The sequence below is a fragment of the Pogona vitticeps genome, chromosome 4, assembly GCF_051106095.1.
Source record: "Pogona vitticeps strain Pit_001003342236 chromosome 4, PviZW2.1, whole genome shotgun sequence".
Classification (NCBI taxonomy): domain Eukaryota; kingdom Metazoa; phylum Chordata; class Lepidosauria; order Squamata; family Agamidae; genus Pogona; species Pogona vitticeps.
Window position 1 is genome coordinate 219,572,691 of NC_135786.1, and position 70,114 is coordinate 219,642,804.

The 70,114-nt window shown below is 40.4% G+C and overlaps 1 protein-coding gene across 1 annotated transcript; it reads left to right on the forward strand.

Moving 5' to 3' along the window:
* Nucleotides 1-16,559: 16,559 nt before the first annotated feature.
* TRHR (thyrotropin releasing hormone receptor) lies at nt 16,560-46,825 on the forward strand. The gene is made up of 4 exons (XM_020783388.3): nt 16,560-17,268; nt 18,263-19,105; nt 43,281-43,667; nt 45,950-46,825. Exons 2-4 carry the CDS (start codon nt 18,317-18,319, stop codon nt 45,956-45,958), a joined length of 1,185 nt encoding a protein of 394 aa, XP_020639047.3. The 5' UTR covers nt 16,560-17,268; nt 18,263-18,316; the 3' UTR covers nt 45,959-46,825.
* The last annotated feature ends 23,289 nt before the right edge of the window (nt 46,826-70,114 follow it).

The window sequence follows — 70,114 nt, forward strand, 5'->3', positions numbered from 1 at the left end:
CATGGATATCCCCTCACCTCTTAAGGGTAAAGGCAAGATATCTCAATTTTGTCTCAGACAGGGTCAAGAGAAAAAAAATGGGAAAGGAAAAAAGTGACTTTAGAACCCTATAAATGTTGGTCTTGATTGAAGGGTGATGAGCATGGGTCCAAGCAAGTAGAAGACAGTCTAAGAAACAAGAGGAAGTCTTTCTCTCTCCCCCCATGCAAAGTGTTCATTATCTTCATGTAATCTGAATTGCATCGAGTCACCTCTGACAATTATTATGCCCTGAAATTTCAGTGTCCATACTGATGGATAAAATAAAAGCACAACACATTTATATTCCTCCAAAGGAGGCTAACTCATCCCTCCGTTTGTTGCTGAAACATCATTATTTTCAGGAGAAGCTGCCTTCATGAAATATTTCTCCCACCAGACTTTTTTTAAAAGATGAGAACTGATTGAAGTCATTCAGCTCAGATACAAACCTTTACTTCACAAAACTGTCTAGAGTAGATCTATAAAAATAATGGAACACAGTCTGTGTGTTCTGCATTGAAAGAGGAGATGAATAAATCTTTTATTAATTGACTTGAAAACATACTGGTGATGAGGAATAAAATGAGTAAGCTGCTAGAGCTGCTGATGCAATCAGTGGTACGGTGGAGTGAAAGCAGGAATTATAAATCTGATTAACAAAGAAACTTTTTTCTTTGGTTAGATGAATGAATGAATGAATGAATGAATGAATGAATGAATGAATGAATGAATGAATGAATGAGGGTTTAATACCAAGGCTTCAGTTTATTGGGTCCACCAGTCTTATTTCATTGGCTTTGGGGGAAAGTAACAGCTTCTGACTATCAGCACACACGTTGGCACCAAAGAACAAAAAGTATTTTCAAAGTCAAAAGGGAAAGGGTCATTACATTACTTTGATGTCAATATTGGAAAGAATCAGTCTTCATCAGGTAAGGTTGTTTGTAAGTCTGTTTTTGAGACTCTAGGGGTCAAGCTATATGCATATGAAAGCAGGATGCATGCATTCTGTGGTTGATTCCTCCAACAATGCCCCTCCCACAAGAGGATTTTCTTAAAGGGTTATACATCTGATGCCGGATTTGCAAAGTAAGTCCACATTTATGTTCCAGTAGCCAATAAGAAAAGGAGCACTATAAAAGCAAAATGTAGAGGTGGAGAAAATCAATTGTTGATACAGGCATCTTTCCCTGCTTGGGGAGTATGAAAGAATAAGCAGAAACAAACAACTTTGGTTGCCAAGAGGTTAGTGGAGCTGACTCAAAAAGATCTGGGCCTAAAATCCAATTCCTCATTTATTTATTTATTTATTTATTTATTTATTTATTTATTTATTTATTTATTTATTTATTTATTTATTTATTTATTTATTTATTTATTTATTTATTTATTTATTTATTTATTTATTTATTTATTTATTTATTTATTTATTTATTTATTTATTTGTCCATCCACCCATCTGGCTGTCAAGGCCACTTTTGGTGGTTCACAACAGAAGTAAAAAATTAGTCAACATTGATAACTTAAAATAACGTAAAATCAACATGACATAAAGAATAAACATACACTTAACTTTATAAATTAGAGACATTATAAACTTAAAAATACAGCACACAAAATACAGCATTTAGTAAAGGCAATCAGGATGGCGGCATCTCTGACTTAGGGGTTGGTAACTACTCTGTGTTCTGTAGGTATAACATTCTCAAAGGTCTGTCTAAATAACTAAGTTTTCAATGATCTCTTAAAAGTATCCAGTGATGGAACCTTGCAAATATCAGGCAAGAGTTGATTCCACAGCCATAGCACAACTGCTGAGAAGGACCGATTTCTGCTCTTTTCCTTCCAGACCTGTTTCAGGGTCAGCATCCTCAATTGCCCTGCCTGGGATGAGCAAGTAGGGTGGGCAGAGCTCATTGGAAGGTATCTTGTAACACATTACTGCCAAATTCTGGTGTGGACCTACTAAAATGACTCTGAATGGAAGACGTAAACCTGACTGTGAATTATTAGGTTAGATCTAGAACTATGCTCAGCAGGAATCTGCCAGTACAAGACAACATTTTTTTTAACCAACGTTTCTTTTCTCTTGCAAACAGCTGACAAGACGACTGAAGGGTTTGGGACACAAGAGACCCCCTTGAAGAGTAGAGGGCACTTTGTTCTAGAAAGAAGATAGATTGGTAATTAATCTTCCCCAGCTATCTTCCTTCAGGTGGAACTCTTTTACTCTCCGAGGTGCATGTCTGGATCTAGCCTATTGAAGCTAAAGTACAATTGGCTCATAAATTCTGTCTTCTCGTGTGCGTATGTCACTACAAGCAGAATAATCCTACTAGTATTTACACAAAACTCATTGCATTTAGTAGAGCTTGGTTCCTAGTATTTATGTTCAAAGTTATAGCCCTGACAGCTGTGAATTACTAGAGGGGGATATTTTTCCTTTTTTTCCTTTTAACCTATGATGACTTAGCTTTAAAAAAAAGGGAAAAAAGTTCGTAACTCGGATCTAAGTTCGTAAGTCGAGACCATATATATTCCTATGAGAGCGGTTCGTAAGTCGGAATGTTCGTATGTCGAGCCGTTCGTAAGTTGAGACCCCACTGTAGTTCTAAGAAGTACTTCTGCATACTCTCATTCTGTTCTGTACTGAAGGCAGAAGAAATGTAGAATAGCTTGAAACAGATCAGCCTAAAGTCCAAAGTTCAGCTATCTCAGGGTGAACTTCATGTCCAGTAAAAAAAGGCTGGCAGTTACTTCTGAGTCAGCTCTTGTAGTTAAGTAGCATAGAATATATTGGTGGGGGATAAAAGATTATGTTAGCTGTCATGTGTAAACTAGAGTCCCAAATATAATATTTTAATGAGGTAACTTGTTAATCTTTGGGGCATCTGAAGACAACATGTTTTTCAAGTTTATTAGCACCCTTCTGACAAAATGGAGCGGACTAATTAGCAGCTATTATGGCTTGAGTCTGAAATATTTTTGAAGTTGCTAATTACTGCTCTACTAAGGAATAAAAACTACGGTGTTATTGGACTACAGCTCCCAGAAACCCCAGCCAGTACAGCTGGTGGCAAAGGCTTCTGGGAATTGCAATCTAAGATCACCTGAGTTACCCGAAATTAGGAATCACCAATCTATAAAATTTAAATAACTACTCATTGAGCATTCAGAAGTAAATTCAAGAAATGTACTGTACTCTAGTTCCTATTTAAAGCTGTTCCTGTTCTGAAACCACATCTGTCATCAGTAATGGATTGAATGAGGGCAAAAAGACTGAAACTTAATCCAGACAAGACCTTATTCATTCATTTATTTTTGACAGCAATTGAAAAAAAATTATTCTAACAGGCTGTGATTAATATCTAGCTTTAACATAGCCAGTTGCCCTATGTTCATTGCCAACGTATCTATTTAAATGTGTTTTTAATTTTTAAAAACATGTCTTAATTTGCCTTATATGATTACTTTGATTATTCCTTGTTGAATAATTTTTATTTGCTGTTTATATGGGGGAGGGGGTTTCCTGATGAGAGAAAGGCAGTATATTTATTATTTATTATTTATTTTATTTATTTTATTTATACCCCGCCCATAGAAATGAAAACAAACAAACAAATAAATTATGCAACATGTAACTTGAAATTTTGGAGTATAACAAGGGCATAATAAAATTGCATGTAAAAAAAAGGTCATGGTTTTTGAATATTACTACCTTTCAGGTAATAAGTAAAGTTTTCTAGGAATTTTTTAGTTCTGAAAGACATTTTGAAGCATTTTGAGTGGTTTTTGAGGCTGGTGCCATTTTCTTCTCAGTTCAAACAGTTTTTTTTAAAGTAATACAAAAGTAATGAATCAGCCACCAATTAAAATGGGCCATCAAGGTAAGTAGTTCTTTTAAATAATGAGTCACATATTGCAGTTTTTGTAATATTAATATTTAAAATTATTTGGGTGAGGGCAAGGACTTGTTGTAAGACAAGTGCTTAAAAAAAAACCCAACCAAAACAGTAATTTTCCAAGCTCTGTTCTACACTTCTTTGCTTGATAATATCAAATATCCCATCAAAACATGCATTTCTGAATGGCCCATAACAGATACAGCAACATAGGTGTAAACGTTTTATTTATACACTCAGATATCAGATATAAAATGTAAAAAAATGAAGAGGATTGTACAACATGAATCCGGACTGAACCGGTTTACAGTAATTGATCACAGAATAATTGTGATGTACATACTGTACACCTATGAACCAGCTACTGAATGGTTGTGCAATGACTAAGATACCACAGGGAGCCAGAATACTAAGCATTAACTGGATCAAAAACGCTTTAGTTGCTCTTTAATCTCCCCCTATCTTCTTGCCATTAACATTACAAAAGAGTCAGCACCCCTTAAGTTGCTTGTTCTGCTTTGCTACATTTGTTGATTAAAAATATACTCCATAGATTAGTAACAGAATGGCCAACCACTTGATGAATTCCACTCAAATTGTTTCTTTTCAAGGTAAGCAGGGGGAAAAAAAACCTGTTGCACCCACCTCTGTACTGTAGTATCATTAATCAACTTTAAAATATTATGTCACATATGACAATCCTTTTCATTGTTTTTTTTTAGGTAAATAATTCTGTTCTCTTCTTGCAGTGCCCTGGTCTTTGTTATTTTCCAAGTTATACATAATGAAATTAAACATAACACAAGATTTCCAAACTCTAATCTGGTCCCTTATTTCTAAATCTTATCAGTAGTCCTAAAATACTCAGCAATAGAAGAAATACTGATACTTCTAGATAAAATATAGTTCTGAGCAGAACATATCTACTCCTGAACAAAAGCAATTAGAAAATAGCAAAACCACCTGCTTCATGCTAAAAATAACTAGGCACACTGAAGAGAAAAAGAAGCAGAAGGTATGTAAACATAAAATCTAAATTTGTCTGAGAGGAGAAAATGTTTGACATAGTTCACCTTCTTATTAAAAGCGGAGGGGGGGGAAGAGAGAAAACCCTTTAACATTGTGAATTTCGTTGTATGGGTATACTGTGTATATACTTACAATGACAATAAATTATATTATTATATTATTATTATTGTTGTGGCAGAGAATATAGTTTGTCTAAGCAAGTGTTTTTCCCAAAGGCAATAAATAGAACTTAAAGGAAGGAGACCAACCCCCGTGCTTGTTAATTCAGAACAAGGAATAACAGAGTTCCAGAAGATGTAGAAGTATATGTAAGACTGTGCCCGAAAGGTATGGTTGATCAATCTGGATTGGACAGGCTTTGGTTCTCAACATCAGCCTCCTCTAATTACAAGTTATTAATTTATTTTCCTATTGAAAGGTGACTTCTCTATTTTCTTAATTAAAATAAGATATAACCCTAGATCTTGCACTATCCATAATTGATCTTGATTTTCTTTTTTTAAAAAAAATGTAAAAAGAATAATTTTATCAGTTTTCTGTCATCTGAAAATGAGCAGCTTCATCGCCATGTATGGCTCTGCCATGGAAGGTAACAGTGCTGGATGAGAAACTTGTACAAGAAGGGCAAGAAAAATCAGCAAAGTGTGTACCATCCAAGCCAAGAAACTGGAATTTTAGTCTGATTGTTCAGCAACTTGAATTTTCACCTACTCCTTTGATTTTTAAAAAAGAAAAACCTTCATGAGCTCTACAAGAAAACCATTTGTGACAAACCCAGACCTACCGGGATATGCCACAGTTTAACTAAGCTGCCACCAACCATTCCCTATAAGAAGTCACACAGACCAGGGATGGATTTTTAACAAATAAAGGAACAAGGTTTATTAAATAACACACAGGGAAAAATAAAAGGATCAAGTGAATAAGATACAGTAACGTGGCTTAGTCTCAATCATACATACACACAGTTTGGTTCACACAGAACACTTAACTTGAAGCACAGACCCTGAACCTATCAGTTCTGGCTAACCATACAGACACCTGAACCTATCAGGTTGGTACTGACTGACACACAGTAGTACCCTGTCTGACACACAGACTCCCACTCAAGCTTCTTCTCTCAGCTTTTCCTCCAGCTTCTCCTTCAGCTTCTTCACACACGCTCCACATATATATACAGTACAGCCCCTCCTCCTGATGTCCCGCCTTCCACTCCCCATAGGATGGAACTTTCCCTCCAAACCCATGACAGACAGGTAACATCAGTGCTGTATGTAACACCTCCCCTCTTTATAAGTTGTTTTGTAGGGGGAAAGCTAAGGTGCTTTTCACCAAAAAACAACCTGGACCCAAAACAAACAAAAACAGTCATATAATAACATACAATACCATACTTACTTATACTTACACTCTATTAGGCATTTAAACATTTACCGTTAACAATACATCAAGTTACCTTTATTCATACAAACCAACATGTTTAATAAACAGACACATTTGACTTTTTGTCATCAAAATATATACATAGTCCATGTTTCTTTTGCCGTCTTCATTCTTCAGGTCTTCTTGACAAGGCGTCAGCAACACAGTTCACTGACCCTCTGACCACCTTCACTTCAAAGTCATAGTCTTGCAGGTTTAAAGCCCACCTCATAAGTTTACTATTGTGGGATTTCATTGTCTTTAACCATTGCAGTGGTGAATGGTCAGTGCACAGAATAAAATGTCTTCCCCAGATGTAAGGCTTGGCCTTCTGGATCGCGTAGACTATGGCCAGGCACTCCTTTTCCACGGTTGCCAAATGTCTCTCACCTTTCTGGAGTTTCCTACTCAGGTAGGACACTGGATGCTGGTCACCATTCTCATCCTCCTGGCAAAGAACTGCTCCTACCCCGCTGTTAGACGCATGGGTGTAGATGATGAACTCCCGGTCGAAGTCTGGAGCACGCAGCACTGGATAGTTGATGAGCGCCTGCTTCAACCTCTGGAACGCCTCCTCACAGTCGCTGGTCCACGGGATGCGGTCATCAGCCTTCTTCCTCGTCAGATCGGTCAGCGGAGCCGCAATCTCGCTAAACCTCGGGATGAACTTTCTGTAGTAGCCCACCAACCCAAGAAATGATTTGACTTTTTTCTTGGTGTTGGGTCTGGGCCAATCACGAACTGCTTCTATCTTGGCCTCGAGGGGTTTTATCACTCCTCCCCCTACTATGTGACCCAAGTATTTTATTTCTGGGCTACCCAGCTGCAGTTTGTTCTCTTTGCAGGGCCTAGGCCAAAGCACTTCCTCCCCTGGGTTAAAGTGCCTCTCCCTGCCTTTCTGGTCATCCCAAGCTTTCTTTCTGACCTTTTGAGCTTGCAGGGTCTCTGCTGCTAGCTCTAGGTTTCTCTTTAGGTCAATCCTTAAAGAGTCTATGTATGTCACAACGTCTTGTGGGTCATCCTGGGTGATCTGCTCCCAATTTTGTTTGATCAGATCAAGGGGCCCTTTCACCCTTCTCCCAAATAAAAGTTCAAACGGACTGAACCCGGTACTGGCTTGTGGCACTGATCGATAAGCAAACAAAAGGGATTGCAGCTTCTGGTCCCAATTGTTTGGATTCTCTGCCAAGTAAGCCCTAATCATGCGCATTAGAGTCCCATTGAACTTCTCAGTTAACCCATTACTTTCAGGGTGATAGGCAGTGGTTTCCTTGTGCTTAATTCCACAGATTTGCCATAACCGTTTCATGAGCTTCGATGTGAACGATGCGCCCAAATCTGTGATTATTTCTGAGGCAAATCCCATCCTGGACATATACCCCACCAAGGCATCTGCCACTGTGTTAGTTTCAATGTTAGTCAAGGGAATGGCTTCAGGGTACCTTGTGGCATGGTCCACAATGGTGAGAATGAACCTGTTCCCCCTCTTTGTGGCCTTGGGCAAAGGTCCCACAATATCCACCCCTATGCATTTGAACGGAGTGTCAATCACAGGCAAAGGGCACAACTTTGCTTTGGTCCTGTCGCGGCTATTCCCCTGCCTTTGACACACATCACATTGTTTACAGAATTCTTTGATCTGCTTCCCTATTTCAGGCCAGTAAAAATTCTGTGTGATTCTCTGCTGTGTTTTGTTCACCCCTAAGTGCGCAGCAAACATGTCAGAGTGCCCCCTTTGTAAGATCATGGGGCGATACTTTTCAGGTACCACTAGCTGACTTCGGATCCCATCTCCCCCTTTTGAGATATTCCTCAGGGTCTCTCTATACAAAATCCCCTTTTTCTCTAGAAATCTCACTGGGGTTTCAGGTGTTAGCTGGGCGTCAGTCACCTGTTCAAAACACTTTTGGAGAGTGGCGTCTGCCTTTTGCTCTTGGCCAAATCGGCTGTCTGTGGTTAAGGTTTCCACCACAGCTTCTGAACTCCCCTCTGCTTCCGTCTCTGGCTCATCAGTACCCCCCTGAACTGTCCCCGTGGTGGCTTGTGAGCGTGTAATCACTAGCACCCGTTTCACATGTTCAGCCAGGTCATTTCCCACGAGCACGGCTGCTGGCAGAGTCGATGAAATCGCTAGCCGCCAAACTCCCCTCCAGCCTTGAAAGTTCACAGGTACCTCCGCTACTGGCAGTGAGATCACCTGCCCCTCAATCCCTGCCACCTTCATGCTCTCATTTGGAATTATATATTCCCTAGGAATAATATCTGGATGGCACAGGGTCACCTGGGAACAAGTGTCCCTCAACCCCCGATACTGATGGTCAAGTATTCCTACGTCCACCCCTGCGGTTTCAAACAACTGAGAATCTGTTCTCACGAGCAAGCAGCGCTTGACCTCCACAAGAGGACCATTTTCCTCAGCCTGATCAGCAGATGTAACTGTTCCAGATTGAGTAGCCATGGCAACAGGCTCCCTCAGTGACAAGGAGCTTTGCTCTTTCTGGACACAGAACACAGCTTTTGGCTTGGTTCCACTCGAATCCTGAGGCACAATTCCTTTTAGCTGCTTTAATTTCTCACACTCTGAGATTAGATGGCCCTTTCCCTGACAGAAATAACATTTTCTGCTATATTTTGAGTCTTTCTCATCTTGTTTTGGTTTTCCCTCCAAAATCTGAGGTCTTGGTTTCATGTCTGAGGGCTTCCCTTCACCATGGGCCCCTCCCCCTTGCTGGCTTTTCCCTGGTCCCTGAGAGTACTTGCTGTAGGTTTCTCTGGGTTTATCTACAGATTTCCACTCAGCACCTAAGGGTTTTCTTATTTGATAAATAAAATCTGCGATCTCTGCTGCTTCGGCCACAGACCTAGGTTTCCTTTCCCTCACCTGGAACTTCAGTTCCCCATGCAGGACTGAATAAAACTGTTCCAGCGCTATCAGGTCTTTGAGCTGCTGAAAGGTCTCTGTCCCCTCCTGAGATAGCCATTTCTCTAGCAGCCTCACCAATTGGGCCCCCACTTGGGTAAAAGTCTGCTCTGGTTTCTTGGTGATTGACCTGAATCTTTGCCTCAGCTGTTCCGCATTTATCCCATGTCTGGCAAACACCAGTTTTTAAAACTCTGCAAAATCTTTCATCAGTTCCTCTGGCATCTCTGCATAGACTTCTGCAAGGCTGCCACTGATTAAAGATCACATGATGGTCATCTTCTCAGTTTCCCTTACTGAGAAGTCCACAAACGCTCTTTCCACGAGGGAAAAGAACACCTCAGGACAATCTCCCTTGTGGTACACAGGGAATTTCTTCAGGTCAGCTTTAGACAATTGGCCTCCCTCAGAATCCCTATTGTTATTATTGTTCTGGTTCATCAGTTCCAATTTTCGTAACTCAAATGCCATTTTCTCTCTCTCCAAGTCAAATTGTCTTTGCCTCTCCCTTTCCTGCATTTTTTCTCTCTCTAATCTTTCCTCCATTTCAAATTGCCTCATCCTCAGTTCATGCTGTTGGGCTATGAGCATTTTCCTGAGTTCTGGGTTCTGTTCTCCCGTGCTGTCACCTTGCACTGAGCCAAATTCATCCTCAGAACCTTGGTCAGCCTGGGGGTCTTTCACTTCACCCATTTCTGCCATTTGGCTTCGAGTCAAGGGCATAATCCCCCCCCCCAGAACAGGCTGCTTTCAAAAGTCAAGCCTCAAAATAAAGCGACCACTTTTTTTTCTTTTGCCTCAGAACCAGCTTTCTATAGATTGCTGCTGTTCTTCAGCACTAACTTGCAACAGTTGCGAGCCAGAGTCTACCCCCCTCTGCTAGGCCTCGCAGCAGGCAGGCTAAATCACTGCTACTACACAGTTTTGCCTCAGCTTTTTTCCCGCCAAAAGTGGTTGCCTCAGAGCTCCCTAATCTAGTCCCCCGTTGCTCTGGGCACACTTGCCAAGGCTTTGCTGTACCACTGGACAACTGGACCAGTCGTATCCCACACGCTGGACACCAATCAATGTGACAAACCCAGACCTACCGGGATATGCCACAGTTTAACTAAGCTGCCACCAACCATTCCCTATAAGAAGTCACACAGACCAGGGATGGATTTTTAACAAATAAAGGAACAAGGTTTATTAAATAACACACAGGGAAAAATAAAAGGATCAAGTGAATAAGATACAGTAACGTGGCTTAGTCTCAATCATACATACACACAGTTTGGTTCACACAGAACACTTAACTTGAAGCACAGACCCTGAACCTATCAGTTCTGGCTAACCATACAGACACCTGAACCTATCAGGTTGGTACTGACTGACACACAGTAGTACCCTGTCTGACACACAGACTCCCACTCAAGCTTCTTCTCTCAGCTTTTCCTCCAGCTTCTCCTTCAGCTTCTTCACACACGCTCCACATATATATACAGTACAGCCCCTCCTCCTGATGTCCCGCCTTCCACTCCCCATAGGATGGAACTTTCCCTCCAAACCCATGACAGACAGGTAACATCAGTGCTGTATGTAACACCATTTATTTTGCTCTTCCTGCTATCTGTAGGGTTCATGTTAAGCTTGTGCACTTTACTAGGCAGTAAAATCTTGCTTCGATCTGGAAACTATACTTCTGTTGATGCAACCTAGTACAGCATTTGCTTTTCATGCTGCCACTTCCCACTGTTGAGTCATGTTTAACATGAGATCTTCTAAGACCTCACTTGCAATACTGAGCTGGTTTCTTGGCATCATACTTTCAGTTGAATATTGACAACTTGGAACATGTTCAGAGGAAGTTGACCAAGTTGGTAAAAGATCTGAAAACCAATCCTCATGCGAACAAATGGTTGGGAGAGCTGGCTATGTTTAGCCTGGAGAAGAGGAGGCTGAGAAGTGATGTGATCGCCATCTTCAAAAATTTGAAGGGCTGTTACATGGAAGATGGCACAAGCTTCTTTTTTTAATAGATCCAGAGGATAGGATCTGAAGTGATGGATTCAAATTATAAGAGCGGAGATTTTGGCTAAATATTAGGAATAAACTCTTGGCTGTAAGAGCTGTTTGACAGTGGAATGAACTGCCCCCAGAGAGTGGTGGACTCTTCATTTGAGTTTTTTTTAAAAAAAGAGGCTAAATGGACATCTGTCAGACAGGCGTCAGACAGGATTTCCTGCTTGGGCAGATGGTTGGACTTGATTGCACCTGGGCTACCTTCCAGCTGTACAATTCTGTGATTCTGTCAAAACACCTAGAGTCTCCTAGCCATCATGGTCACTAACTATGCTGGTTGGGGCATTATGGAGTTGTAATAAAAAAAGTAAGTACAGGATCTGGTCTGGAGGGTAAAGGTAAAGGTAAAGGTTCCCCTTGACAATTTTTGTCCAGTCGTGTTCGACTCTAGGGGGCGGTGCTCATCCCCGTTTCCAAGCCATAGAGCCAGTGTTTTGTCCGAAGACAATCTTCCGTGGTCACATGGCCAGTGCGACTTAGACACGGAACGCCGTTACCTTCCCACCGAGGTGGTCCCTATTTATCTACTTGCATTTGCATGCTTTCGAATTGCTAGGTTGGCGGGAGCTGGGACAAGCGACGGGTGCTCATTCCGTAGCGTGGATTCGATCTTACGACTGCTTGGTCTTCTGACCCTGCAGCACAGGCTTCTGCAGTTTAGCCCACAGTGCATCTCTGGGTGTCAGTGAGGAGAGGTTAAAGCCTAAATTGGATGGTAAGATTTTTTTCCCCCACTTCTGGCACTGGGAACAATCCCTTTCTTCTTGGTCACCTGGGATTCTTCTGGGTTTTTTCTTGCTCTCCTCTTCTTCCTTTGACTTCTCTTAGAGAAGGAGCCACTGAGGGGCCTCCTGCCTTCTGAAGAATCCATCATTATCCCCCTTTCCCCTTCTGACTCTAACTTCTGATGATAACATGAGTAAACTTACTTTATCTACTTAAACATGCATATAAAGTGACATTTTGCTACTGAAAGAGCTAATTTTGTCCATTAAGAGAAGGGCAGTGAGACTGGGCTAAGTCCTTTACATTTCTTTGTTTTTCTGTCATGTGCTGTGCTATCAAGAAGGAACAACCAAATCCCTAATATAAAATATACCCAACATACAAAATAAATGAATAAATGAATAATCCAACAAAACTTTATCTATCTGATCGTAGTGAGCTGATACATCTTTATATTCCTCCTAATTCTAAAATCTCTGGCCAAAAATCTGACGCAATGGCCATTCATGAAAGTACCCTTCCAGCCTGGAATGATGCCAGTCAACAGGAGCATATGCTTGGCCGTTTGCCGTTATAGAGAATAGAATATGCAATTGAAGATGATTGGTTTATCTATGTTTTGGAATCAGTTAAGATTAATGAATGGAATCCTACCATTTGGAACAAGTAGCTACTGAGCTATGAAGAGCTCAGACTGCACGAGGCAGCTCATCATTTGCTTGTAAACACCAGATGTGATTGATGTATTTCTGGTTTCAAAATGATGCCAAGATGATTAGCATTGAAACAGCAGATGACAAAAAGCATGTGTCGAACACTGAACAACAGGCTTCGGTTGGTCAGGGTAAATAAACCTTTACCATGTACTTGTTGCTTTGGGCCTGAGATAGCCACCTGAGTCTTGACACGTGTAATTTCCAGAGGCCAGTGGAGTAAAGTATTAGAAACAGGTCCATGTCAGAGTCTAAGAGCCATAGCGCAACTGGCAGAGCACAGACTATGGGTCAAACTATATGATAATGTTTAGCATAATTATCAGATAGCTGTTCCTTCACATAGTGAAAGATGCCTATTTGCTGTATCACCTCAGGTTCTACAGCATATTTTGCACCTAGTGATTCTGAGGAAATCCCATTGTAAGAGGGTAAATAGACTCATCACAGAGGATAGCCATTCCCTTTTTTAAAAAAACCCAGCTTTTTTTTAATGTAGCAGGCCTTAAACTTAACCTCCAAGATTAGGAAGGCCATCATCAGAAACCTTGGAGAGCCCTTGCCAGTCAGTTCAATATAAGCCCTAGTTAGGCATTATATCTGAAACCATGGGTGAGGTGTGGTGGGATGAGGGTGCACGTATCCAAAAGTTAACTTCCCCAAGCTTTGATGTTAACTTACAGAAAAATGTCACTAAGGTCAGTAGGGTTTAGTCCTAAATAAGCATACTTAAATTTAGCTATGGATTAGTCATCTGGATTGTTTCCCTTTACATTTGCATCTTGAGGTTAGGTGGGCACTGCAAAATAATTGCACTCGATGCTTTGTCCTGCATCTGCCTGATCTCACACTGGCTGCCTCTCACAGCCACTCATTGCTGGTGCCATCATGAATTTTATTTTTAATATTTGCTTTTTTTGTTTATTTCTTTCAAACTGGGATACCGCTAGTTCAATATTACAGATGGGGAGGAGAATTAGAGATTGGACTGCAAGGTTTCCCTGCAGCCTGAAACCTGTAATGCTGGCATCCATTAGTTGAGAAACCCCACACAGTTGAGCACATATACAAGTGAGAGGGAGGGCAAACACTGGGCAAAGTGTCAAATCCAGTGATTTTAAAAGCCTGTGTCACCCCCATGACCAATATATAAAACATCTTAAAAATGGATTAAATGTCATCTCAAGAGGACTCACACTGACTCCAAAACCACGTGACTATCACAGTGATTTTAAACTGACGTCAAAACCCCTGATCCTTCACCTGATTTACTTCAGTTGTGTAACCACACCTCCAGTGAGGCTAATTAAGCAATTAAGCTACAGGCCAATAATGGAAATTTTGTTCACTTTTCATTGTATCTGCAAGAAAACAGATTCAGGGTACCTAACATCTGGGTTACTTTCAAAAACATCTCCCCCTCAAAAAAAAATTCTCTTCAAATAGAATATAGAAAAAAAGAAAATAAAACCCCTTCCAGTGTGAGAAGGAGGGGTTGTACTGTTACATTTATGAACACAGACAACTGTTATTGTTTAGTTGTTAAGTCGTGTCCAACTCTTCATGAACCCTTGGACCAGAGCATGCCAGGCCCTCCTGTCTTCCACTGCCTCCCGGAGCTTGGTCAAATTCATGTTGGTTTCTTCAGTGACACTGTCCAGCCATCTTGTCCTCTGTTGTCCCCTTCTCCTCTTGCCTTCACGCTTTCCCAACATCAGGGTCTTTTCCAGGAAGTCTTCTCTTCTCATGAGATGGCCAAAGTATTGGAGCCTCAGCTTCAGGATCTGTCCTTCCTGTGAGCACTCAGGGTTGATTTCCTTTAGAATGGATAGGTTTCATCTCCTTGCAGTCTAGGGGACTCTCAAGAGTCTCCTCCAGCACCGCAATTGAAAAGCATCAATTCTTCGGTGGTCAGCCTTCTTTATGGTCTAGCTCTCACTTCTATACATCACTACTGGAAAAAACCATAGCTTTAACTATGTGGGCCTTTGTCGGCAAGGTGATGTCTCTGCTCTTTAAGATGCTGTCTACATTTTGAATCCAGTTCTTTCCAGCTATTCCACAGGTGACTGCAAATGCAAAAGGCAGCTTCCTTGAGATGTGAAAAAGACTTCATCATTTTGGGTTTCCTGATGCTCTTAAACTACAATTTCCAGAAGCTCTGAAAAATACCATACATTCTTGGGTGTACTAGTCCAAGTTCTAAAGAGAACTATAAACCCTTTTCTCTTGGGGGAAGAAGGTAATACATTGACATAGTCACCTCTATCAGAGGGGAATGTCAATCAACATTTTTAAGGAGCATAGCTTATCTCAAGGTTACTTTAAAAAAAAATCTTAGAATTTGAAGGCCATTTTCAGGCATTGGTCAGTAAGAGTAGGCACCTTGAATCAGTGGAATTTACAGAGGATTTAATCTGCCAAATCCCCACTAATTCAATGGGCTGACTCTAGTTGCAAGTAACTATGTTAAGCAACAGGATTTCAGGTGTTATTTCCACGTTCACTGCCAGAGGTATACTGGTAGCACTCAGCCCTAGTCAGTTCTCTGCTACATCTGACACAGATCATTGCCTAGTTGTCACATCTGACTCAGGTTCCAGATCAATGCCTGGATGCAATAGCAAATATGGACCATAAGTTGACCTTGAGCCCTCCTGAGACTGAGATCCTCTAGGACTGGTTCTCATATCCAGGGATTAAGCAGGTTGCCTCTTCTTAGTGGGATTCATTCTGTTGGAAGGAGAAGCCATGTAGACTAAGGGGTGCTCCTAGATCAGAGAGGATAACTTTGGAGGGTTTGCTGGCACAATCCTCATCTCAGCAACCTCAGCAATGTTCAACAGACTTGGAAATGCTCAACATTTCTCTGCAACCCCCCACCCTTGTAAAAATCTCCACCAATCTTGGAAGCCTCCAAGAGGAGAAAACCACTGTAGCTAAAAACATTGGAGCAGGAAGGTGTGGGGGAGGGGCTTGTGGGGACCTGGATGGAACAAGAACATACTTGGGGACCAACAAGTGGCCCATGGACTGCACTTTGCCCAGCCCTACCATTGTCACTAAAGACCCAAGTGACCACAGTGCCAGGAAGTGGCTTTTACCAGCATTGCCTGCTATGGCATCTACAGTTGTTTCTAGAGGAGGAGAGCCTGACCATAGTGACCCATGGGTTAATAATGCCATGTCTTGATTACTCTAAAGAATACTAAGTAAGGCCAAACTTATTTTTTATTTATTTTATTCCTTGCATTCATACCCCACCCATATAGTGCCTTCACACTACTCTGGGTGGGTAACAACAGTTAAAAACAGAATTACCCTTCACCATCCACAAGGACATAAATAATGAGATATAGAAAAACATTATTAATCCAGAATGTCCCAAAAAAGAAAGAAAGAAAGAACCCTGAACAGCCAATCAAAATTTTACATTCAATCCACAGGCTGCAGATAGTGCAGAAGGTCGTGGCAAGTGTTCGTTTTTCTCTAACGCTTTACGTTATTTTAAAGTGACTGAAATTCTGCTTTCCAAATGCATGTTTAAAATGTGGTTCCTTCAACACGCAGCCTCTTCAACCCAGATTTTGCTAAGAAGCCCAATTTCTCTTTTCTCTGCTCACACCAGTTATTATTTCTAGAAGTGCTACAATTGAACCAAAGGAAATGCTCTACACATAGAAAAGGAAAATTGGATTTCTAAAGTAAGTTTATCTGTTGCCTTTTAGTACCCAAATCGACTAGAGAGAGAAAGACAAAGAGAGAGAGAGAGAGAGAAAGAGAGAGAGAGAGGATCAAAACAGTATACAGTAGCAGCAGAGTAATATATAAAGATGCCTGCTACTGTTTAATACGACACTGAAAAAAAAGAAAAAGAAAGAATGAAACTGATTTCCAGGCAGACCAGACCCTCCTCTTTCTCATTTACCCTGAAGTGTAGAAATTCATCGCAGGGCATAGAGCAGCGAGAGAGAGGGAAGGAGAGAGATCACATATATGTAAGGGAGCACTAGCAACACATCACTCTTTGGGTTTCCCAGTTGCACTCCTAAAGAAACTGACACAGATTTGGTTTGCCTGACTCTGTAGGGGCTTGCTGCTGTGTTTTTAAACAGCAATCTTGAATTAAAATTGTATTCCAGAAAGAGGTCCTGCTTTCCGTAATGGGAAACATAGGGCTTGTGATTTTAGCATAGACTTTGTGTATCTGCTCTCATTAAGAAGCAGGTTGTGATTTGACAGCTCGGTTGCTTTGAGATGATGGGGCTCATCCCTCGGAAGCCTTAGAGGATGTTGGTGTCAGTATGAAGCTTCAGCCATCACCACTGGTGTTCTCTGCAGCATTATTTGTGGAGGGAAGGGCACCATTTGGTTATTTATTTATTTATATCTGACCAGACCAAAGTAGAACAGGAACTCAAGCTGTCGATTCAGATTGAACATGCACGGCTCTGAAAACTCAACAAAGCTGAAGGTAAGTTCTCTATTTCATATTTTATAGAACAAGGGCAGAGCCGAGGAGGGGGAAAGTGCTTTCTTATTAAGCACGCAGGCACACGAACACATACACTCAAACACACCATGGGTCTGCGGGGGTAGAGTAGAATCTCCTTCAGCCAGCCAAAGCTGATCAATGCATGCTGTCGGCAATGACTACCAGTGAAAAAGGATAAAGCAGACAGGGTTGTGACTCTAATTAGTTTGACATGCTTCTCTCTCCCTCTCTGTCTGTACCCTTTTGTTGCACCCTCAGCATGACTTCCTAGGGTCACCTCCTGCAAAGGATGCCTTAAATTAGATGTCTTGAGTCTCTTAGACCTCACGCCCCAGCTCAATGCTGTGTGAAACCGTCGGGAGAAGAAAAGTTTAAACGGATAGAATGTGCTGCTGTACACATTTCTCTCTTTCTTTTTCAAGTCCAAAGATAGTGTCAGCTTAAGAATATACGTGCAGTCATCAGCTGGACTACCTTCAGCACTGAAAAAAATTATAAGTCTGGTTGCATTTTCAATAATAGCAAGGTGTTTTCTGTTGGCTTTGGTATACGTTTTTGCAGCCTACACCACCCTTCAGTGAAAGTTTATGGCAAAATAAAAGAAACCTTGCTAATCTTTAAGGTTCTGTAATAGAAACAACTTCACTACATGATTCACAGCAGTTAGGAATGACTGTTAGGTGGAAAACCAACTCTGATCCTTCACCCTTTACGGGCTCAACAGAAAAAGAATACTTTGGATGATAGCTGTAAGTATCTGAGTTGTCTCATAGAACAGTTGCTTAGAAATAGCTAGCCAGTGGACAGTGAGAAACAGCCCCTACCTTTGTGACAACAGAATTCATGTGTATGAGGGAGAGGTCAACAAACCGTTGGGATCCAAGGGTCTGATAAATATAGGCATTTTAATGATGTGGATCATACGCAATTAATTCCTCTTCTTCTGGGTTCACTATGATTTTACCTTTCCTAGGTGGACAAGGAGAAAATGTGCTGACCGGGAAGCTAACAGGTAGAAGCCAGCCAGATGAAGATGGAGAACAACACCAGCACTGGAGAGAATGAAACAGAATTCTTGCCCAACCGGGAGGTGATCACCATTGAATATCAAGTGGTCACTATCTCTTTGGTTCTCATCATCTGTGGGTTAGGCATTGTGGGCAACATCATGGTGGTACTGGTAGTAATTAGGACAAAGCACATGAGGACCCCAACCAATTGTTATCTGGTGAGCCTTGCGGTAGCTGACCTCATGGTTCTGGTGGCTGCCGGACTTCCCAATATCACCGAGAGCGTCTATGGATCCTGGGTGTATGGCTACATCGGATGCCTCTGTATTACTTATCTCCAGTACCTTGGCATTAATGCATCTTCTTGCTCTATAACCGCCTTCACTGTTGAGAGGTACATAGCTATTTGCCACCCTATCAAAGCCCAGTTTTTATGCACTTTCTCTAGAGCCAAAAAGATCATCATTTTTGTCTGGGCATTCACCTCCATCTACTGCATGCTCTGGTTTTTCTTGTTAGATCTCAACACGGTCATCTACAAAGATACCACCACAGTCGCCTGTGGGTATAAAGTGTCCAGGAGTTACTATTCTCCAATCTATATGATGGACTTTGGAATATTTTATGTCATGCCGATGATATTAGCAACTGTTCTTTATGGGTTAATCGCCAGGATATTGTTCCTGAATCCCATCTCTTCAGATCCTAAAGAAAACTCCAAGCCATGGAAGAACAACTCGGCTTCCCTGGACAAGACGAAAGTGGCCAACAAGGGTATAAATAGTGCAGTGGCTTCTAGAAGACAGGTAGGAATACTTTCTGGAAACTAAGGCTGCATTTTAGAGATGTTCCCTTGATCTATCTGAATGCCAAATTTCTAACCCAATTGGCCTAGTTTGGACTGATTTGTGTGAGTTTCAGATCGAAGCACAGTGAGTTCCAGAGCAAAGCAAAGAGAATGTATAAATTGATTTGTGTCTAGAGGATAATTTGGATCAGATTGGGTAAAAATTGCTTTAGTCTACTGATTTTCTTTTTTTGGGAAAAAAAACCCCAAATTCTAAAGGTGTCTCATCTAAAACACTTCAAAATTTGGCAGGTGTGCATCTCTCTCTCTCTCTCTCTCTCTCTCTCTCTTTCTCTCTCTCTCTTGCACTCTGTACCCAATCTGATCCACTTATTCATTCTTAGTTCATGTACATCTCTGTAATAAGGAAAACAAGAACGCCATTTTGGTTTTCTAATGCAAGTCACAGGGAGGCTTGCAAATACGTCGAAGTCCAGGACACAGATTGAACTGGAGACAATTCTGCAAGGTCGGTCGATCTGAGAAGGTGCACCTGGTTCTGGTTCCACAGCTCATTGGAGACAAAATGCTGGACTGCTCACATCCTTGTTCAGTACTCTAAACACTATACCACACAAAGGTGTGAATGTAGTGCTTAGACTAATCAGCTGTGACATCCTATCATTGCTATTGAAACAGGAGCCATGTAGCTCAGGAGGCATAATTAGTAGGAATGTGCATGGTGAAAACTTTGGGTTTGATTCATTTTGAGTGCATTCAAGTGGTGCCTCATTCATTTTTAGGTCTTTCACTAAATGTGAAAGGGACAGGTTTTTCAGGTACAGTACTTCCATTTCATTTCCCCCATTTGTGTTGCATCTAGCACTCATCCAAAAGCCCTTAAAACCCCTTAAAATGGTACAGACAAACCAAGAGCAAGGTAGGCAATGGAGAATCAATTAAAAAACCTCAAAGGAATTCGTAAAACAAGATCAAAAAACTAGTGTAATTTGATGAAGATTCAAACGCAACAAGTTTTCTGTGTCCACTATAAAAATAGTGGTCCAAAATAGGTACTTACTGTTGCTGCTGCTGCTGGTGGTATTATTTTTAATATTTTCAATATTTTTATTTCTTTCAAACTGGGATAGTGCTAGTTCAAGTATTACAGAGAGGGAGAAAAATGACAGATCAGACTGCAAGGTTTTGCCGCAGCCTGAAACCTGTGATACTGGCATCCTTTTCTTGATAGACCCCACACAGTGCAAGGGCAGATACAGAACAAAGCCTCAAATGCAATGATTTTAAAAGCTCATGTAGCCCTCTCGACTGATATACAACACAGTTTAAAAATGGGTTAAATGTTATCCCGAGATAATCCACACAATGACTTAAAACCTACATGACTTTAAATTGACTTCAGAAACCCCGATCTATCACCTGATTTATTTCAATAGTGTTACTTGTCATGAGATCTGTAATTTAAAAAATATAGAAATCCAACCTATATTTTAGAGTTGCAACACTGAATAAATTCCATTTGCACCACAAATATGTTCCTTTACACAAATAATGCCACTAGGTCTAACCCAACTCACCTAATGTTGTAAGCATTAAAAATGACATGCCATCATGTTGATTCCAACTTCTGGCAGCCCTTCCCAGCATTTTCTAGATATTAAAAGACTCAAAGGTAGCTTACCAGTCCCTTATTCTGGCGGTGTTCTTGGACCATACAGCATCACCAAGGCTGCACAGAAGGCAGGGCATGTAACCCTCTCAGCCACACATATTCCAGGTGATCTCAACTGGTCCTTCTTATTTGTTTTATTTTATTAGACTTCTACCCTGCCCATCTAGACCAAAGGTCTACTCTGGGTGGCACAGCAAGTACGCAGTGTTTTGTCAAATTGGTTGTTGTGGGTTTTTCGGGCTCTTTGGCCATGTTATGAAGGTTGCTCTTCCTAACGTTTCGTCAGTCTCTGTGACACTCTGTGCTGTCCTCTGAAGATGCCGGCCACAGAGACTGGCAAAACGTTAGGAACAACCTTCAGAACACGGCCAAAGAGCCTGAAAAACCCACAACAACCATTAGATCCCCACCTTGAAAGCCTTTTGTCAAATTCTTTGAGAATTAACCAAAGGGAAAAAAATTGCCTATCTTCACTGGCCAAGTTCAACTGATACAGCTATTCTTGACATGGAAAGGGCTGTACTGTATCAGCCAAACACATAGCTGTTGTTGAGGAAGGGTCTTTGAGAATAAAAAAAGTTGGCCAGCAACTCTAATTGCTCACTGACATAGTTGAATACACAGGGATTCAGACCCAGATGGGGAGTTCTGAGTTCGGATGCACAAACCTGTCAGATTTTGTTTCTCCATGTTCACATTTATCGTACGATTCTAAATTTTGTTAAATACTTATGTTTTAAACAACAACAGCCAGACAAACTGATTAAATCCAGACATGCTGCACTGCTTTCCATCAACAAAAGGCAAGAAACAAATATGACCTAGGTAAATTTTTCTTTCTGTGCTTTCTGTCTTTTACTTACAAACTATGTTTATATAGTGCTATACTGCAGCCTTAAGAACTTCTCACTTCCGTATCTTCCAAGACGCCCTGTACTTTCAAAACCAACTGCTGCTTTTTCTACTGGTTTGAGATGTTGTTACTTAATTTCTCCCACATGGATGTGTTTTCATAAAAATATTCTGTCTAGATATCTTGCTCAGAGTCTGAGCTGAAAGAAGGAGAAATGTTAACACAATACATCATTTAATTACACTCTTTGGAAATCAGCAGCATCTTCTTCAAAATGTAAACTTTTCTCTGATTAGAAAGGGGTCCTACGTGCGGTCATATCATTATGTCTCTCCTCTTTAACAGCTCCAAACAATTTTGGTTCTTATGTTGTTCCTGCTGCTATTTTTAAAACTAAATGCAGATCAATTGGTAGATTTACTAGTCCAGAAAGCAGGAGTCTCATTTTTTAAATCATAGAATAATGGAGTTGGAAGGGACTCATAAGGCCATTGAGTCCAACCCTTCACTCAAGGCAGGAATCCAAATCAAAGCATGGCTTCCCTTAGATTGAGCTCATTGTTACGTGTCCTACAACTTGGATTCTGGGGATTATAGTCCAAAAAGGTATTGTGGTCCAAAAGGTTTCCTGTTCCAAGGTCTGATCGTCTGAAAAGGTATTGTTTCCAAGTATATTCCTGAGAAACTTTATGTAGCTGTGTGTTTGTGACTATAGATCTTGTATTTGAAATTAAAGTAGTGGAGGTATACTGCTAAATTTTCCAGCACTAAAGGTCATCATGGTTCCACACAGAGACTGAGTCAGCACAAAATAGAAGATTCCCCATCCGATTCTGCATCGACTTCAAAGTGTTGATGCTCACGTACAAAGCCCTAAACGGTTTAGGGCCTCGTTACTTGGCGGAACGCCTACTCCCACCAACCTGTGTCACTCGTGCGAGCCAGGAGGTGAGGCTGAGGAGCCTGACGCCAAGGGAGGCCCAGAAGGAAAAAACAAGAAACCGGGCCTTCTCGGCGGTGGCTCCTCGCCTCTGGAACAACCTTCCTCCTGAGATTCGCAGGGCTTCCTCGCTGGTTATCTTTAAGAATCAATTAAAGACATGGATGTTTTGGCAGGCCTTCCCATTAGACAATTCCTGACGCCTTTTCTTTCCTCTTCTATTGTTTCTCTTACTCTGTGTATGGCTTTCATTATTTAAATTGTTTATATATTTTTATTGTACTTTTTATGGTTGTTAGCCGCCTAGAGTGGTCCTGACCCGACCAGATAGGCGGGATATAAATAAAATAAATAAATAAAATAAAAAATAAATATGTAATCCGATATCCCATTGAGTAAGATAAACATAACTCCTATTTTATATAGTGTCCTTAAATAAGCTTCTCTCTCTCTCTCTCTCTCTCTCTCTCTCTCTCTCTCTCTCTCTCTCTCTCTCTCTCTCTCTCTCTCTCTCTCAATAGCAATGCTACAGGATTTCTTATATTTAAATTTAGGGTTGCAGCATGCCTTAATCTAGCCTAATCCAAGGCATAATTACATACATTTAACTATTACATAGTTACAAGGTATGAAACTCAGCCAAGTCTCTATTCAGGAAGAGATCTAGTTTCCACATGTTTAGCCCTGTTAGTCAGTGGCTTCAAAAACACCCAAGAATCCTATGGCACTGTAATGGCTAAGAAACGTACTGTAGCCCTACAACATTTTCGGAATTTTGCTGAAACAGACACATGCATGTCATGCAGAATTTCATACATATAGATAGTACCCCTGGTTAGAGGTATTGCTGTAGAGAGTAAGGTCAGGGGAATCTGCAATGCAGGAACTGGTGACAATGAATCACATTGTTAACTTTGGTCACTCTCCAAACTGACCAAAGGCTCGCAAACTGGTAATGATAATGCCAACATCTGGACAATGGTAAGCATTTAGCACAGGCAATGTCGCAAGAATCCATTATCATGATGGAAAAGCTGGTGATAGCAGAGACTGAAGAATGTGTCCTTTTTTTTGTACTATACTGGCCATGTTGGCCAAAGGATCTTGAGAGCTGTAATCCAGGAAATGATTTTTTTCAAACTCTTGTGTGTCACAGAATTGTTCGTTCCTTTGTGATGGTTTGTTTCTTTGTGACTTCTTTTGGTCTCTTGCATGCTCCTAATGACAAAGCATGAAACATTTCATTTCTGAATAGCTCTCTGAACTCTGAGCTGTATATATTTGGACTCTGGTTTGTGGAAGCCAAGAGTTTTCACACTGCCTGTGTTAACACTCCTTATGTTGTGTGCTGTCAAGTTGGAATTGACTTACAGTGACCCTAACAGGCTTTCCAAGCAAGTGTGATATTTAAGGAGTGGTTTTACCAGTTCCATCTCCACACCCAAACTTTCCACGGGCAAGTGGGGATTCAAACTCAGGTCTCCCGAGTCTTTGTTCTAACCCATCACTCTGTCCACTATTCCACACTAAGGAGCAATGCTGTCCGTAGTAGCCCTTGTCTCCCCACTTTTAAGAACAGAAAGTTTCTCATGATTATATATTTCACATAGATTCTGCTTACTGCCTACAAGTACAATGAAGGAAACTATCTCATCCCTAGTAAAATTCAGTTACATACATAGCATCACAGGTAGCATAGTCGTGGGAACAAAATTGGAGAATGTAATATTTAAGAGTGGTCTTATAGGCCAGATGGGCGGGGTACAAATCAAATAAATAAATAAATTACCCAAGGCATCAATGATATTGCTTCTCGTTCTTCCATTTCTCAAGTCAAGAATTGCAAGATAAGATTTGTACTGACATAGGCAATTGCAAGAATATGGTAAACTATGCATAGCACAAAACATGACACTGAACATATTCACGGTGACTGCATTCACCACCATTGCTGGCTGCTGTATGGCCCAGATTCATCTCTTCCTAGGAGCTGTCCAACAGGTCAAGGACAAAGGTATGAAAGAAAGAATGGTGTGCAGCAAAAGCATCCATATGAGCTATTACAAAGTCAAGTTTGCAACTTCTGGGTACCAACAGAGCCTCTGCTGGCTTCCTCTCAAGTAAGGTGAAGAGACAGGAGGCTTCTTATTAACAGACAGGGAACGTCATCCCAGTTCCCGGCTTCTCCTTAAGCATGCCACTAATTATCTTCCTGTATTCTGCAGCTGGTGGTGGGACCAGTCACAGATTGTGACAACTTTCCTCACCCCGCTGGCCATGCCAATGGCAGCAATGGTGGAGAATGGAGGGGTACAGTCTGAAAAAATCTCGAAGAGCCCAGATTGGAGTAGGATGCAATACAAGGTTCCTTGAACCTGCATCTTCCCCACATCAGATGGTTACTAAGGAGAGGGTGACTTAGAATCTGTCAATTTTCCTTGAAAATCAGGAATGGACTATTTTTTTCCAGCCCTCTGAGGGTTGTATATTAAATTGGAAGTGATCAGAAGGTTCCATTTAAAGAATGATGGCCAGGACAATGTAACTACGACGGCTGAAGCAAGGTGTGGGGGCATTGTTTTAGAAATGAATAGCACCCCCTTAGAGGTATGATTCTCTGCTGTTGTCCGATTTTTTAAAAAACTGGGGGAATTTTCTCTCTCTTAGTGCTGGAGAAGCAGCCTTAGGGGCTCGTGTAACCCATGGGGTGCATAACAAGGCCTTCTTCAGTTCTCGCCTGGTCTTTACTACAAAAGGATATGGCATGCATTTCAGATGCAACACAATTTTTTAGAAAAGGCATTCAGCATGGTGTTTTATTTTGTCTTTAATATAGAAATAAACCTTAGGGCCCCCAAGATAGCCCACAACTCTATGAGCAAACTCAGAAGCATTCATTCTGATGCAAATGTCTTCAGTTGCTTAGCATGAAATATATACAGACTTCCATGAGGTCACAGGTGGGCCTCTGTTCCTTTCACTATCCTTTCTCAGGAACCACAAAATTGTTGGGGAGGAGTCCTATCACCTTTGGTTTGGGGTATCAGGATTGCAAAGGTATCTGGTTGATAACTATGGAAACAGGCATACTGGATAGACTGATTCTTATCAGAATACTTTTTAAAAATTATTTCAGCTCCCAGATTCTCCCAGATGGCATGGCTACTGGTTCCTCTTATCCAAGTTTTAAAAAGGAACTTTTTCCAATTCTGCCCTTACAGCCTCACTAGACAAGACACTGATCCTGTATCTAGAAGCCAGAGCTATAACTAGGGTAGGGAAACAAGACTTCATTTATAAGGCCCCAAAAATGCTGCTGGATGGAGTGAACTATCTATAGCAGTGGTCCCCAACCTTGGGCCTCCAGATGTTCTTGGACTTCAACTCCCAGAAATCCTGGTCAGTAGAGGTGGTGGTGAAGGCTTATGGGAGTTGCAGTCCAAGAACATCTGGAGGCCCAAGGTTGGAGATCACTGATCTATAGTATTTGCTGCTGGGGTGAACCTGCTACCCCTGAGAGATATAGGGCTTCCTGCCATTCCTTCACAAGCAGAAGGAAATATAAACCAGGCAGGTTCTGTACCAGATTAACACGGCCATTGTCGCTTCAGACCTGAGCAGCCGTTTCAGTTCCTGCACCCTCTTCCTGCATATGCCCATCTCATGGAATCCCAAAGTTTCCCCCAGAGAAGCTGTGGGTGCCAACATTGCTAGTTGCAGCTGTGCTAGAAGCAGTGATCCCTCAAGTAGCAAAAGACATTGATTTTAGAAGCATGTTAAAACAAGAACTTGATTGTGGTTTACAATATAAACACACTTTTCCTCTGCATATCTGTTTGGAGATAATTTTCTGGAATACATGCTTGAAAGAACTTGATGAATAGAAGGAAATAGGCATTTTATTGAATATTGTTTCAGCTGTGAGTCACATTCAACACAGCTCATTTGTTGTTTTTGTTGTTGTTGCTCCTGGTTTATGGAATGTTATCCAGTTACTCTATGCACTGTACCTGAGCAGTAGACCATGTGCTTTGGTATGCAGAAGATAAGCCATCACTGCTGAGGGTATGAATCTTCCTATGTCCTCTACACCCTCACTGGCACCCTCAGCACACACCCCCACACACTGTTATTGCTGAAGACCAGATGGTATTTTCAATACCATGAAGGTACGTCCCTTGACAATCCTATTTCTCTAAGATCTTGTGAGTTGCATATAGACTATCTCAGATGCAACAATCAGAACCAGTGAGCTGGTAAGATGTGATTGCAGGCCATGAGGCATTTTTTGCTAAATAATTAATCAAGTCAAATACTTTCTGCATGATAAGTTATTCTATTAATGCAGATATTTTTCATTAAGCGTAGAGGAAGCAGCAAATGAACTTCTCTGGGCCTTCACCATTAGAAAACTAACAACTAAGGGTTAATAATTTTTGAAAGAACTAGTTCAGTAATATTTCACTACACAAGCTCTTTTGAACATGCTTACTATTTAGAAAACTCTATAAACAATTATGTTTCCTTTCCTTTGCAAGTAGTAAGTCCCTCTGATAACCCTTTTACTCTCAGATAGCTTCATTAGAACTTCATTGTTCTCACAGAACTTCATTATCCTCCCACATTTGATGTTCAGTAATGCGAGTTTCTAAAGAAGACTACAAAACAACCTCTTTTTGTTTTCATTTATTTAGACCATTTTGTTTTATGTCATCTAAAATTTAGATTCTAAATAAACAGTGAAAACAAAAAGAAACTGTTTCATAGCCTTCTGGAGACCAAAATCATTCTCAGTATTGTATATTTCATTACTAAAGACATGAAAGATGGATGGTGAATAAAATAAATTGAATAAAATCAATTTATTTGGATACAGTGTTAAAGGGGAGCTTTCTGGATACCATAGACCCTCAGAAAGGTAAATAAGTGGGTATTAGATCAAATCAAGCCTGAACATTCCCTGGAAGCAAAAAGGATTAAAACTGAGACTATTATACTCTAGACACATCGTGAGAAGACAAGGCTCACTGGAAAAGACAATGCTGGGTAGAATTGAAAGCAACAGGAAATGAGGAAGATTAGATGTATGATGGACTGACTTGGTAAATGAAGCTAGGATCTTGTGTTTGCAAGACCCGGGCTGGGCTGTTAACTATCTGATCTTTTGTTGGTCATGGGGTCATCATAGGTCAGAGAGAACTTGACAGCATGGGATAGTAAACCTGTCATTCAGTAAAAACTTCCAAGTTAGTTCGTTTTTTTAAAAAAGACAGAATTTACCTTAAATTAAAACATTAGAAAAATGTAAGACCATGAAACAATAAAACAACTTTGAAAGGTAGCAGGAAAGTAGAAAAGTAGTAGGATTCCAATAGCAGCTCTCTCCTACAGCAAGTCATACCTTGGTTTCTTTTCAGTTTCATCAGCAGTACCATGTAGGGAGACCATCATCATTAGGCAGCAAAGGGAACTTTCCCCATAGGGGCAGGGGTGGCACACACCTGCAACTGCATGAGCTGCTGCACACACACGCACACGCACACGCACAGACACACAGACACACAGACACGCACGCACACACACACACACACACACAAACACACAAAATTTAATGGATGCATGAAATGCTACCCAGAAGGAAACTCTTTAAAGATACTCCATGATGATAAACAGAAACACAGGGGCATGTGTATACACACACACTCTCACGATTTTGTCATGTAATGTGTTTTTTGGCTCCTAAGCTGTAATCCTGAACACAGTTATATAGACTCAAGCTTACATGAAATTAGTCAACATTGACTGTTCAAACATGCACAGGATTTATTAGTTTATTGCTTAGCTTTGTATCTTGCCTGCCCTCCAAGGGGCATGGCACGGTGTCTCCCTGCCTTTATACTTGCAACAGTCCAGTGTAGTAGGTCAGGCTAAGAAACAGCAATTGAGCAAACTTTCAAGCTCAACAAGGACTTAAACCAACTTCTCCAAAGTCTCAGGTCAAAATTCTAACCCCTGTGTAGGCACTGTTATTCTTAGCTGCTATTTGCCAGGGTTAAGAGGGTAAAGGGCTGTTTCCTGGAGCTGATATAGCCTTCCAAAATGTGACAGGAACAGACTAGATGTCTCTCTTACAGTCCAGATGCAAAATGCATCATTTTTGCATGCCTTTTTGGTTTGATTTTACTTGTTCTTTTTTGCAGTATAGTCAGGAAGGAATGCAGCTCATTCACATTCCAGCAACTCATCTTTCTTTCTTTCTTCTTGTACAATTTCTGTCTAGGCTACATCGCCTTGATGGTATGGATGTCAATGTCGAACTCTCCACTGCAGTTACCCAATTAAGTGCAAGGTTAGCCTGGCCTTGAGCAAATTCTTAAAACAACCCACTGTGGGTTATTGTTTTCCAGTGTAGATTTCCTACCATGTTTCCATGAAAATAAGACCTAACCTGAAAATAAGCCGTAGTATGATTTTTCAGGATGCTCATAATATAAGCCCTACCCCCAAAATAAGCTCTAATTAAGTGAAAGCCTGCCCTCCACCATTGTGCAGCAACCAGAAGATGACATGACTATATTTGAATAAACATAGATGGTTGTAAATGAAAAAAAAAAAAACATCCCCTGAAAATAAGCCCCAGTGCATTTTTGGAGCAAAAATTAATATAAGACCTTGTCTTATTTTTGGGGAAACACAATAGTAGTACATGGTGCAGCTGATGTTGAGTGACACATTCAAGGAATAGCACTCCAGGATTTCAGCACAAAACTCTTTTCATAGTATCATGAAATAACTGAGTTGGAAGGGGCCTATAAGGCCATTGAGTCCAACCCTGTGCTCAATGGGTTCATCTATTATCTCACCTTGCCAAGCTGTCCCTTCCTAGTAGCAATCTAGTCTGGTGGACAAACATTTTTGATGCCTTTTCCTTAGGCACTTATCTTTTTTCCTCATCCTTTCATTCCTTGAGCCAGGATTTTCTAAAAACATACAGTATTTGCAATATTTACACCTTGTTTCAATCTGATTTTGCACGTCATCTATCTTCATATTCAAAGATTTATGGGGATTAAGACTCAAGGAAAGGGAGAATTAGCTACCTCACAGAACCGACAGGTTGGTCAGAAGGAGGAGCAATAGCACATGTGGGCAGAGCTTTATAGGGCCTGACTGACAGGATTGGCTCTTGGGGATCAGCTGATCAAGTGCTTAGGCAGACTGGTATTGCATACTAGGTGGCAGCATCAGAGCACAGAAAATATGCCAGGCTTCCTTTAAAATAAGTTTTTTTTTAATTGTAGAATTACTTTATTTGTCCTATTGTTGAATGTATGGTCTCAAATTAGTAGATGTTGATTTATTTAATTCAGGTTTGCTTTTCCCCCACCCTCCACACATTTATATTAAAACTGAGGAGTCTGACATTTGTTTTTAGTTTAGTTTAGTTTAGTTTTCTTTTTTTATTGCAGTGATATAGTTATATTTTACTTGCCTACAGCCAGTATGCTATTACCTAAATATGTAACAGAAGGACAAGCATGTAAACATCCTCCCTCTTCCAGCAGGCTCCCTGTTGTGCTGCCAGCTGCATAATAGATCTCACTGCCTGTGCAAGAATGGACACACAGTGGGGAGCCTGCCAGAGCAGCAGTGACGGCTGTTATCTGATTGTTCTTCCACTGCACATCTCAGCAATAGGACACTGGTCTATGTTTTCAGTGATGCTTTGCTGTTGTTGGATAAAAAAAGGTAAAGGTTCCCCTTGACAATTCTTGTCCAGTCGTGCTCGACTCTAGGGGGCGGTGCTCATCCCGCTCTTCAAGCCATAGAGCCAGCATTTGTCCGAAGACAATCTTCCGTGGTCACATGGCCAGTGTGATTTAGACACTGGATAGGAGCCCTTTATAGTGGGCAAAGTGCTGAACTAGGGCATAGGAGACATGGGCTCAGATGCCCCACTTGATCATGGAAAGTCACCTGGGAATAGCAATGCTAAGCCACTCTTTGCACATTTCACTTACTTTCAAAGCCCTGTTAGGGTCATCATAAAGCAGAAATGACCCGACAGCATATAAAAACAGCATTACTAGATAATATGTGTTTTTAGATATTTATATTTTTACAATTATATGAGCTGTAAGGACACCTACATCATAGAAGATGAGTTATAAATAAATAAATAAGTAAACCAATTACTTTGAAAGGTGGCAAGTGCTCCAACACTGGAGGCATTCAAGAGAAACTTAGACAACCACCTGGCAGATAATCGTTGCTTGGTATTCCTGCATTGAGCAGGGGGTTGGGCTTGATGGCTTTATATTCTCTATAGTTGCCACTATTCTATGATTCGATGAAATAAATGTACATAGGTAAGTAGTGCAGACAGTAACAATAATGTTGAAGTGCAGGCACTTTTTGCTGTGCAGCACCTACAGTGAAATTCCAAAGAGGTACGCAAAACTTTGAACTGCTGTGTTCAGCTATAACAATTTCCCATTCAATGTAAAGCCAAACTCAACAACCTTGTGCTTTGTATTGCAACAGGCATTGCTTACAACTGGCAAAATCCATCCTTCTCAGAGCTCAGAAGTCACTAGTTACAAGTAACAATTACCTGACACTAGTTACTTTTGAGTCATAAGTAATAAAAGTAATAGTTAGAAAGTTACAATATGTTTAGATAAATCATATATAGTATAACCTAAGCCTTTTAGTTTTAAGAAGTAACTAATTAATTTCAAATGTTACTTTTAAGGGTATTTTAAAGGGCATTTTGACAGCATTTTCCCATGTTCGTGCCATTCTTTTATCAGTCCTAATATGATCCTAATCAGTCCTAAGTGTCTATGGAATTTGTATCAATAAAGCCAGTGTGTATTATCAGAGAGTACCTCAGAGTATTGCCTTTTATTTTTTTCTGACCTAGTAGTAACAACACAATGTGTTTAACAATACTCACTATGTGTTGTGCAGCTGAAACAACAGGAACAGTGGCCTGGCTGCTGAGAAGTTACAGAATGCAAGGAATTCCTGTTGACGTCCAGTATCTAGTTGCTACCAGTGCATGCACCAGTGCATGCAGTTCTTTTGTTGGCTGCCACGTGTGCAAGGTGGAATCCACCAAGCCCTTTTTGCAAGTGAATTCTGATCCAAATCTGAGTTCTGATTTTCCCTGCCCATGAAGTATTGCTTGTGAGCATTACCACCAAGCTCAGAGGGAAGCCTGAGGGAGTGGGCAAGTGACATCAATGTCACTGCTAATCAAAAACTCCCTGCACTTTGATCCTGCTTGGGATATGGCTCCATTAAATAATAATCATCATCATGTGCTGTGCCATCAAGTCAATTGTGACTTATGGCAACCCTTTTCAAGGTTTTCCAGGTAGAGAATACTCAGAGTAGTTTATCATTTCCTTCTTCTAGGGATGCCCTGGGACTGTGTAGTTTGCCCAAGGTCACATAAGCTGGCTGCACTTGCAGAAGGCACGGTAGGGGATCAAATTCCCAACCTCTGGCTCCACAGTCAGATATCTAAACCATTAAGCTATACAGTGGTGCCTCGCTTGACAAGGATAATCCGTTCCAGCGAAATTGCTGTAGAGTGAAATCTTGTCAAGCGAAAAAAAAGCCCATTGAAACGCATTGAAACCCTCTCAATGCGTTCCAATGGGCAAAATACCTGCTCGTCCAGCGAAGATCCTCCATAGGGTGGCCATTTGCAGGTGCCTGTGCAGCAAAAAATGCCTCCTAAAAACAGAGGGAGCCATTTTGAGTAGCCAGTGGCCATTTTGAAAATGCAACAATCAGCTGTTTTGATCATCATAATGCAAAGAATCAGTTCCCGAAGCAGGGAACCGATCGTCAGGAAGCGAAAAAAGCCCATTAAAACATCATTTTGCGATCTGTGATTACAAAAGCATCGTCATGAAGCGGATTCATCGTCAAGTGGGGTAATCGTTAAGCGGGGCACCACTGTATAATAAAGACCCATTTGTTCATTCATAACTATTGACTCAAGCCCAGACTCTCAGCACAGGCTGAGCTGTTCATGGGTTACAACCCTTCCCTTTACTGAACTATCTCCCTGAGAGATGGAGAGTCTTTAATATCTGCATCAGGATGTTGTGGCCGAAAATGGCATGCAGCCAAGGTGAAACTGAAGAAAAGAAGAAATGTGATCTGAAAGACTCCCCAAATTTCAGTAGGTCATCCTGTAGAGGCAATTGAGCCAAGATAACTACAGATGGGCAACCAGAGGTGAACCCTTTTGTGTCAATATGCCATCAGTGTATACCTAAATGAAGATAGAAACCACCATTGCTCCATAATTTCACTTTTCTACTTACCAGTCTGTTATCATTATTTGATCAGATGAGGCCTGTTCAGTGGTATTACGAAGCTATATTACATATGAAATGCTGATGAAAACTACTGGCTAGGACAAAGATCAATGAGACTATAATCTAGTTTCCTAGGAAGCAGGTCCTTTGAAGCTTGCCAGATCAAAGTCTCATGTGCTTGATTCATAACCCAAGGAGCCATGTCCAAGGCAAACCCCATGCTTGAATGTATCTCATGACAGCACGACCATCCAGAACTGGAAGAAATTGAATGAGATAGTGGTGACATCTTTTTATTAGTGTCACTTTGCTTCTCAGTGTTTTCTTAGAACAGCCATGCTCTATGGGTCAGAAAGTCTGACTTTTCAACACCTTCCTAAGAGATCTATAGACCTCTAGGAAAAATTCTTAGTATTATGACTCATTCATAGCTTTTTATTAATGGTAGTGATTGCATAGCATCATTAATGGACAGGATATTTTACCAAGTGGCCTAAGCAATGAAGTGAGGTCACTTCTCAAGGAGTTTACAATCTTATGAAAAGAACATCACAACCCTTAGTGAGTTAACTACCCAGCCATTTTCCCATCTGATTAAGTAGGCTCCCTGAGGACAGAGGAAAGAATGCAGAGACTGTGGATTCTTGATAATAAGGTGCTAAATGGCAAAAACACGTCTTGTGGTATCTTAAAGTTAACAAGTTTTATTTGGCAGAATCTTTTGTAAACTGTAGCCCTGGGATGCAAAGAATATTTGATAAATCTTTCATTCCTCCAAATTTAGGCTGTCTCAACTCAAAGTGATACCTCAAAGAGGAATGTTTAAGCCCCATGAGTAGAAAAGAGAGCTTTCTTCCCCCCCCCCTCATCAAGATGTGTGCAATTTGCACAAATTGTCTTTGGGCAAGACTTTTTCTCCTTTCCCTTAGAGAAGCTCCTGATCCTGAAAAGTCTTAGCAGCAAAGAAGGAGCCATCATCAGTATTTTGCGCAATTTGCAGTATTTGTGTGTTTCCTCCCCCCAGCCAGCTGTCCCACTTGTAAGCCTTGAGTCATCCTCTGTCTCCAGCTTCCAGTCTGGGCAGGAGCTTAGGTTTCCCTTTCCCACTTTATTATCCCTGAAAGGGTTAATTCTGATGTGACCAAATGACTTTATCAATCATATCAGCTCATTTAGGTATAAAGGTGTTTTTTAATTATTGCAGTGATTCCAGGAAAGATTAGTTTGTCTGTTTTTGCTTCTTAAATGCCATCATGGCCCTCATCTGAAGGGTTCTGCACTTTCCAAAGCAGTAGAAAGTCCTCAGCACAGCCTTTGGTAGGGTAAGATACTTTGTGAGAAAGTCTTGGCTACAGCAGTGCTGAAGAATCTTTGCAAGTTCCATTTGACCGAATCTTCAGAAGATCACATCTGAATAAGTGGTCTGCAGTCTACAAATGCTTATACCAAATAAAAAGGGTTAGTTACTGCACCAAAACCATAGAGGTTACTGCACCAAAATCAGCAAAAGACTGTTGTGGCCTCTTACAAACTAACCCTTTTTATTTGGTGTAAGCATTTGTAGACTGCAGCCCACTTATTCAGATGTGATCTTCTGAAGATCATACATACTCTTCTGGACATTTTAGAGTAGTTATTCAAAAATAGTCTAGATTATTTTTAGTCACTGTGTGATCTGTGCAAATATTTAATACGTTAATGACTTACAAACCCATCTAAATTGACATGGTGATGGACATTATTTTCTGCTTGCATTGTTTCTTTTATTAGTACTTCATAATGAGTCATTCAGCATCTGAAATAGACACTTGCAAGAAATGCATACAATTTGGGAAGGACAAGACTGAAAAGTACTGAGAACAGATCATGCTTCTACAATGAGCAAATATTTAAAACACCTTCCTATACCTGCTGCACTAGAAAGTGAGTTCCATTGAGTTCAATGTCTTAATTCCAGGCAGGTATGTTTGTAAGTTGCAGTTTCTTCAAAACTGCAACTCAAGCTGCCTTGGAGATGTGGAGAAGGAAGGAGGGATCGCAAAGATGAAAATCCCTTACTTGGAATCCCTTACTGTGGTACCCACAGTCTACACGGCCACTGTGGCAGTTGTACTGTCAAAATGCAACTTGCCCATCTCAGGTCTCAAAGCACACAGAAATCCTAAATTATTATTCTGTTCTTTATAGCTAATACCTTAACCAAGGTCTCAAAGTGCCTGTTAGTTATTTGTTGTTACAACTTAATTTGCTGCTCAGAGAGAAACAAATCATGATCTACAAACACCCTCTCCGCATTAAAGAATGAGAGAAAGAAACCAACATTTCCCTCGGAGTTCCACAGTTAGCAAATCTTTTCAGTGTTGGGGAAGCAGTATTAATGCGAAAGGGCATTTAAGACCACGGGAAACAACTGCTGGGACCTTATTCTCCAGCTTTCTTGCTTGCGTGGACTGCAATCCTGGCTGTGTATCACATATCAGGTATACGTGCAACTAGCCTCTGTGCAGTCAGGAGAGAGAACAGGTGTCCTCAGTTTCACCTGAAGTTGCTACAATCAATGCTTTCCCACAAAATATTCACATTGAAAAAGAACTCTATAGCACCAAGGAGACACGGCTCTGTTTCTCTTTTTCTAGGATGTATGTGACAAGAGTGAGAGGAAACTCCAACAAAATGTTGCAGTATTAGTTGGCACTTGGTAAAGTTACTCTGCCAGAATGCATCTCCTGGAATGCCCCAGGCAGCTAGTGGCTGAAGTTCAGGTTGCTTTGCCAAGCTATGAGATGCTCCTGTTCCACTTACCAGCTAGCCAGTCAAACCTGGCCCTTTGAGAATAATCTATTCCGTCCTCCTCTCTTCAATTTTATCTCATCCCCAACACTCTGAATTTCATGGCCACTAAACATGTTCTGTCTTCAACAGGATACTTCTAGGTGATGGAAGACCCCCATTCAGTCCTCTGCAGATTGGGTTTTTTCTTTTCTTTTACAAATTTTGAGCTTTTTGCAATCATGTTGCTATCTTCTCATTCTTAGTATTATGACTCATTCATAGCTTTTTATTAATGGTAGTGATTGCATAGCATCATTAATGGACAGGATATTTTACCAAGTGGCCTAAGCAATGAAGTGAGGTCACTTCTCAAGGAGTTTACAATCTTATGAAAAGAACATCACAACCCTTAGTGAGTTAACTACCCTGCCATTTTCCCATCTGATTAAGTAGGCTCCCTGAGGACAGAGGAAAGAATGCAGAGACTGTGGATTCTTGATAATAAGGTGCTAAATGGCAAAAACACGTCTTGTGGTATCTTAAAGTTAACAAGTTTTATTTGGCAGAATCTTTTGTAAACTGTAGCCCTGGGATGCAAAGAATATTTGATAAATCTTTCATTCTTCCAAATTTAGGCTGTCTCAACTCAACATGATACCTCAAAGAGGAGTGTTTAAGCCCCATGAGTAGAAAAGAGAGCTTTCTTCCCCCCCCCCCCCCATCAAGATGTGTGCAATTTGCACAAATTGTCTTTGGGCAAGACTTTTTCTCCTTTCCCTTAGAGAAGCTCCCGATCCTGAAAAGTCTTAGCAGCAAAGAAGGTGCCATCATCAGTATTTTGCACAATTTGCATTATTTGTGTGTTTCCTCCCCCCAGCCAGCTGCCCCACTTGTAAGCCTTGAGTCATCCTCTGTCTCCAGCTTCCAGTCTGGGCAGGAGCTTAGGTTTCGCTTTCCCACTTTCTCTGGCAGTCAACCACTCAGACAAGGAGGCAGTACAGGACTTCTCCCTGTGCAGCCAGTGAGCAGTCGGCTGCTGGAGGAGGCAGAGAAAAGAAGTCCAAGTTCCAGAGTGGAAGTTGGCTACCAAGGATACCCCAGGCAGCACACCAAGGCTTGCGAGTGGAGCAGCCAACCAAGGGGGAGGAAGGAGGAAATGCAGGGCATTGTGTACTAATTGGGATGCAGTGCTACAAAGAGCTTTGTGCCTATCTCCTATATATATAATAGGAGCCACAAATGATAGTGATTGTATAGCATCATTAATGGACAGGATGTTTTAGAAAATGGCCTAAGCAAAGTGGCCCAGCCTTTGCTTTGGTGATTAAAGAGCACATATGAAGGCTCTCCAAGCACTATGCCAAACAAGGCTGGCATTCTTGAAAGAGTGTACTAGTTCCCTAATGTAGAGGTATTAAATTAGCTAGAAGTACATGGGCCTTCTCTTGTCCGCCATAATACAAAGGGAGGAGCAATGACAGCACTTAGTTAATTGGAAGTATTGTGCACATGGCAGAGTATTATCAAATTTGCAAAGAACAACACCTAAAACATTGAAAAGGGTCACACTTTCAGGGATGAAAAACCAGAAAAGAAAGACTTTCTCTCTTGCTCTCTCTTGGTTTGAAATTGCAGCCCTAAATTAAAACATGAAGAGGCTTCATAATAATAGCCTTTTAAAATGTTTTTGGACGAAAAAGATTCCCAAATGACTGAACACTGGAGGGTTTTTAGTGAAGCTAGATAGAACTGCTTCAGTATTCCTGAAAGGGCCTTAATGAATGGTGGTAAAAACAGGAAAACAGATGAGGTCAAACACTTCATATAACTCCTTTACTATGCATAAGTTATATTCTTATGTGAAAAGGGAAGAGAAGAAATGACTCATCTTAAGGCCCATGTGAACAATTAATACATTGTGGCTCTGATCCAAAGCAAACGGAGGCCATCGAGCTTTTTAAAATTAGATCTTTCTTCTTTTGACAAAATACCTGCTTTGACTTTTAACCCACCAAGCCAAATGCAGGTTTCTGGCTGGATTATGACAGCCTCCCATAACAGGTACACTATAGACATATTTGACTAAAGTCCCCATAATCTCTAACTTTCATGGCTGCTAGCTTGTCTTCTAGGGTTAAAGGAGTGACAGTTGAGAATATCAGAAAACAGCTGAGCTACGTGTACAATGATCTGACTTCAAATGCTTGACAACAGGGAGGCTGGTGAATCCATTCCGGATTTTACTCCAAAGTTTAAAGGTTCAAGCTACTGAATTAATTTTCAGCATCCCAGATCACTCTTTTAAAAGTTTGGAGTAAAACCCATAGCAGATATACTGCATTCCCAACTTTCCCCCAAATCTGAGTCCTTTATGCTCTTGAGTCCAAGGCAAGAAATTGATCAGGACTAGAGATGGGAATATTTGTTTTCATAAACAAATACAATTATCTCCATCCCAGCTGGACCTAATGAGGGTCTGGCCCCTGGGACTGGGCTGACCACTCATGTGTCCTGGGGCCAGCAACAGAGTGGCTGGTGAATCTTCAGAGTGCTTGTCCAAATTGTAATTTTTCCAAACTCTGATTCTGTGATGTTTCCTGCAGACGACGCGGAATGCCCAGCAATAGAACATGAGTAGATCATAAGTAGTGAAGATCTTAGAAAACACATTAAAATATCAGGAAATGCAGAGCTCCCTTTATTTTTATTTTCCTACTCAAAGCAATAATAGAGGAACCTTAAAGATTCCATGCCCTTTCTGCATGCATGGAAACTCCAGCATGTGGACAGAAATTACACATTTCTCTTTCTAGTGGAATATTCTGTGGCATATGCAGTGCAGTGCAAGCTCAGAAGTAAATCCCAGTATACTCAATGGGACTTATTCTGATACAGTATATGTGTTTGTAAGCTGCCTTGGGTGTGGCTTTCTTTTAGTGGAATGGCAGGGTATTATATAAATAAATGAATAAACAAACAAACAAACAGGAATGCAGCTTAATGCCGCCAACAGCCAGTGCAGTATATTGATTAGGACCTCAGAAATTAAGAATTAAATGACTATTTTGATTTGGATCCCTGTAAAGCTTATTGAGTAAAGTCAACATCACTTACCTATCTCACAGGGCTGTTGCGTGGCTTAAAAGGAAAGCGGTCCACATATATTGACCTGGGAACCCAATGTCCGGGGTTGAAAAATTCCACATACTTTGCTGGAAATACTTATTTCCTTCCTTCCTGTTGCTGCCCCATTTGGGGTAGTGCCCGAGGGTATGAAGAAGAAAGCTTGGTTGAACATTTCAGGTCAACTGTGGACATACTTCTCTCTTGCCCAGGCTGTAATGAAAACCCCTCTCTCTATGAGAGGCCAGACCAATCCAGAGGCTTGATCTGTCTCCCAATCACAAATCTGCATGCCTCTATCTTTGAAAAGGAGGCAGAGTGTCAAGGCTTGGCATTGGGGGCCAGCCCTCAGCCCAGCAGGAAGCCTAAGGCCAAAGGCGAAGTCCTGGGTCTGCTGCTCCTTCTACACTGCCTCTTAAACTTTTCCGCAGGAGTGAGCACCAGCAGGAGTAAGGACAAGAAGCAGCAGCAAATTCTGTTTTCTTTACAGTTTTCCTCTGGATCATTATATCTGTGAAGATTCTCAGTCACCCAGGTGAGGTTATCTGGAAGCTGAGGCAACTGGACTTCTTTCTTATCAGGTTGAAATGTTTCACTGCTCATTCAGGTAGCGGACGAAGAAGCTACTTTACATCAGTGTTCAAATCTGAACTGTGCCCAGAAGAAACATCAAGCAAAACACAGTGCTGAGAAATATTAATTTGGGGAATTATAACTCTGAGAATATCTTCAGATGGCATTCCTGGCAAAAGAAGAACATAAAAGAGAGGGGAATGCTGGTGGCATTTTGACAACATGTGACATGAGCCACCCTCTGAATATTTTGCTGCCTGAGGCCAAATGGCCACCTTTTCCATCCCTAGTCAAGTTATACAGTACCAAAGACCAGCCAAGCCATTTTTTCACCCAAGGCAGAAAAATCCCATTAAAAACCCTCTGTGGCAATAAAAAATGCATTGATAATCAAATACATATGTGAAACAGTTTGCAGGCCTTTCATCGTACTGCAGATCAGTTGCTTGAGGCAACTTCCTTGAGACAGCTTGAGTTGCTGAAGCATCCTCAGAATATATAGTTTGTAGCAGCCCAGCAGCCTTGAACATGGCTTCACTTGAGATTTACAACTCAAATCCTTGGGCAAGCTAACTTTAAAATAGGTCCCCTCCCCTTTGAGAATCAAGGTGGGGGAGGAACAGTTCCAACCATCACCTTCCAATGATTACCATTAACTTCGGTTACCTTCAACTGCAGTAAGCGCTCTGGGGAGAAAATAGCTGTTAGCCTGACTTCAAGAGACGATAGATTGGTGTTTGCTCGACTCTTTTCTTTGTTTTGGTATCATGTCATCGTTTCACCGCAAAATTCCATTTGAGTGGCTAGATGATAAAATGAAGCACTCTCAATTTAGTGCAGGGGGAACATTGAGTTCAAGCGTGTAACTGCATCATATTACAACCTGTATTCTCAGGACTGTTCTTCAGTATTTTCTTAGTTCATATTAGAAACACCACAGTACGATGAATAAATATATCAGAGGATTTTTACCTATAATACGCAACATCGAAAGCATTTGGGGCAGCTAACATAAGGTAAAGGTAAAGGTTCCCCTTGACAATTTTTGTCCAGTCGTGTTCGACTCTAGGGTGCGGTGCTCATCCCTGTTTCCAAGCCATAGAACCAGCGTTTGTCCGAAGACAATCTTCCGTGGTCACATGGCCAGTGTGACTTAGACACAGAACACTGTTACCTTCCCACCAAGGTGGTCCCTATTAATCTACTTGCATTTGCATGCTTTCGAACCGCTAGGTTGGTGGGAGCTGGGACAAGCAACGGGCACTCACTCCATCGCGTGGATTTGATCTTACGACTGCTTGGTCTTCTGACCCTGCAGCACAGGCTTCTGCGGTTTAGCCCGCAGCGCCACCACGTCCCTCACTAGCTAACATAAAGTATTCCACCATACACATTGGGGGGGGGGAGGCACAATGTTCTTCACTGCACTCACATAGGATTGTGTTGGTCCAAAACCCTTAATTTTTAAGGTTCATCTTGGTTTTGCCAACTCCAGTTTGTAATCAGTTAACTGCTGGATACTCAATGGTTTAGGAATCTGGCATCAGAGCCAGATGTTGGCAGTTCCCCAGTGTGCCTCCTTGATAGGGACTGGACAGGATGATCCATACGGTCCCTTCCACCTCTGCAATTCTAAGGTTGTTATTGTTGTTGTTGATTTTTATGCAAACCAGTTCTCCATGTGAGTAAGGAATAGGCATTCCTTGGGGTTCTATCTATGTTAGAGGTGGGTAGTTCTTTCTTTCCATATTCTTCAGCAGAGGATGCACTATAATTAAAAAGTTGCTTAAACGTCATATGATTGTGTAGCATCACATGACTGGTCAAATCTTTTTGACTGTGAGCCTGTTATACGTAAAGAAGCTTTGATTAGCTTAGGCAGTTACAACCATAGTTTCAAACTGTTATGTTTTTTGGACTGCAAGTCCCAGAACTTTCCAAACAGCATGGCTATTTTCAAACTCAGTTGAGTGTGGAGGTGTCATTCTTGTACAGGTAATTTTTCTTTGTTGCTTAATAGCCCAGTCTCACAATTTTGACAACTGTTATGATTGTTCAGCCAAACTATCTCTCCCTAGGAGTTGTTGCCGCTGTTGTTATGTGCCACCAAGTCACCTCCGACTTATGGCAACACTATGAATGAGTGACCTCCAAAATGTCATATCAATAACAGCTCTGCTCAGCTCTTGCAAACTCCTTTAATGGCTTCCTTTAAGGAGTTGGTTGGTATGCTTCTTTTCCTGCTGCCTTCAGCTTCTCTTAACATTATTGTCTTTTCCATTGAGTCATGTCTTCTAACAAATTCGATCATTTTTGTTTCTAAAGTGAGTTCAGGAACCCCATATGAGTATCTCCCCATATAAGCCTGCCAAATTTTGTAATCTTCAGGACAGTACTTTATTTCAGTCCTGCCATGCTCACAGTGGTACTAGGTGAGAATTCATGAGAGAGTCTTCTCAGTGGCTGTTCCCAGGCTATGAATCTAGACTGGCTCCTTTCCCAGTTGTCTTTGTAAAAACAAGCAAAGACATTTTTATTTAGCTAGGCATTTGGCCACTGGTCACCTGATAAGCAAGTACCTTTTAATGTGGTGTGTTCTATTTTTTGTTATTTTTTAGTTTTTAGATAATCGTTGTTAAAACTGAGTTGAATTGATGTTTAATATAATAAACTCTCAATACAGTTTTATCACTGTAATCTATTGCATTTTTAAACTCATTCTGTTTTTAAACATATGTTTTATGCCAATTTGGATACTACAAGGAAGCAATGCATGATATAAATTAAGTACATGAACTATTAAGCTCATTCAGATATCAAAAAAACCAGATTATGAAGCAGTGTGGGAAATGTATGAATAAGTAGGGGGAGACCCATTCAATCATTCCAGTCTACAATTTAATTTATATTCAGTTTCTCCTAGATTCAATTGGAAAATGGGCTGAAATGCTGGTTAGTTTGAATAACTGTAGGGTTAGAAGTAGAACATATATAAAAGTTTAAAAATTATTAGTATGCTATAGGTAAGAAAATTATTGGAAGTGTAACTGTATTTATAGGTAATTATTACTTTTTTCTTTTTTGTTATGTGACTAGAGGACAGTAACTTCTTCTTCTTCTTCTTCTCCTTAATAATAATAATAATAATAATAATAATAATAATAATAATAATAATAATAATAATAATAATAATAATAATAATAATAATAATAATAATAATAGAAAAAGAAAAAAGTTACTCCTAGATTCAGAGGAAAATAGATAGCTTTAGTCCAAAGCTTGGAAAAATTACTTTCAAGGACATGAATTCTCCAAATTCTCCAATTTCTATTTTATATGCCACAATTACAACTAGGAACTATAATCTTTAAAAGTAGTTTTTCACGTTTTCCTTTCACAGGACTGTGTGCCTTTAGTCAGATTAAGCATTATGCTAGAGAAGCATACATAAATCCATGTGTCCATGGTTTGTCTAAGAATGTGGATGAAACAGTGTTCATCCTTTTTAACGTTTCACAGGCTCTTGTCTACACTCCACTCTATATTGTGATTTGCTCAGGCTTTTTCATAACTGCATACCAGAGTTTCCTCTACCAGTTTTGAAACTGAAAACATAATATCTTTCAAAAGAGAAAACAGAAATAATGAGGGCTGAAGAAAACATGCTAGAGACACCAGCTTTGCTTGTCTTTCCTTAACTGGAGTTTTTTGGTGATGACAAAACTGTAAATCCTATTATCCCCAGCCAATGGCCGGGGATAGTGGAGATTGTGATTGATAATGTCTAGAGAGTCACAAGTTTCTCACACTTATCCAGACTGGGAAGAGGTTGCCTTCAAACTCTCTTGCTTCCCCCTCCCACTCTGTCACTTACAGGCCATGCCTTTTCTTTTGCTCTAGGTTACCAAAATGCTGGCTGTAGTTGTGATCCTGTTTGCACTTTTGTGGATGCCCTACAGGACCCTCGTGGTTATCAACTCTTTCCTGTCCCACCCCTTCCAAGAAAACTGGTTCCTGCTCTTCTGCAGGATCTGCATTTACCTAAATAGTGCCATTAACCCTGTGATTTACAACCTCATGTCCCAAAAATTCAGAGCAGCCTTCAAAAAACTCTGCAAATGCCAGCAAAAACAGTTGGAGAAGCCTACCAGCTACAGTGTGGTCCTCAACTACAGTGTCATCAAGGAATCCGATCATTTCAACACAGAGTTGGAGGAAATCACCGTCGTCGATGCTTTCATGTCATCTGCAAAAGCTTCCTTTGATGATACCTGTGTGTCTTCTGAGGTAAAGAGCTGGGACAAATGTTTACATTTGCTTAAAGTATGGTTAAGAAGAGATGGACCTGTACCAAACTGATCAGTCCAACCAAGAATACGTAGTATTCTGCCCTTTTAGGACACTTTCAAAAGGAGCATTTGTTGCTCTCTTCCTCCCCTACCACCATTTTGCCAGTTTGTGCTGAAGGAACCCTCAGTCTACTTGGATTTGCAGTTAAACATTTTGAGGAGAAGTTTAGATGCAGATCAAGATAGATTATGTAGACCTCCAGACCCAACTGGCAAAAAGAGGATGAGGACAAATGTTGCATGTGGACATGTCCTGAAAACATGTTCTTGAATGCTTGTCTGCAAACATCTTTTCTCTTTAAGCAAGAAGCTTCTCTTTAAGACATTTGTTTAAATTCCTTTTGAAAAATTAAAGAAATCTACTTCTTTGCCAGATCTTCTCAGCTGGAGCTGTTCTGTTCTGGTTGGTTTTTGTTTACTGCTAATTGGAAGTGTTCCATTGCAGTTCTCACCACGGATATAGTCTATAAAAAACAGAAGAGCTAAACTCCAACCCCAGTACAAACTGACACTGGAAGTGAACTGTGCTTTCAGCAAGTTTGAAAGGGGCTTGAAAACAGTGGTAGAAAATCACGGTAACAAGAAGATGAGGACAATGAGTTGAAGCCCCCTGCAAACAGCTAGCTGAGGGCTGTGTAATTAGAGATAACCTGTTATGAGAGAGAGAGAGAGAGGTGATTCAGGCAGACTTTACTGTCTGAAAAAAAATCAGATTTGCAAATGAAGAATGGGTTAATGGCTTATAAAAAATTGCATACCAGGGGTCCCCAACCTTGGGCCTCCAAATGTTCTTGGACTTCAACTCCCAGAAATCCTGGCCAGCAGAGGTGGTAGTAAAGGTTTCTGGGAGTTGTAGTCCAAGAACATGTGGAGGCGTAAGGTTGTGGACCACTGCAGTTTATACTACACTATCCTGCTTGAGGAAAACTGACTTCTGCACCAATACATTGATTTCCAGGTTGGAACTATTGTCTATTACAGTGGTGCCTCGCTTAACGAGTGCCTCGTTTAGCGATGAATTCACATAGCGATGTGTTTTTTTAGAAAATAATATGCACCATATAACGATGTTTCCTATGGGCGATTTTCGCTTAGCGAAGTTTGGGACCATGCTTCGCATAACGAATGCGATTTTAGGTCCCCTGCTTCACTTAATGATGTTTCTTTTTTCAATTTAAAAAGTGTCTTAGAAGGGTCAAAAACGGTTCTAAATGCTTGGATTCGTTAGAGGACCCCCTAAGTCGTGTGCAAACCTGATTTGGCTTTGATCTGACTTTTCGTTAATTTATGGTGAATTTTTTTTTTCGGCCCATAGGAACCAATGGACCTGTCAAAATCTGACAGCTCCATGCTTTCCTATGGGGGAGAAAACAATTCACCATAAATTAACGAAAGTTCAGATCAAAGCCAAATCAGGTTTGCACACGACTTAGGGGGTCCTCTAACGAATCCAAGCATTTAGAACAGTTGCTGAGTCTTCGTTAATTTTTTGTGATTTATTTCTTCCCCCATAGGAACCAATGGAGCTGTCAGATTTTGACAGCTGTCAAAAGTTGGGGAAAAAAAATTCACCATAAATTAACAAAAAGTCAGATCAAAGCCAAATTAACTTTTGCATCCGTTTTAGAGGGTGCAGAAGCTAATCCAAGCATTTAAAACCATTTTGACCCTTTTATGACACACTTAAATTTGCAAAAATTGACTTCGCAAAGCCATTGAAATGCATTGAGTCAGCTTCAATGCATTCCAATGGAGGAAACATTGTATCGTTTAACGATGTTTCCTATGGGTTTTTTTCGCTTAAGGACAGCAATCCGTGCCTATTGGAACGGATTAACCGGTTTCCAATGCATTCCTATGGGAAATAGTGTTTCACATAACGATGTTTCACATAACGTGTTTTTTTTTTTGAACCAATTAAAATCATTATGCGAGGCACCACTGTATTTTCCTAGGGTCTTTTAAAGAAATGGTACATAATAATTCACTGTCTCACTGTCTAGTGAGTGAGTGAATGATGATGATAATAACAGCCATCTTCTCAAGCAGCATCAAAAGCAGCACTTTAGTACTGGAATATGTCAATTCAGTATTCATGTTTTTAAAACAATAAATATCAGTATACAGTATAAGCAGATTGTATATAAGCTTTTCTCTCCTTTTGTTTTCGTCTTTTGCTGTACGTGCACATCTCTGACACCTTTCAAATTCTCATTTCAGGTGATATAAAAACAAAGGAATCTACATCTCGCACTCTGTTTTGCTTCTCCAGCTTCATTTTTCTCATGGAATTACTCAGCTCCCTACCACTCTGGTTATTTTCTAGTAACATTTGATAACGCTCAGTGTTTCCAAGGCTGACTCTTATTCACATCAAATGGAAGCTAATTCACATCAAATGGAAGCTACTTCGTATCAGTAGTTTATACTTGCTTTATGGGGAAAAAAGAAGGAAAAAAATATATATGTCATCTTATGGATCCTATCATTAATTTCAAATCTATGTACTATAGAAACAATGTGTTGTTCATTTCTAAGGGATGGTATTAGACAGGGTGCTTTTAGGAGTGTAGCCCCAGGCCAAAAACAAATTTGATAGTCCCAACATGGCCAACTGGCTGAAACATCTGTTGAACAATCAACACCTGCGTAAAATTCCATTGATTCAATGGGTATTCTTTGGTTGGGATGGGGAACTGGGATTGAGACCCTAATGGTAATACTTCAGGTGGTATTGCACATTACAGGAAACAGATAAGGAGATAAATAAGTTATTTTTCTGCCCCAATTTTATGCTTGGATATCCAGTATCACCTTTTGAAGACTTCCAGGTGCAGTGTAGTGGACAGAGTGATGGACTAGGAATTAGGGGACCCTGAGTTAGAATAAACAGTCTTTTATTTCTTGAGAGATCTCTGCTCTTAACAATGTGTCAGTTGTACTGTCTAGTTTAGCCCTTAGCTACTTCCTCCATTGATGGAGGAAGTGTAAGTTTCTACTGGAAGGAAATACATTGTAGGTCACACAGTCGGAGACCTTTGGGTAGAGTGGGCGGCATGTAAGTTAAATAAATAATAAATAATAATAATTCTTCAACATGAAGGATGGTGTATTGGGAAAAGCCATGTCCCAGCAGGTGATGCTCCATCAGAGGAAACTGGCTCCATCAGATCTTGTCACAACGAAATAGGTAAGTTATCCTATAGTCATTTACCTAAACATTGGCAAATGTACCCAACTTTGCCCAATTAGAAAAAGGTACTCCAGCATGATATCAGTTGTCTTTCCCCAAGACTATATTCTTTTTTCTACCCCACTGATCTTTCATCTCCTTCCATTCTAGTATTTATTTAGCTGAGTACTCAGGGCGGTGCTTACATTGAAATGGAGCACCCTATTTAGAAGTTTGAGGGTAGCTATTTCACAGTTAGATCTTGCCATTGATCACAGTTAAAGAACAGTACTTTCATCCCATACTGCTTATACATTTTGTTTGCATCACAGTGCATCATCAAAGCCATTTTTTTAAAAAAAAAATATATATATAATTGGCTGGACTCCTATTGGTGTTGACATAACTTGCTGCAGCTAATTGTGTTAGACGATGTGTCAGGCATATTTCAGTTGCACAAGGCAGCGGATGACTAGGCAGATAACTAAGATGTGTCCTGGCATGTTGTGAATTAGTCACAATGAGCTGCAGTCAGATATGCAAACTATGGCCATTGATAACAATATACATTGTACGAGAAAGAGAACAAGATTTGACAGAAGCCATGTGGATAACAAATGAACTACTTACTTTGTAGCCAGAGGTAAAGGTCTCACAGATGCAGTTAATATATCACATTTAGTGGAAGAATTTGCTAACCATCTATGATCAAGCACTACTAAAACCTAATTACCCACAGGTTTCTTGTGGGCGCTGGAGAAACAATGTCAAGATCTAACCAATCCAGGTATTTGAGCTGGGAAATCAATAGCCTCCATGCACATTTATATGTTTCATTGTCTTACCAGTCTGGAGATCATTCAAGACAAATACACCAAGCAGGGATGTGAACAGGTCCTTGAACTGATCTGTACCCAAATAATAGCACATAGATTGGTGCATGACTTGCCATGTGTTTCGTTGAAGATACTCCAGCCTGATCCTTCTCTGGATCTGGATCTGTTATTTGTGCATTCCTCCAGGGGGGAAAAAGATTCCTTTGAATGGGAAATGCAAAGGCCAGAGCAAATGAAGCAACTGCATCAGAACATGGAGTTTTGGTAGGGTTGAAGTACGGATAGGATAGAAGGCTTCTAGTTACGGCATTGGCACTCCGCAGAGCTGAGTGTTCTGCTTTATTTTCCCTTTCTTTTTCCCCAGCCACCAGGAGAGAGCCTCAGTCTCATTAGTAAGTAGGTTAGTTTCCTAAGGCAGTCATGGGGAAGGGAATGAGTGAAGGTCTTTAAAAGGGCAATGGGCAGGGTCACCTTTGAATCTTTCTTGAGAGAAAAATCTAGCAAGTCTACAATTTCTTCATACCACCTGGACTTTCACTTCATCCTCTTCCCTTTTCAGTCCTCTCCTCTGTCATTCATTGACACAATAAGTAGATCTATGATTCAAGAAGAAAAGAAAAACAGTTTACTTCTGTTGAAAAACAAAAGTTAAAGAAACCTCCCCATCTTGTTTATACACATTGTGTCCTTTCTCTTTTCCCTCTTCCCCAGTCTTCCCAGGGTCTGAAAGTAAAGGCATTCTGGCCCTTTCCTTTTTCCGTTCTGATACGGTCCATGATATTGGAAGATTGCAGAAGTAACAATATAGATTTTGATCATTTAATCAATGGCTTTGCAGTAGAAAAGATGAGGGAGATTCACATTGAAGGTAAAAGGCACATTCTCCTTTTCACTGGCCACCAACTCAGCATCTTCTTTAGTTTCCCTTTCTCTGCTTGTAGTCACACTGCATCTTTTTAATTTTAAATTCCACCAATGGCAGAGTTAGCACAAGATATCTATGGAGGGCGCTACTCCCCCTCATGAGTACCCCTGGGCTCCTTGCTTAACTCCATAGTTACCCTGGAAATACAAAAAACCCCGATTCTGTCACATTTGCCTGGAGGCAGTACACATACCAAATAGCAACCCGGTGCCTTTAATGAATATTTATAAGAGTTCATAGTTTGTATCCCAAGGAAAAGGATTTTGTATTTAATCTCCATGTTTTATAGAAAGCTTATCTGTATATGATCAGACCCTATTAAAAACAAATCATCTGTGGACCCCACTGGGGCTCTGGAAGAACTGATTTCAAAATACAACAAGCCAAGTTATATAAGTTATATAAGGAGTAATATCTTTCTTTTTCTTTTCTTTTTATTAACTATTACAAAACAACTATACAACAACAGAGAAGAGGGGGAAAGGGATTAACAGCTAAACAAAACAAAAACATATAAACGGGGGGGATGTGTCCATGTGAAAAAAATTATTTTCTCAAACTTTCCATTTTGGAGTTTGAGGAAGAAAAATGAAGAAACTTTTCTAGATGTGTTTGTTAAAATTATTTATAAACTGCCTTTCACCCTTACAGAGAGCAAAGCAGTGTGCATGAGGTTTCCATATCCAAACCTGGAAAAGTTACTTTTTTCGGACCATGGCTTCAGTAATCCCCAGCTAGCATGGGCACTGGCCATGCTGGTCATGAGATTCTGGGAGTGATGAAAAAAAGTAACTTTCCCATGAACTGGGCAGTATAAATAGCCATGTAAACACATTATGCACAAGGCACAATGACTATAAATAATATATGTGAATAAACACAAAGGAGAAGAAAAATGATAAAATACAAGTGGCATTCCCTTTAGCCTCAAATATGAAATGTGGAAGGTGCAAATCAATCATATGTTTGATTCCGGCAACTTTCTTCATCACTTGTGAACCTTTGCTAGCAGTGTAAATTCTTTCAGATTTAGGAACTTGCCGCCTTTAAGGTTAAATTAGGTATCTTTTACAGTTACTTATTTAGTTTTATTTATATTTTACTTTCTTGGGCTCCATTATCACTGCAGATGGTGACAGCAGCCATGAAATTAAAAGATACCTGCTTCTTGGGAGGAAAGAGACGATAAACCTAGAACGCGTTAAAAAGCAGAGGCATCACCTTGCCAACAAAGGTCCACACACTCAAAGCTATGGTTTTTCCAGTAGCGATGTATGGAAGTGAGCGCTGGACCATAAAGAAGGTTGACCACCGAAGAATTGATGCTTTTGAATTCTGGTGCTGGAGGAGACTCTTGAGAGTCCCCTGGACTGCAAAGAGAACAAACCTATCCATTCGGATGGAAATCAACCCTGAGTGCTCACTGGAAGGATAGATTCTGAAGCTGAGGCTCCTATACTTTGACCATCTGATGAGAAGAGAAGACTCCCTAGAAAAGACGCTGATGTTGGGCAAGTGTGAAGGCAAGAGGAGAAGGGGATGACAGAAGACGAGATGGTTGGACAGAGTCATCGAAGCAACCAACATGAATTTGACCAAACTCTGGGAGGCAGTGGAAGACAGGAGGGCTGGCATGCTCTGGTCCATGGGGTCATGAAGAGCCGGACATGACTTAACGACTAAACAACAAATTTAGTTTAAAGGTGGAAATATCAGTCCTGGAGAGAGTGAGGAGTGGAGCTGATGGGCATCAGAACCAGAACATGAAAGCAGAAATATTTAATATCCTGTTCTTATGTTGAGCTTGTCCCAAATTGTTCCCCTGCATGAAGTTACTGTTTAGATGGAAGGAAAGCTTCCATTCACACTAATAGCAATTCTCTGTCCAGGGGAAATAATATGACTACTTCTTCAGTAATTCAGTAATAAATTCACATAGGGAAGCTGTTTGCAACTGGAGGGAATGAATCTGTTTGACAGAGAATCAAACATTTGCACTCTGTGGATATTAGTTTCTCTTCAAGACACAAAAGGCACACAATATCATTGCCCTCATGGATTTAAATATATATAATCCAGCACAGAGCTATTACATTTTTCATATATAATAGTATTTTTGAATTATTAAAATGTAATTACAGAGCTATCTCAAGAGCAGAAAGAGTGGAATGTCTTTTCACTCCAAAGCAAACACCCCACAGTAAAATTTAATTTTCTAACCAATGTCATATATTTCTGTTCATTTCCCCATAAGCCTGAAGAGGGATCAAGAGCCTTTTAATTGCTTAGGTCTCTTTCCCTTGCGCTCCTCAGCCATTCATTTCCTCAAGTACTTTGGGCTTCAGTGCTTGGATTGTGGATTTGGAACTTTTTTGAAAAAAGGATTAAATGGTTTTCAAATAGTTTTAAAGGGCTGTATGGCCTGTGCTCAACAAAAATTTCCACCACATGGGAAGGTGAGTAAATAAAATACGTTCAGAATTACGATGCAGGAAGTGCATTAGCACGCTCTAGCACAGCAGACAATCCTAAGCTCTAGAATGACTCCTTCAAATAGTCAAATTGTTTGAACGCAATTCAGGCAACAAATTAGTGGGGTAAAATGGACAACTAATGGCTACTCTGGGTGGCTTACAACAATCACAAGACATAAAAACAACATAATCAAACACATTACATTCATTAAATAAACTAAACAAATATTAAACAGGCTAAAAATTGGCAGCAGTTTAACAAAAGACTGAGCGTCACCAAATTCTTAAATTGGCAAATGTTGAAAAGCTTGATTTAACAGATGTGTTTTTAAAAGTTAATTGAAAGATGCCAATGAGGAGGCCAAGTGAATTTCAGTTGGCAGTTCATTCCAGAGGCTGAGCACAGCCGCTGAGAAGGTCCAGATCCTTGTTCTCTCATTTCAGGTCTCCCTTGGGGTAAAGGCCCTCAGCCATCCAGCTTGGGAGGAATGAATATGATGGGCAATACCAGCTAGGTGTTCGGCCATGTAATGAGGTCCTGTCTAGGACTTTATATGATAGAACCATCACCTTAAAACTGATACGAACTGTATAGGAAGCCAGTGTAGGCCAGCCAGGATTGGGGAAATTTATTCCCTTTACTAATCTGAAGCCCTATTCTGGACCTGTTGAAGTTTCCATATCAGTCTGTATATGGCAACATTTTATTGCCAGTGTTGTCATCATCATAAAAAACAAAAACAAATAAAATCATGCCTTTCTCATTGGAATGATAGAAGGATTCTTGTTGTGTGAAAACGTTTGGCTATGCTTTGGTGTCTTAGCTCTTATCTAAAAAGAAAATGCATCTCGGTCCTTTTTTATATATGTGCAGCAGAATGAGAGGAGGGGGGAAATGATGCTGTGAAGTCCTGAGTCTATAGAATCAGTATCACTTAAGAGAGGAAATAGGATTTGTGGATGATTCCTTAGATACTAAAAAGTAAGAACTAGTCATCATCCCTAGCACAGGAGAGAGTTTGCTGGTCTTTATTTCTGATATGTTCTTGTTTTTAACCTGCTGTCAGTTTATGTGTGGAGTTTTTTAAATTTCTCCTTGTGGGCCCAAAAATAATAAAATCTTTTCTGTCATCTCCCTGAACTGCATACACAGCCAATAGTCTCGCAACCAAGTGTTGAAAGACTAGAGACCTGATTGTATGAAAACAGACAGGTCTGGATGTCCTAAATTATTCAAATCTCACCGTTTTAGGAACATACGTGTGAACAACCAGTATATATATATAAATAATAGAGGTTTTTTTAAAATAGTGAAATATAATGTGTTATTTTGAAAGCGATAAATTGCATGAGATGATGTTGTCATATTAGTTTTTCACAGTGAATATTTTGTCTGAATGCGCTTTGCATATACATGGAAGTAGGATTAATAGTTATATATGCAGCACCATGCCTTGGGTAGGCAATGATAGTTCCCAAGTATGAAAGAACCACGACTTCTTGATTTTGCTCAGCTAATGAAATCAAATGTAAAATGTATTCCTAGTTTATGATATTCATTTCCATATTTGAAGCATGGCATTTGTTGAAACGATTCCAGGCTTGCTGTAAGTATTCTGATACCTGTGGTAGTATTGCCTTGAAAACATACATTTTTCAATGAGTATAAATTTTTATACATTCTAGACAAACTCATGGTATGGACCACTTTCTATTTATATTTATAATATTGTATGTTGTTGTGCTGTAAAGTCGTATTATCTCTGGAAAGACTAAACTGGTTGCTTAGTGCACTAACGAAAGTGTTTTGGAGTGGTGAGTTGTTCCTTTCATGTTAGACAGCATGAAAACAACTGAAGATAAAGTGCTGTGATTGTATGTCTTACTGGTTTTGCTGAACAACAGCCTGCAGCTGCATGAAGTGAATTTGCCTTTCATAAGAACATAAAAAAATAAAAATAAACTTTCTGATGTGAAAATCCATGCAATGATTTCCTGACTGCTGTCAAAAAGGAAGGAAGGAAGGAAGGAAGGAAGGAAGGAAGGAAGGAAGGAAGGAAGGAAGGAAGGAAGGAAGGAAGGAAGGAAGGAAGGAAGGAAGGAAGGAAGGAAGGAAGGAAGGAAGGAAGAGGAGGAGGAGGAGGAGGAGGAGGAGGAAGAGGAGGAAGAGGGGAGGAAGGCAGCCAAAGTTTGAAATGATGCTGTTGATCATGGATAATCATGGTTTGGTTTGGATTGGATTTTAACTGCTCAAGGGATAGTCTTAGCTCGCTATCTAATGCTTTGAGGCAGCTGCATAAATGGAACCCAATGTACTGATAAGTGGGTCCAATGGACTTCAGGGAGGCTATGAAATCCCCAGTCTCTTATTTGACAACAAAAGTTGGGAGTCTGCAATAAACCCTCATCATATCTCTTCTTGATTTCTTAGAGATGTGCTTAATTTCCCCAATATACAAAACCTGTTTGGGGATTCTCGAATGAAGGATCCTTAGCATGATTAGAGAAGAGTGGCTAGTCCCAGTCACTCCCTTGTCACTTTGCTTCAACAAGTCTGAAAAGGAAAGATTCTGGCTCATGAGTTGGATCTACAAGTGAGCAAGAACCCAGATTTTCCAGGGTTCTTACTCACATGTAAAGCCTACATATAAGCATCAACATCTCCTCTTTGGATTCATTGCTGCTCACATGAGCAATGTGACAAGGGAGAGATGGACTATGTTAATGATACTAGATTACAGAAGGGCTGAATAAGCCATTCTCCCTTAGATTACTGTTGCCACTGCACTTTAGAACTGTACAGTAAAGATTTGGCCCCTCTTCCTCATAAGGGCTCTCCATAACTTTACCTCTTTTCCCAAAGATTGGATTTCCCAGCTCTTCAACTCCAGGAGTAGAATCACTTTAGCAGTTTAATGGCTCTCTTAATACATACACATAGACCTATTTCCTTAGAAGTTTGGTTTAAGAAGTGATATTTAATTAAAGCAATACAAAAATTATTGCTGGATTCTAGACATTGCTAGAGCTATGAATTATGAAAAAACAGAACTGATACCTTTTGAGTCAGCTTATATTGAAAAAGCATTGTCAAAGAAACTTGCTTACATGAGAAAGTTCTCAAATTGTTCAAATAGAGAAAATATCCTATTCATATCTAACCAGATATCCTTAGCTAGTCATTCTCCATAGCTTTCTCCACAAGTCCTTCCATGCTAAAGGAGGAATTTTACTCACTCTCCTCCTCCTCCTCAAATTCTGCCACCAACTTCCTGATTCCCTCTTTAGGGTTCACTTCTATGTTCTTCATCCCTCACACACACCGAACAAGGGCCTTTGGCTACTTTTCCAGCTTCGTTGTCTTTAAAAATGGTGTTATGACTCCTCAACTTATTCTACTACAGGTGCTTGGTATCTGCTAAGCAGATATAACATTGTAGTTACAGGAGATGACACTTCCTGAATCAATCCCATTGGTGACCCCAGAATATTACTGAGGTACACAATCAACAGGGACGTGGTGGTGCTGTGGGCTAAACCGCAGAAGCCTGTGCTGCAGGGTCAGAAGACCAAGCAGTCGTAAGATCGAATCCACGTGACGGAGTGAGAGCCCATTGCTTGTCCCAGCTCCCGCCAACTTAGCGGTTCAAAAGCATGCAAATGCAAGTAGATTAATAGGGACCACCTTGGTGGGAAGGTGACAGCGTTCCATGTCTAAGTCGCAGTGGCCATGTGACCACGGAAGATTGGCTTCGGACAAAACGCTGGCTCTATGGCTTGGAAACGGGGATGAGCACTGCCCCTAGAGTCGAACACGACTGGACAAAAATTGTCAAGGGGAACCTTTACCTTTACCTTTACACAATCAACTTGATTCATTTGCGTGAAGATGTTGCTTGTACCAAGCAAATAAATTGAGGGGAAGGGATGGAAATCACATTGTGCATGAGATAACATCATCATAACACTAGCTAGCAAGTCAGATTAGGGTATGCAATGATGTCACTGTCTCAATGTGACTGAGAGCAGGAGAAGCAAAGGTGTACTTTGAAACCCTGGCTCATGAGACAGACAGCACTGTCTCCCACCCATTCTGCCCTGAGACACTGGTGTGCTCTTACCAAGAAAAGGGATGACCAGAATGTGGTCCGCCCCCCCCCCCAATAAAGAGGACGTTTCTGTTTCTAGAGAGGCAGAAAAGAACTGCGAATAGGATTTAAAAGCATTAATAGGTTTGCCTCTAGATCTGTGCACTCTCTAAATTTCAGCACCTTGAGATAACCCGTAGTTGCTCTGTTCTAGTAATGGCCCTGTAGGGAAGACAGTCTATATGAACAGGCAAATTGCTACAGGTACACAAAAATAGTCATGGAAAGAAAGGGCACTTTTCAACATGGTAAAACCACTCCGAAGATGCAACAAGTAGCTTTGGCTTCTTACAACATCACATCTTTAATCGTGGCTGCTGGACTTCATTCGTGCAAACGAACTCCCAAGTAAGATGGAATTAGAACTAGGCATTTATTTAAATGTGACAAAAAGTTTAAAAGACTGTCAAGGAAAGCAAAGTATGATTTTCCATTAAATGAATGATGTAAAGACATTTGGTATATACTGTCGCTATTAACGATAAGTTAATGTATAATATTAATATTAAATTAAAGAAGCATTTGATAAATAATAATGTTTTTACTGATATCTGGGGAGAATTTATTGACTTGTGTATGAATACAATCAATGCACTTTCAAAAGGGGAATGAAATTATGCAAATGGAGGAAAAAATGTTTGTATCTCCAGATGGTCGGCGGTGGGAGGAGGGGAGAGATGTTATGTAAAATTATATTTTTATGTGTTATTAATATATTTTTAGGTACACATTTTTCTAGTTTTCATTTTTGCTACTTTTTGTATAAATATTTTTAAAAGAGAAAAAAGAAAGAAAAAAGACTGCAAAGAAAGACTCCACATTCAACTGTCCTTATCTTATTTTGCTATGCAGAATAGAAGGGGATGGGGAAAAATAATGATGAAAAACTGAACTTTTCATTGTAACCAAACAAGTAATGTGATGCTTATCTAAATTCTGGCTCCAGTAAGCAGCCACAAAGAATCTTCTATTGATAGATGCCAGAATGGTATGCTTGAAGACAAGAATATTTGTCACTACTCTGCTTAATAAGCAAACAAATGAATAACTCATTATTTACTTAATTTAAAAATGTCTCAGCAGTGACTTTGCTTCTCTCCGAAATGAATGAATCCATGTATAGCACCTCCACCCCTTTAGCTGGAGAATGAAAAATGGTTCGAACGGTGACAAGGACTTAGCTGAAGTCATTCAGTAGACAGGCTTAGAATGCCAAGAGACAGCTTGTTCCAAATCCTGGAATAATCACTATATCTTGAGTGCTCTTTTAGCAACCTTGTCGACCTCTAGAGTAGTTCTTGGTATGTTACAGGTGGGGTCTTGACTTAAGAACGGCTTGAGTTAAGAACATTTTGACTTAAGAACCACTCTCATAGGAAAATATTGACTTGACTTACATACTTAGATTTGAGTTACGAACTGAAAAAAACCACGTGGGAGTCAGGGAAAGTGCAAAATTTGAACTTTCAGTTAACTGTTGGCCAGTGAAAAGGGTGCCTGTCTGCTTCCTCACTCCTCCCAGCGTTTAGAGAGTGGATTGGGAGACAGTCTTCAGACTGCCTGGTACTGTACTGCCTGGACTGTATTTTTCCTGCCTTCCCTGAACCTTTCTTGACCTAAGAAAAAAAGAAACAAAATATCCCCCTCTAGTGGTCGAAGGCGGAATAGCAGCTTCCCATTAGTTTCTATGGACGGAAAAGAGCAGATACGGATCAAATGGTTTTCAATGCATTCCTATGGGAAATGCAGATTTGACCTGAGAACTTTTTGACTTGAGAACTGCCTTCCAATACAGATTAAGTTCTCAAGTCAAGACCCCACTGTACTTAGAAAACAAAGGAATATAATGAGAACATGAAGCTCCTGTAACTGAAACAGGTATTTGTCAGTTTTTACCATGTCAAAGTTCAGCAAATTTGCCCACACTTTGCGTAACATTTTCAGGGGTTGGAGCTGAATGGCTTCTGCCTAAATCTGGATGCAGCATCAGGCCTGTGGCTGTTCCTCAGGTCCATCATTTAGAGGCATTACAGTGGTGGGTACCTGCAGCAGGGCATTCCTATGATGGCTTTGCATTCATGGAATTTACTCATTGAATCGTGAAGTTGGGAGGGGCCTATAAGTCCAACCGCCTGCTCAGTGCAGGAGTACAAGTCAAAGGATATCTCTGAGGTTCATTTTGCCCTCATTATTACAAGCTTTTAAAAACATATTGATGATTTCTTCATTCCAGCTGCATTTTACCAACAATATCTTGAGAATGGGATGATGATGATGTTCTGAGGTATGCAACTATTAGATCCTACCTCAAAGAATATAAAGACAGATGTCTTTCTCCATCTCAGCAGACAAAGGAAGAAGAGTCACACAGTGTAGATGACAGAGCTGTGTTTCTTACAGCTTACTCATATTCAGTAAGGACCACTTTTTTAAAAAAGAAAAATCTTGATATAGAAAGGCAACCTACAATACTCCTGGTTCCCCATCACAACTACCATTTTGGAAGTCTTTGTTTGATAAGGAAAGCCTTGTTGTTATATAAATTTTATTTCCTACGTGGAAGATATTAATCAGAGATATCCATAAAGACTGTGAGTTAGGTGGGAACTCAGCACAGAAAGCAGATGCTTCAAGAAACAGGCAGTGCCCTCCATTCCATGTTCTCCTGCAGTTCTTCTCTCCCTATCCCCCTCTTTTTTTGTACACTAAAAATGTTTGCTGGGAACTCTTTGTGCTTCTGTGCTCATTAGAAATGCTATAAAATATCATATTCCAGAAAGTTTCTGAATTAGTCATTGGCCTGATGGGCACAGATGTTTCATAATAAAATTTACTGACAGCATTAGCCTTTAAGGGCACAAATTTACATGAAAAACAATCAAGTTCAATGTGGTTATAATGTCCTTTTCCCCCATCTTCATGAAATGACTTGCTGTTTTATTTCTTTATGAGAGTGATCCAAGCCCAATGGAAGCTTGGTGGCAAAAACCCTCTTGATTTTTATGCTCATCTCCAGTAGCTGTGCACTCACTTCTCATGTCAACTAATACGAGTGAGCTAGACCCAACCCCTAATCCTGGAGACAATGCCAGAGCCATCCTTGACCCATTGGTTACACCTCTCAACTAATGAGTATTGTGAGCTGATTTGGAAGCTAAGCAAGGATGGCCCTGGGAGTTTTACTGGATGGGGGACAGCCAGCGAATACAAGGGGTCCCCAGGTGGGACTAAGGAAGATTTTTGCCTGAAGTCTGGACAACATTTCTGTGAAGATTCTCAATCATTCAGGTGAGGTTATCTGGAAGTTGAGTCATGGCAACTGGATGTCTTTCTTGTTAGGTTGAAACATTTCACTACTCATCCAAGTGACTTCTTCAGTCTCAACCTCCAGATCTGGACAACATTACATTGCAGAATCCACTATGCCGAGCTACATGGATCTGTGATCTAATGCACTGGTTCTTAACCTTGGGTTACTCAGGAGTTTTGGACTGCAACTCCCAGAAGCCTTCACCACCAGCTGTCCTGACTGGGGTTTCTGGGAGTTGCAGTTCAAAAGCATCTGAGTAACAAAGGTTAAGAACCACTGATCTAATACAATATAAAATAACTTCCTATAAGCCCCATGATTATAAGTGTCTAAGCCACTCCAGCCTCAAAGAGATTCCTCTCCTCCATTCCTGGATCCTGTTTAGGTAAGTCATGGGAATCCTTCTTGATGGTAACTAATACCATGTACCCTCAACTGTGCCATTACAAACTCAAACAGTTTAGTGGCATTCCACACCACTTTCCCCGGGCAAGTACAAAATAGCAGTGGCGAAAGCATTACCCAGCTTTGGTTACAGCAAACATTCTCTACTTGCCCCCAGTGGTACCATTAGCAAGTGCCAATCAGTTCGTTAGGGCAGGGATCACACAGGCGAAACAGGATTGATTTGTTGGGGGCAATTTTTGTCCCAGCCATTTTTAGTCTGTTAAAAAGCAAGCACATCCTGTGCGTGACAAGTGGATGAAGCTAGAGGACATTGTTTATATATCTTTAGGCAATAATGTTTGCGAAAGCCTGCATTTTTAGTCTACTTCTGCCCCACTCCAAACTGTGAAAGAGATGCTGAGAGGCTATAATGTCCTATTCTGGATCATAAGAGTTGAACATATGTAGTGTGGATTGGACTGACTTTGCAATATGTCCATTTCACAGATTCTGGTGCTTGCCTATGTACTGTACTCAGTCCTGCAGCATACAGTTTTCATAACTCTCAGATGTCTTTCTGAAACTCTCTGTCCTATTTTAATTATTGTTTGCCTGTTTTTCTCAGCCAATATAATTTACTGAGTCTCACACTTAAAAGGGACTCAGAAGAACCAGTTGCTAAAGAGCTCATTAGATAAGGAATGTCTTTTCAATGTTGACATCACCACCTGTGTTGAGTAGGTGTCTTATTGTGGCACTTGAAGGCATGCCTCTATTATAGTTCCTGGTATTGCACATAACATGTGGGAAAGCATACAGCGATGCTGATGTTTCCTTGCTGCGAGTCTCTTTAGGTAGGCAGTGAGAGGAACACAATGCCATTGGCATAAATCTCAGCTATCAATTGCCAGAAGTTAAAAAGCCTGCTACTCAGCAGTCACACAAGTTGATGCATAAGAGCAAATGCCACTGTTGACATTTTTCTGAAGCTCACAGGTGAAGTTTACATGATCAATAAACTTCTATCAAAATTCTAATTATATAGTAAATGAATTTTCACATCAATTTAAAATTAACTTAGCTGCTTAAAATGTCCTCCTATCAATGAAACTGTATTTAAGTTAGATTTGCCACACACACACATATTATTAACTATTTCCTATCAACTTCCCTGTCTCTGCTCAAGATTTCCTCACCATTAGTGTAGACAACTGATTTCCTTCCCTTGGGGTTGATGTTGAAGAAGTGATCTTCCATATTGGGTTCTTCCAGGTCCTTTTCTGAATATCCCTCATTGTCCTCGCTAGCAAGAGTCCTTCAGACAGAGAAGGGATGTGATAAGTTAGGATACAGAAGGAAGTGCCTTTTCAGTTGGTGGGTCATTAACTCCTGAAATTCAATATCAGTGGCTTTTGGGATGATAGCTGTTAATAGAGGGTTTTAAGGGAAAGGGTTAAATCCTAGTGCAGGATTCCCAAGATATTTGGATGGAACATGTGTGAAGGAGTAGAGTGCTTGATTACACGCATGTCATGCACATGCGCACGCCTTGGTCTGACCCACCTCTTTCTACTCTTTCCAGGTTCTGGGCAGTATGAGTAACGGCACCTCTTTGAAACAAGGGGATAACTAGGCTACCATAAGAAGCTTCTTGTCCTCCCAAACAGATGTAAATTATTTTCTTCGTTTTCCACACACATCCTTCAACAGTGCAGTAAGTATGCTTGAAAGGTGACAGTCTAGGTTGTATAGAGTTGGCTGCACATATCCACATACACGTTATTCTCCCATTGCAAGTTGTCTAGGGACTGTGACCCCATCATCTCCATGTACTCCTGCACCACCAGACTCTCAGTTGCTGCTTAAGAAGTAGTGGACCATTTTGTACTGCAGATCAGAGAAGAACACATAGAGCTACTTCAATGCATTAAAAGCATAATTCTATCTGGTCCTTCACTGGTACCTTCAGCTTCACACCACATTTCCTGACTGTAACAACCATGAAGCAGTGGAACAGCTTGCTTCCTGATGTTGTGGGTGCCCCATCGCTGGAGGTTTTCAAGAAAAGTTTGGACAGCCATCTGTCCGGGATGGTATGAGGTCTCCTGTCTTGAGCAGGGGGTTGGACTAGAAGACCTCCAAGGTTCCTTCCAACCCCATGATGATTCTATGATTCTGTGACATTACTCATTAATGTTCCCTGAAATCATGGTTGGCATTTCCTGGACTGCAGTTTCTAGCACTTTGCCATCAAGGAACAGGCATGTCTCCTGAAATGACCAAGAGAAACTATTTTAGGAGGAGTCAGACATCACGTTAAAGGTATGGCGACACACCTCTAGAGTCAGACATCACGTTAAAGGTATGGAGACACACCTCTAGTATGGTGGCAAAGAGAAATTTTGTAAGTCAGCTGCTTCTTCCTCTGTGTTATTACCTATGTTCAGGATCACATAGGGCAGAAACAAACCAGATGACAAAAAATAATTTAAAAAACAAACTACCACTTATATTGCAGAGGGAGTGAAGCTATCCTTTGTTATTTTAGCCTATATTTCTACCCTTGTTTTTAGAAAAAAAGGAAATTATAAGAAATTTGTTGTTTGTAATATGTTAATGCCAAGTATGCTGTGCCTCGCCTGTTGTAAAAGGTATTAAAATGAGGGCTAAAGTTTGCTTAAGCAGTCTAATTGTGAACTCATTTAGTTAAGTTTCCTTGGAATGAAAACAGGAAGGCTGCACGGAATGTAGCCTCCAGAGAATTTTTTCTAATTTGTGAAAAATCTATTACTGTGTCTTTGAATATCCAAGGGACTTTCTGTTACAATTAGAAAGAAGAAAGCTAAAATTACTATTCTAAGCATGGAAACAATCAGCTTTATGTATACATACATAGCACATACTCATCATTCTCACGCTAGCAAATATCCAAATGGCACATATAATCCTCTACACATTTACCAGTGCGTAATCCCAGGTGAACACAGGAGGCTTCTTGTTGAGGAAACATGGTAAATAATGTACCCTATATATATTTCAGACAAATGTTTTGAAGCATAGTGTTTTGTACATAAGAGATGTGTGCTGGCTCCCCAATCCCGTGCTCACCCAAAGTTTGACCATTCAGTGATGATGGCCAATCTCTTTAGAAGGGAATTCCAAAGTCCAGGAGCAGACAGTAGACAAGGCCTTCTCTGACATCCCCGTGAGAGGAATTCTTTTTAGTTTGTTTTTGGTAAGGATTTATCAAAACCACAAATGTGTTCCTAAACAGCATAGAAAGAACTTGAGATTTGGAGGAGGAGGAGGAGAAAATGATTCATCTATTCCTAACCAGAACCTTCTTCCTAAACCCTGTAACTTTTGTTCTACAATTCAGCAAGCATTCTCAAAACTTTCGAAAGGCACCCAATTGCTTTCACTGAGAGGTGGTTTTCCAAAGGCCTGTGACACTGGTATTCAAGTACTTGGCAAATACTTAGAAGATTTCATACAAAATTGACTCCATTCCACTTCAAAAGGATGCAGTTGCGTCACAGCCTAAATAATTTGAAGGTTTGTGGCATGTTTATTGGGCAGCCAATTCAGCTGCTGGACTGTTTCAGATGTAGATAATAAATATAATTCCATTAGATCGTTCCAGTTATAGAACAAATCGTTGACTATGATTTATATGAAACTGAAAGTAATGAAGATGAAAATAAAAACATTTAGCTTTATTGCATTAAAAATCTCATTGCTTATACTTTTTCATCGCCCAAAGAGTTTTCAGTTCAAGAGCAAGACAGTGAAAGCTAGCAATGGAGGAACACGGAAGAAAATGTGTTGGTTGGCTCTTTGCTGTTCTAAAACTGTTAATAAGATGTCATTTTTTCTTTGAGCTTCAGTGTTGTCTGATTTTCAGCTTGGATTTTCTTTTCTTTTTTAAAAAAAAACATTTTTATTTTATTATAGAAATTTGCAACATAAATAACACATATATTCCCCACAACACATTTCTGCTATATTGCCCTCCGCCCTCAGGATTATATAACATTTACTACATGTAGCTATAATTGTTTTCAGAATTTCGTTTCTTGTTTTAATTTGTGCATCCCGTCTCCTTCCAAAACTGTATTGATTCTTCCGGTGGGGTATATCCTTTACATTTCAAAAATACATGTTCTATAAATTTGTTCCAAATTTGACTAAAAACATTCTCTTTCAACTGCCCTTTTCTAGCTTTCAGTTCATATGACAGTTTGTCATTGATGGCTAAATTCCACATTTCATCATACCACTCTTCTAAACTCATGTTGGGTTTTCAAAAGAATTGAAGCCTTAACTTGATGCTGCTTCAGCTGAGATGGCTGAAAAAGTGAACCATTTTTTGAAAAGTGGGTTTTTAAAGGGCAGTTTTCTTAAAACAGATTAAGATCTGGCATTAACTAAACTGACAGTGGCATTTTTATGGGTTGTTTAATATCCATCCAGCCATCCATTCATTTTGAAAGCTACCAAGCCTATGATACATTGTAAGAACCATGTTCACAAATTAAAGAGATCAGGAAAGCTTCTTTAGGATGGCATAACTAAGGGCTCAGCTACACTGTTAAATTAAATTGGACGCTGGATCGTTTTTAAAGAAGCAATATAAGGTCACATGGTGTTTGTGCCAGTGTGTGCATCCTCATAGACCCCCCCCCTTGCCTTGCCTCTCGTATATTGTAGGTAGACAGGCAGTGGAAGTATTTCCCAGCATTCTACTTAGTGATGGCTTGTCTCAGCTGGGGGGGGGGAAGCTGCGTAGGTGGTGACAGCTCCTTTTTGCTTTGAAGACCAGCCACCCCACTTTCTCCAACCACCTAGAGCTCGGTGGAGCCAAGAGGGAAAGCACAGTTCACTTTCTGGCTAGGGGGAGTTTCCATGAACTGCTTGGTGGGGGGAAGAATCATGAGTTATGGTGCAGCTGTGGGAGTGACAGCAGCAGCAACCCGTCCCCCATCTCCTTGTGTTTTTAAATATTAAAATTTTTAAAGAAACTTTTGAACTGACATAATGCTAGATTGATGCAGCAATTAAATTGAAATGCATTGAAAGAAAGAAAGAAAGAAAGAAAGAAAGAAAGAAAGAAAGAAAGAAAATGAATGAATGAATGAATGAATGAATGAATGAATGCATTCAGACTGGAGTGTATCCTGCAGTCCAAAATTCCTTGTACTTGCCATCTGTTTCAGCAAATCCTACAGACACACCCACTTGGCACCATTTACTCTGACACAGGTGTTCACATATGCCAAAAATGATTCAAAATAAATCATAATTGAGTTTTAACCCCCCCTTCATGGATTTTTTTTAAAAAATTCATTTTCCAAACTCACCTATGCCAATTTGCTTGCTTAGCTGTATGTTGTGCTCATTTCAAGCATGCTAAACCCAACGGAAAACCAGGAGTATTATGATGCGCAGCCATGCCCTATATTATATTAAAACATTCTTCTCTTTGTCTGGAAGAACTTGAAAGCAGCTTAACCAAGAACAGTTCCAGAGTTGCCTCATTAATCCCAATAGATGGCTGGTCATTTAGATATCCACCACTTAAACATTTTATCTTATAGAGCCTGGAAGCGTTATTGGTCTTTTACTACTGTTTCCAGAATCCTGTGGCCAGCATGGAAATGCTGGAAGATGTAGTCCACAAAGTACTTTTCCAAGCTCTGTTATATCAACAGTTGCATATTTTCAGCTTCTTTGATCACCGTGTTGCAAAAGAGAACAGTATTATAAGAGTTTATAAATACATATAGATTTTATAAATTCAGGTTATCTGCCTATATTAATGAGCTATCCCTAACGGCACCTTCTAGGTTGCAATGTTTTTGTCAAACTTTCAAACATGAGAGTTTTTTTTTTTTAAAAATCAACATTTTCTTTTTGCCAGTGAAATGCGTAGAATCATAGAATCATGAAGTTGGAAGAGGCCTATAAGGCTGCCGAGTCCAACCCCCTGCTCAATACAGGAATACAAATCAAAGGATATCTCACAGAGAATACACATGGCTCAGTGGCAGAACATCTGCAAAGCACGCATACAATCCCAGGTTTGACCCTTAAGTGTCTTAAGGTACAGTTAGCAAAGATTCCCACCTAAAAAACCCTGGGGAACTTCTGCCTATTTACAAAACTGAGCAAGATGGACCGATGGATTGACCGAGTGGAAGGCAGCTATGGCCTAACTTTCCACCTAGCCACAGTCTGATCACATGCTTTATCCTGTCCCACCATGGACTATAAACATGACTACAAATTTTGCTCCTGTTTTGACTATTGAAATGCAGTCGAAATTGTTTTTCATGTGGCATTCCCTACAGCCAGCACCAGACCTTGTGCCTATGCAGCACAAAAAATCAATTTCTAGAATACACTACGTGCCATATATGGTTGTCTATTTTAGGCATAATATGGAACAGCAAAAGTTCTTCCCCCAGAACACATACCATATTAGAAACTCCTAAAAATGTGTACTCAAAAGAAAAGAGCACACATTTTTGACATCTAAAATATACAGAGGGAATATCCATTCAATATAGCTAGTTGGTGCAGTGGTTAGTTTGTTTGGCTGCGTTTTGGAAAACCTAGATTTAAGGTTTCCACCAAGCCATTGGGTAATCTTGGGCCAAACACTTCCTCAGAGGAGGCTCTACCTCAGAGAATGGTTGCAAGAATCAACAAGGAGGAGGAAAAAAGCTCATTGGAGAAAAGAAAGAGGACAAGTTTAACTAATAGATAAACAATGTTACATTGAATGAAAGCAGACAAAAAAGATTGTGCATTTTGAAGCTTAAATTGACAACAGTTTGCAAAAATCTTTGGCCAAAAAAGTTCTATACAGCTGCCAAAACAAAAAGGTGCCTTCCATTTTTTTCCAAGAGAAAAATGCCACAGAGGAGAAGAGGGACACACAAGGACATGCCTTCAATTAATTTGCAAAAGCCTCTAAAGGTCATTGGGGTGCACTGAAGCACCATTTTTCGAAGAATGACTAAAGGGATTCAAAACCTAATTTCTGTAACAAAGATTGTAATGTGAAGAGAAAACGTTGCATGAATCATTTGTTCTCCCAGTGACTTAAAATTATGTTCACCCAATCAAGCATTGTCACTATCCAAAGCCTCACTGAGAGAACTGCAAATGTATACATAAGGGTGCTGAAGAAGTTTGTTTGTCTGATTTGGCTGAATCCCAAATTCTGATTTGCATAGATCCGAATCAAGGGCAAGGTAGATTGGGTTTTTCTAGATCCGTTCCGGGTGGACTCCTGATGGATCTGGATCACTTTGGATTGATTCTGCAATTGGCTAGAGCTCAGTGACAGCTCTAGCTTGCAGTCTTGAACAAGAATCTCCCCAATATATTTCAGTCACGATTGTTGCTGGAAGCGGGTTTGTGTTGTCAGCAAAGTTAACATTTCAGTTCTCTCGTGCAGTTCTTTCTTTTCAGCTGTTACCTGCAGATCACTGAAAAAGCTGCAATGAGAGTTTTAGTGGCTATTGGTTGTCTTAATTCATATGATCCTGTCATTTCCCTTCCAAACTTTCTGACTTATGAATTTGCTGAAACTCATCCAGTTTTTTTTACTTCCTTGCTAATTTGTTTGAGTAATGATCTATCAATTGGGTGTGAACCTTGATGTGGATTAAGTAATGACATTCATCCTTCACTATGACTTGAAATAAGTGATTGGATTTTTTCACTCATTATATAGCAGGGCAGAAGAATGTGTATTCTTCAAGATATTGTTGAACTCCTATTCCCTACCAGTCCTGCTCTGACTAGCCAGCGGTGAAGCATAATTCAAGTACTAGCTTACTGCATACATGCCTTACACAGGATGATGCCACAAAATGTATGACAGTTTAGTGGGAACATACCCCCTGAATTCTGCGCCTCTTCTCTCTCCTTTGGACATATTCTTTGTTATTATGTTTGTCAAATGTAGTGCTATGCCACATAAGCATTGCTGTTTCACATATTTTTTTTTCATCAGCTCAACTCTACATCACTTTCTGTTTTGTTTTGTTTTTTAAATCCACACCATCAATATTAACTTGGGACAAATCCACTCCTTCCCTTTTGGTCCAGCATAGGTAACCACACATACCAAAAACTGGGTAAGAGGGAACCCACAAATACAAGACTCGCTATAAAAAAGGACCAGCTGTACAACAACTGATGAATGTCCATGAATGTGGTGTTGGGGTTCCTGAAATTTGGGGGATAAGGTGTCCCCTCCCAAGACCAGGAGCCTCTTTCTGTCTAACAGAGAAACGTCTTACCTAACTATGACATGCAGTTAAGCTGAAGGAGAGGTAAAACAGTTAAAAATAGCAGCCATGATGTAACACAGCTCTCTGACTTCTAAAATGTCTCAACCTACCATGTTGTTATTTAGTCATTAAGTCGTGTCCGACTCCTTGTAATCCTATGGATCAGAGCATGCCAGGCCCTTCTGTCTTCCAATGCCTCCCGGAGTTGGGTCAAATTCATATTGGTCGCTTCGATGACACTGCCCAACCATCTCATCCTCTGCTGTCCCCTTTTCCTCCCTGGAAAAGACCCTGATGTTGGGAAAGTGAAAAGACCCAGGGAGTTTTCTCTTCTCATGAGATGCCCAAAGTATTGGAGCTTCAGCTTCAGGATCTGTCCTTCTAGTGAGCATTCAGGGTTGATTTCCTTTAGAATGGATTGGTTTGCTCTCTGTGCAGTCCAGGGGACTTTCAAGAGTCTCCTCCAGCACCACAATTCAAAAGCATCAATTCTTCAGCAGTCAGCCTTCTTTATGGTACAGCTCTCACTTCCATACATCGCTACTGGAAAAACCATAGCTTTGAGTATGCAGACCTTTGTTGGCAAGGTGATGTCTCTGCTTTTTTAAGATGCTGTCTAGGTTTGTCATCACTTTCCTCCCAAGAAGCAGGTGTCTTTTAATTTCGTGGCTGCTGTCTCCATCTGTAGTGATCAGGGAGCCCAAGAAAATAAAATCTGTCACTGCCTCCGTATCTTCCCCTTCTATTTGCCAGGAGGTGATGATCTTAAGCAGTGGCCATGATCTTAATTTTTTTTTTATGTTGAGCTTCAATCCATTTTTGGCACTCTCCTCTTTCACCCTCATTAAGAGGTTCTTTAATTCCTCCTCACTTTCTGCCATCAGAGTGGTATCATCTGCATATCGGAGGTTGTTGATATTTCTTCCAGCAATCTCAATTCTGGCTTGGGATTCCTCCAGTCCGGCCTATAATGAGAAGGATATTGTTCTTTGGTGTCGATTCTAGAAAGTGTTGTAAGTCTTCATAGAATTGGTCAGTTTCAGTCTCCTCAGCATGGGTGGTTGGTGCATAAACATGGATTACTGTGATGTTGAAAGGTCTGCCTTGGATTTGTATTGAAATCATTCTATCGTTTTTGAGATTGTATCCCAGTACAGCTTTTCCCACTCTTTTGTTGACTATGAGGGCTACTCCATTTCTTCTATGGGATTCTTGCCCACAATAGTAGATATGGTAATAGTCTGAATTGAATTCACTCATTCCTATCCATTTTAGTTCACAGACACCAAGGATGTCAATGTTTAGATCTTACATTTCAGGTTCCTATGCAGTATTTTTCTTTGCAGCATCGGACTTTCCTTTCACTTCCATGCACGTCTGCAGCTGAGCGCCCTTTCAGCTTTGGCCCAACCACTTAATTAGCTCTGGAGCTACTTGACCTTGTCCGCTCTTCCTCAGTAGCATGTTGGACACCTTCTGACCTGAGGGGCTCATCTTCCAGAGTCATATCTTTTAGCCTTTTGTTTCTGTCCATGGAGTTTTCTTGGCAAAGATACTGGAGTGGCTTGCCAGTTCCTGCTCCAGGTGGATTGTGTTTAGTCAGAACTCTCCACTATGAACTGTCCATCCTGGGTGTCCCTGAACAGCATAGCCCATAGCTTCTCTGAATTACTCAAGCCCCTTCACCATGACAAGGCAGCAATCTGTGAAGGGGCAACATACCATACCTTTGTGCTAATAGTTAGCTTTAGGGTTCGTTTGTTTTTTGGCGATTTTTTGGTTTTGTTTTAACTTTTGTTTTGTTTTGTTTTGTTCCTGAACAACATTGAGCTTCCCTGGCAGTACTTGGATGATTGTCATTTCATCACCTCAGGAGAATGAAATTTTTGACCTGCACTACCCTCATATTCAAAATTGTCCTCTTTCTATGTAGGAAAACATTGTCTTTTTGTTAAAGCTGGACCTTTTCTGCCTATACCCCTGTTGTCATTGCCCCCACCACTAGATGAATAATCAAAGTGAATGGACTCTTACACTTGGATGGCTAATCAACACAGCTGACTGTCTGATTGCTTGAATTTGGCGTAATAATTGTAATTGTATTTTTTTCCCCTTGTGAAACACAAGCTGCTAAGGGCCTCATTTACAAAACATTTAAACACTAGAGGCTCCAAGGCTCTGTCAAGCAAAGAAGGAAACCAAACTAAGCAGCCCCAGCAGTGTGGAATAGCATGTCTCCTTGTAACTGCTGCTTGTCCTTGCATTGCTTTAAATAATCTTAGAATCTTAGAACTGCAGAACTAGAAGGGACCCTATAGATCATTGACTCCAGGCTCCAGCACAGAGGGGAATTGAAGTCCCAACGTCTGGCTCCTCAGCCATATACCTAAACCACTGAGCTATCCAGCAGTTTAAAGTCAATGCTTTAGGAGGTCACACATTCAGCTGTCAGTCATTCAATGTGGGATAATAGACTGTTGGGAGGAAAGGAACAAACAAACAAACAAATAAGTAAGGTCTATATGTACAATATGTGAACGAAAGCAGCCAGAAAAGGAAATTATTCTTCACCATCTATGATTCATTCTTTAGAGCAGAATGAAAGCCCTTCATTGAAGTGTTAGGGGAGAAAGGGAAAGTAATTGGACTTCATAATGGACTGCTTTTAGATGTTCCAAACAAAATATCTCATTTCACTGATATTTCTATTCAATCAGCTCTGTCTTCCTTCAGTCCTGACAGACATGATATAAATGGGTTCATCCTGTTGCAAAGTGAGCACCTGTCTCTTGCTTTCTTGATGAATTACTCAAGTACTGCATAAAAA

Coding starts and splice junctions, on each gene's coding strand:
- TRHR (XM_020783388.3), top strand. CDS start 18,317: ATGAAGATGGAGAACAACACCAGCACTGGAGAGAATGAAACAGAATTC. Junction 19,106..43,280: donor CAGTGGCTTCTAGAAGACAG/GTAGGAATACTT, acceptor CTTTTGCTCTAG/GTTACCAAAATGCTGGCTGT.